At 39.6% G+C, this 72089-nt stretch overlaps 1 protein-coding gene and 1 pseudogene across 1 annotated transcript; both read right to left on the bottom strand.

Moving 5' to 3' along the window:
- Positions 1-32710: 32710 nt before the first annotated feature.
- On the bottom strand, positions 32711-36499 carry LOC143549259 (palmitoyl-monogalactosyldiacylglycerol delta-7 desaturase, chloroplastic-like; annotated as a pseudogene).
- Positions 36500-55633: 19134 nt separating this feature from the next.
- Positions 55634-60635, bottom strand: LOC143549665 (synaptotagmin-3-like). Its single transcript, XM_077040523.1, has 12 exons — positions 60189-60635; positions 58974-59072; positions 58833-58883; positions 58613-58742; positions 58415-58533; positions 58237-58338; positions 58077-58151; positions 57627-57703; positions 57076-57325; positions 56635-57003; positions 55998-56126; positions 55634-55899 (listed from the first exon to the last, which is right to left on the bottom strand). The coding sequence occupies exons 1-12, from the start codon at positions 60303-60305 to the stop codon at positions 55771-55773; spliced, it is 1647 nt and encodes a 548-aa protein (XP_076896638.1). The 5' UTR covers positions 60306-60635; the 3' UTR covers positions 55634-55770.
- Between the last annotated feature and the right edge of the window lie 11454 nt (positions 60636-72089).

Raw genomic sequence — 72089 nt, 5'->3', positions numbered from 1 at the left:
TTCTTTTCATGAGGGTTAGTAGGAAACAACCGAGTTGAAGTGGTCTTTGGAGAAGTAGCAAACATGTGTTGGAAATGAGGAGAAGGTTTCTGTGGCCGAGGAGAAGAATTTGGAGATTCTCGGCTTGGAGGTAGACTTGAAACCCTCTAAGGACCAAATTTCCCGTTTGACTACTGAACTAGCCGCCACTAATGAAAGGTTTATGGAGTTGGATGTTCTTCGTTTGTCACTTAAAACTTCTCAGGAAAAGCTAGCTGAGGTAAGCGTTTTGTTATGCCTATCCTCCCCTCCTCTCTTTTTTTTTTGTAACACTTTTTCTTTGTCATCGTAGTTGGAAGCTTCTCCTCCACTGGTTCAGATACATCAACTTGAGACTTCCCTTACTCAGGAACGGGCTAGGTATGAAGATCTTTCTAGACAGGTTGATGTTACTCGGGACCAGCAGAATAAGATTATTCAGGAGCTAGGGGCGGAGACAGACTACATTCATTAGGAGTTCGCTAAAGTGAAGATCGAGAAAGTGTGGATCCTGACTGAGGGTTTGAAACTGATTTACGAGAGGGCCTGCTCATGCTGGGAGGTTCTTCAGGCACTAGATTCTCTGAACCAGGCTGTCTTTGCTTCGGGCTTTCAACATGGTTTGAAAGCAGGTTATGACCATGATGTCGAGGGAACTCGTTTCCTCGAGATTCCCACTTTTTACGATACAACGGAGGCTGAGGCCGAAGAGATGTTTCGTGCTTACAATGCTCTTGTGCCTCCTATCCTGCAGCTCCCTACCACTCTAGATATTTCAATATAAGGCATAAAATCTTTGGCTCAAGTGATGGATCTGCCGTCTCCATTTCCCTGAATAGCTGCACCGTTTATTTGGTATTGCTTTATATTGTATTTTGTGAATGTTAATAACTATGTCTCTTACACCTTGTTTGAATTGTTTATTTGTGATACTTTGTTGGTTGTTTTATAGAGACTATGTTATCGTATTTCCCCTTCGTGGGCTTTTATCATTGTATGCCATGTGGTTTGTTATAATGTGGTAGTTGTTCTTGTTTGTGAACCCCAGAGGTTGTTTGTAGGTTTGAATGCATTTTTGGTTAACCATTTATCCTATTGGTGAGGCTTTCCTTGTGCCTTTTGTGACACAAAGGTGTGTATGTGGTTCCCTTTTTAGGGCTTGCTCTTCAACGAGGCTAGGGGTTAAGTATAGGTAACTTTGACTTTTAGTTAGCAATGTGGTAAGTTAAATAAACTTCGACCGGTTGCCTCATTTTTTTCTTCGGGGAAAATCTTTCTTATCCTCCCCGAGATGGTAGGCAGATAATTCTAAAATTGTTTTTTCAGTGAGTACTTAACCGCTTAATTAAATATGAACATACAATGGTTAATAAAAGGTAATTGAATCCTTGTTTTATTAAATTCCCCGTATTACATTTTTGAATAAACAAAAAGAAACTATTGAAAGCCTATTGTAATGGGTTTTTTCCTCTCGAAAAGGTTACTTAGATTTCTCAAGATGTTACCAAAAAACGGACCCTATCTGATCTACAGCACAACTCCCCCTTCTCCGAGGCGGGTTATGCATAGTATTTCCTCAGCTGCATGGAGTTCCAAGTTCTCGACACCTTTTCCTCCGTAGGGTGAGCTAGTTTGTACGAGCCTTTTTCTCCAGCCAAGTGATTTGGTATAGGCCTTCCCACTTGGGACCTGGTTTGCCTTGATCCTCCTGTCGGCTTGCTTCATTTTCCCTGAGGACAAAATCTCCCACTCTGAACTTGACCTCCCTGACCCGAGCGTTGTAATATTTTTTTTATATTTTTCTTGTACTCTACTTCCCTTCGAGCTGCCGTTTCCCTTGTTTCCTCAACCAGATTCAGGTTTAGGCGGAGGTCTTCTTCATTCTCAGCTTCTGTCCTGTGCATTCTGTTAGTCGGAAACCCAATTTCAGCCGGGATCATTTCTACGGTTCCGTACGTCAAACTGAAGGGTGTCTCCCCATGACTTGTCTTAGGAATGGTACGATGAGCCCATAGAACGTGTGGTAACTCTTTTTCCCAAGAGTTTCTATACCTTCCCAACCTGCTTTTGATTCCTTCGACCAAACTCTTGTTGACCCTTTCTAATTGACCGTTGTTTTAAGGATGTGCCATGGAGGTAAATACTTGCTTGATTTCTAGCTGCTGGCACCATTTCGAAAGAGGTTGTTTGCAAATTGCTCCCACCATAGCGGGCCAATAGTATCCGGCCCTTATAGCCCTTTCCACCACCATCTTAGCTCCCATGTGCATTCCAGACATCCCTTCATATATTTCTCGTATGACATAATTGGCTTCGTCGGTGTCTATACACTTGAGGGAGGGTCCCATATATGATTTTTTGTATAAAGCCCTGTCTATCACTTCGTACTGGAGGGCTTGAACACGGAGCCTCTGAGCCTCTTAGGGATCACTGGGCACCACTCCCCTTTTGAAATATTGGAAGAAGGGAGTCATCCAGTTGGCCTCCTTTGCCTCGATCTCTGATACGGAAGCTTTAGTGATGGATGGGGATTTAAGAGTTTCGACTTTAACATCTTTAGCCAAGTGATCAAAGGCTACTGCGGCAGTTTGCTCTGGGCATCTGCCTTCTTGTTACGACTTTAAGGAATGTGAATTACCTCCGGATCCTTGAAGTTCTGCAACAGTTCTTGTACTTTTTTTTTTTCAGATATTCCATCATTCGGGGGTTCTTCGCATCATACTCTCCTTAACTTGGTTTGCTATTAGGAGGGAATAGACATGGGCCCTGATTCTTTGGGCTTTAACTTTCTGCGCCATTCGTAGTCCGGCCAGGAGGGCCTCATACTCCGCTTCATTGTTGGTGTTGAGGAACTCTAAGCGAACATCGTAGGTCTGCTCGATCCCCTTAGGACTTACAATTATGAGTTCCGCTCCGCTCCTTTCTTCATTGGAGGCCCATCCGTATAAAGGTGGGAACTCAATCTCTCTTGTTTGGTTCTTTGATACTGACTCTTTCTCTATAACTTCTTTTTCTTCCACCCCTGACGGGGCCTCTGTTTGGAAAGCAGCTAACACTTGTCCTTTGAACGCAGCCCGAGGCTTATACTCGATTGTATGATCCTCCAATTAATAGCCCACTTAGCTACTCATCCTAAAACCTCTGGCTTCATGAGGACATGTTGGAGAGGGGGTGGTCAGATAATACTCAGATTACATGGCCTTGGAAATAACGCCTTAACTTCCGGGCAGTGTATACCAAAGATAGAACCAGTTTTTCTACTGGGGAGTACCTTTCTTCTGGACCTTTTAGTGTTCAACTAACGAAGTATATTGGCACATGGCTCCCCCGCCCTTTCCACCATGAGGACTGAACTGATGGTTCAGTCAGTATGGGAGAGGTACAAAAAGAGGGTTTTCCCCGGCAAAGGGGACACAATTGTAGGGAGGTTCCCTAAATGTGATTTTAGATCCCTGAAAGCCTCGTCTGCTTCCCGATCCCAGAAAACTTATTCTTTTTCGTACTCCTTCTCAACACAACCATGAAAGAGAGTGTTCGGTCAACTATCTTGGAGAGGAACCAATTTAAAGCTACTAATCTCCTGTTCAGGCTTTGGACTTCTTTGAGATTTTGCGGTTGTTGAATGTGTAGCAACGCTTCCACCTTTTCAGGACTGGCTTTGAACCCTTCTTTGGTGAATAGCACCCGAAAAAACTTTCCTTTTTCGACTCCGAATAAGCACTTCCTTGTATTAAGCTTCATGTCCCCCCCCCACCAATCAAGGTTTGAAAGGTCTCCATTATACCCATTAGTATTCTCTCCTCATCTCCACTTTTTATCACCAGGTCATCTATATAAAATTCTACATTTCTTCCTCTTTGATTATCAAACAAATGGTCCATTAATCGTTGATACGTTTCCCCGATGTTTTTCAAACCAAAAGGCATTTTGGTGTAACAGAAAGTACCTTCATTTGTGTAAAATGTCGTTTTTCCTCGTCCTTAGGATTAATCTAGATCTCATGGTATACCTTATAAGCATCCAAAAAACACCTTAGTGGGAACTGGGACATGGACTCAATATTCTTATCTACTTCCGGGAGGGGATATGTGTCCTTTGGGCAGACTTTATTTAGGTCTTTAAAACCGATGCACATACGCCAACTGTTATCTGACTTTGCTATCATTATGGGGTTGGATATACACTAGGGGAATCTCACCTCTCTTACTATTCCTGCTTATTGTAACTTCCGTGTTTCTTCTAGTAAAGCTCGACTTCTCTCTGGCCCTAGACTCCTTTTCTTTTGCTTGATCGGTTCCATCCACTGGAACTTCTTGAGACTATGTTGCACCTGGGCCCGAGGAACCCCTGTCATGTCTTCGTGCTTCCCTGCATAAACTTATGTGTTACGTAGTAGCATTTCCTTCAAACCTGCTTTACCCTTGTCACTTAGCTATGCTCCAATATTTATTGTCTGTTCTGGATACTCCCCATTGAGAATCCACTCCTCGACGTTCTTTTGGTTTTCCATTGATTTGCCTCTGGCCTCCACTCTAGCAATAATTTTGGTCGAGGATTGAATGGTGGCTACTCCCTTAGGTGTGGGGAACTGGAGGTAACCATGGACTGTTGACGCTATGGCTCTGAGTGCTTTCATCCCAGGTCTCCACAAAATAATATTGTACTTTGATGGGGCTCTTACCATGGAGAATCTTAGATGGACTAATATGATCCGGTCTCCACCTTTAAGGGTTAGAGGGAGAGTAAGAGAGCCGAGTGGCTCTACCACTTCCCCTAACAATACCATGAGGGGATACACATCTTCTCCAAATTACTTCGTATTTTCCTTTGAAGTACAGTGAAACAATGCTCATACATAACTTCCACACCACTTTCTCTGTCGACATGGACCCGAGCGATGCGGTGTCCAGATACACTGGCTGAGATGTTTAGAGGCATTTCCCAGGCTTCCTCATCATTCAAACCCGGTAATGAAATGGGTGCCTTCATCCATGGCTGGATCGTTAGACTTCGAGCTATTATCCCTATCTTTACCAATCTCTCATGGTTTTCGTCTTCGCTTTCCCTTCTACGTATCATGTCTACATTGTGTTTGTCTTCATCTTCATCTTTGACCTTAAATCCCGGATCCTTGGAAGGCAAGGGCAACTGGCCAGACTTCAAAGCGGCTTCCCACAATTTCTTCAACTGGACACAGCTTTCGGTGGTATGCCTAGAGCTCTTATGATAGTTACAGTATCCATGGGGATTATCTTTGTAAGCTTGTTTGAATGAACTGTATGGCTTGGGAGTATATTTCGTTTTGTCAGTGACCAGCATGTCACTGGCTCCAGCAGGCGGCCTCTCGGTGTATGGGGGCCTGTAGCGTGTCCCTTCAGGTAGGACCCAAAGATAACTTGGGTGGGAAGTATATTGGGGAAGAAGAATAATATGAGATGTAGGCCGGACGCCGATAGGGTACGAAGCGTCCTTTCTTGAACAGAGCTTTTCCCTTGCCTGAAATGCCCCCCCCCAACATTCTTACTTTCGGTCCCCTGTCGAGGAACTACTTTCTTACTCTTCCATTCTCTAACTTTGACCCGGTGTCTTTTCCTCGTACAAACGCTCTTACTCGATCCATGAGCTGATCAAATGTAGCGGGGAAATCTTCCCCTGGCTTCTCGGTGACCTGAGAAAACCTTACCCGTTTATGAACCCACTGATCTTCATAACCTCAGGCACCCCTTGATGTTCATGCTTTCCATTAGGTAACGTTCCATGCACTGCTCTACCTTTTCTTCGTCCCGCCGCTGGACGTGTAAGATTTCTTTGGGGTTTTTCATGGCCTTACGTTGTTGACTGAAATTTCGCAAAACCTTTCCCCGTATTTCTTCATCACTGTCAAGACTTCCGGGTTTCAAACTATCGAACCAGATTCGAGCACCTCCTGTCAAGGTTTGCAGGAACATGAGACACAAAGCGGGCATGATCCACCCACTAACCAGCACGCCCCCCGAAAGCGTGTAAGGGGTCTTCAGGGTCTTGAGTTCCATCATATTTCTCAAAAGTGGTTAGATACCGAAGTTTGGGAGGCAGCGGTGCCTCGACAATGCATTTTGTGAATTTGGAGACGTCGAAAATTTTTGAAGGATGGTACGGGGCATCTAAAATACTTGAGGTAATTTTTCCTTGCCCTTGGCGGTAGACAAAAGGTGGCTAGCGAATCTAGCAACAAATTCGATTATTTGTCGGGAGCACCTTCAGGTTTATTTTCTTTGGCTTGATCTGGGGTTTCAAAAGAAAGTCATGTTTTGACTTCCTTTAGTTTGTCTTTCTTTTCTTGTTCTTCTAAACATGCTTTTAGGGCATCCCTGTGAGCTCGGACAAATTTTGGGGTCACCTTCCATCGTTCTTCCACGTCATCTTGAACATCCGTGTCATTCTTGTCTTCCTTGTCATTTTCCATTTCGTCTTCATCTAACACTGGACCTTGGTTTCTTTGATCGTCCGGGGAAACCTAGTCTGCGCTTGCTTCTGTGTTTTTAGTTATCGAACCATCGCCACCCGAGCTAGAAGGGAATGGCAGCGGCGTCTCCTTTAGGCTATGATCATTCATTCTTTCAAGGTTTTGGTGAGACCTTCAATTAAAAAAGTCCCACGGATGGCGCCAATGTTGATACCCTAGATGAATTCTTAGGTTATTTAATGCTTGGAGAATGATTGATCAAGAGTAACGAGTGAACATATGAATGTAAGAGTATTATCATTAATCTGAATCTGCCTCATTACAAGTATCGATCCCTCTTTCCTATAGGAGAAGAGAATATGTGAATTACATAGAGTACAGTATTGAGTCCTTGGGGGAGGAACTATTATACTCCGGTCCCAGGCCTTTTCCGATGAACCCTCCCTTTCCTCCATATATCCATAGGGTCTTTCACTGAGCCTGGGCAGCCATGTTTCTTGGGTCGTTCACCTGGACCAGGCAATAGTTCCCTTCTGTAGCCATGATGTGACCCTTCACTGATTTATTCTTCATTCCACTCCATCTCCATTGGGCTTGGGCTTTCTTCCTATTTGGGATGCTCTCATGAACTCGTATCCCATGTAAGCTCTTCAGTATGCATATTATATAAAATAAATTTTAAAGTTTGGATATAATAAAATATACGGTCCGGATTTATACGGTTGGTTTTTGGTATAAACCGTAAACCAAACCGTTCGCTACGGTTTGATATGTTTAAAACCAACCAACCGGAAGTTAAGAAAAAAAACCGAAACATGAACACCCCTAATCATAACTACAAATTATATAATAATATTAGATTTTACCTTTATTTTCTCCTCCCACCACTCAGGCGATGCGTCGATTAAGCTTCTCGTCCCAACGATTCCGGTTTCAAGCCTCATTAAGCGGTCATACAGCTTCCAATTCTTTTTCATGCTGTCCCATTTGTTTCTAAGTTGTTTTTATCCCAAGGTTTTATCTGTTCTTTCCTTCATGGTTTTTCCTAAATTCTCCCACCCAACCTTCCCCCTTATAAATTTATTTAAGCAAGCGTTGACAAACTCCATGAATGTATCATTACTCCAGAGTACTTTCGGTTTATACTATTTTTTATGTTTCACAATCAACATCATTAGGTTGGTTTTCATCCATGATCTGATAACACTTAATCAATATTTCAAAATAACCAAATAAGAGTTTTAGTTTTCTACACTCTTTTTATACAAATACAAACCACAAAATTTTGATAACAAAGACAATAAACCAGAATAACAACAAAATTTTGATAACCTGACAATAAACTAGAATAATGAGCATAAATTTAATCACAAAAAAGATAAACTGATATATACTATTTTTAAATAAACAATATATTTATAGATAAGAATGTGGAAATCAAGATAAACAAACAAAAAACTAATACCTAGTCGGAGATAATTTTTCAACACAAGATTTAAAGAAAATAACATGAACAAGAAACTACAACAAATCAAATAATGGAAAAAATACTGTTACAATCTCAATAAAAAAAACAAACATACCTGAGATAACAAGTCGCCGGAGGTGTAGGTTGGAGAAAATAGGTCGTCGGCGTCAGAATAGTTCGAAACCGCTTTGAGTCTTCTCTAGTCCCTTCTCTGATTTCTCCCATTTTATAAATTCAGGTTGTTGTGATGTTGGTGAGTAGTGAATATTTGTTGTTGGTGATGAGTAATGAAGGGTTGTTGGTAGAGTTATGAGAGTTGCAAGGTTGTTGGTGGTGATGATTAATGGAAGCCTGGAACAATTATGGAGATGAGTAGAATGTGGGTATTTGTTTAATTGAACATTATAAAAGCAAAAACCCAATCAAAAATCTTGGAATTCTAGCTTTTTAAAACCTTCATTTTAACACATACAAATAGCAAAACTTAAAAGTGATTCTATGTTTACCCAAACATACTTATTTGCTTATTTTCTTTTTAAAAAGCAAATAAGCAATTTTAAAAACCCACTTAATGTTTGCTAAGATAAATTAGTTGAAAGAATACTTATAATTATTATACGTTTGAACACAGATTCTCTCAAGTCTCAAATAGAGAACTACAAATATTCATAATTTTGAGCATAAGCATGAGTGTTACCCGTACTTAAATTTTGAGCATTTTGAATTGATATGATCATATTCATAATTTTAGCTTTTGAATCAAATTTAAATTTGTGATTTTCAAACTGACCCGAACGGTATACATCATGAATTCGAGTTGTATATTTTATTTATTTTATATATAAGCAGTGTCGGCCCTATTGTGTAGTTGGCCCAAGCTAGAGCTTGAGGCCATATGTTTTATGAAGGCCCCTAAATGAAAAAAACCAATATATTGTAGTCTAATTATTATATCGGTGCATATTAGTTTAGATAATAATTACGTTTAGAATGCAATTGAGAAACTGAAGCAAGCGTGAATGTAGCAGATTCACGGATTCAATCTAAAACTTGGCGTGGAACATGATTATACAGAATTATCTCTTATGCCTCTAATATACCAATTGTCACTTTTATGAAGCGACAATGGCCAATTCTTGCATCTGTTTATACGAAGAATTCACCTCGAGTTAATTTCGTGTTTTCCCATTTGCAAACTGTTGCATTCTTCATCTCTTACGATTCGCGAACTCTCGGCTCTGAATATAGGCTTGAAAATTTTTGGTTTTGATTTTCAATTACAGTGTTTGGATTTGGAATTGTGAATTTATGTTTTGATGTTTTTGTGAACCACAATTTGGATTTGCAGGTCAATTACAGTGTTTTTTCATTTGGATTTACATTCCAATTTGAATATTCCCAGTTTGGATATTACTGGATTGACTATGAAGTTACTAATTACTTAACTTTTATGAAATTGGTAATTACTTATTAGTTTATCACTTTATAATTATTTCAGTATACATTTTGTATAAAATTAAGCTATAAAAGTGAATTTTATGCAATCTTTTTTGTAACAAGTACAAGATATAAATTAAAAATAAAATTAACTACGACAACTATAAATATTTAAGTATATCTTGCCGGTCTCAAGTCTGAGTAAAGGAGGAAGGTTTATATAAAAAAAAATTTAAATGGCCCCAAACTTGATAATTAGCTTGAGGCCTCCAAAAACCTTGGGACGCCATGATATAAGTATATTTTTGTTCTTTATGTATATTGATACGATTCTTTGTAGTATTCAACTTCGCTTTTAATCCATCTTCATATAAGGTCCCGTTCCCGGTGCCCTACATTGACGTTGGATTTACTCATAAATACAGTTCTAAATATCATAGTTAATTTAAACTTTCGCGAAAATAATAAAAGTAAACCATTCATTACAAAGATTCAATACTTGTCTTTGAAACATAACATAAAGTAGCTTATTAAAACATCATGACAAATATTCTTTGGACGCCAGTCCCCTTCAAATCATGCCGTGTGTCTCTCCCTCAAGCCAGTTGCTTCAATCTATTTACCTGTGTGCATACTAAAAGTCAGCTACGCTGAGTGAGTTCTAGTTAATCAGGTAACATAAAAAGCATTCACATACTTATACATACGCATCCGAAGATACATATTATATAACCTGCTTACCTTTCTTTCGTACATACATAAGTATATACTTTCTTTCTTTCTTTCTTTCATTCTTTCTATCTTTCATACTTTTATGTTTAACCTTACTTTACATACTTATACGTTTTAAAGAGCATTACGCCCTATTTCCTCGAGTATTATTAGGGCTGGATTCCCTTTTCTCCCTCGGATATTATTATGGTTCGTCCCTTCTTCTTCGAGTATTATTAGGGCTCGGTCCCTTTCTACCTCGGATATTATTAGGGTCTGGTCCATTCATCCTCGACTATTATTAGGGCTCCGTCCTTTTCTTCCGTACAACCTTACCATACCTTTCTTTTATATTTATTTTTTATAAACATTCATACATACTCTCAATATTTCATATAACAAACATATATCATTCATGCATCATATATAAAACAATCCCATCTTCTAACGATCACCTTTCCTTACGATACGTGCAATATCCGAAGATCGTTCACGTACCGGCATACATAATTTAATAAATATCACATAAATCATATAAGGCATACACTTACCACTTAAGGTAAGTGTATTAACTATTCACATCGAGTATGCACACAAAACCGAAAACATAACAATGAAGTGGGGCTAGAAACTCACCGGTAAGCGATTCCTTTCTGAATTTACGGTTATGCCCTTCTCGAGCTTTGCACGGCTAACTGTGTATCAATTAACAAACATCACTTAACTACTCCTAATTATATTATATTTCTAAGTCATTTCCCGTTTTAAACGTTACATTTCCTTATTAATTAGTTACTTATCATTAGCTCATATATCATAAGTCAGTATCTACCGTTTACGTACGTATACGCTGTTTATCTTTCTTTCATTTGGAAAATCACTTTGGTCCATATAAGTCCTTTTGGCGTGTAAGTCTCCCCAGCATAAGTTGTCTAGCGCATAAGTCATATAACGTGTAAGTTCTTTAGCGTATAAGTCATACATATACGTCCATGTTATACGTGACATGTATACATATACGCTGCATGCTTACATATACGTTTATATACATACACGGTACATACATACATGTTACATGCATACATATACGTTTATATACATATTAGCTACATACATACACGACTTACATATACGCTGCTGCTTATACTTATACGTTAAGCATACTTATATGGCACAAACTTATGCGCTACTTAGACTTATACGGCGTATATACTTATTCGTCCGTATAAGTTCAGTTCAATTCCTTATTACGTGTTTTTAAGGTTTTTCTTCGCGTTCGGCTCCGTCAGCTGCCGTTAACCACCATGGTTGGCCGGAGTTTGATCGTTTATGACCTGGGTAGCTTCGTGATGTCCAGATCTGAGCTAAGGTGGCCCTTAAGCTCATTTTTGGTTGATTAAGCACCCGGTTAAAGCTAGATCTAGATTCAAATGGCTCATTAGGTATCACGGGGCTACGGTGTCGGGTCCTAATATGTTGGGTCAGCTGAGATAAATGATTTCTTACCTTCTGTTGGTCTCGGATCGTTGTATAGAAAAGAGTAGAGAGTGTTTGACTTAAGTGTATGTTTTTGATGGTGTAGGCTAAGGTGTAAAATGGATGGAGATGGAAAGGATTAGGGTTTAAGGGGTATTTATACTCCCTAAGCCCATAGACCTTAGGCTCATATTTCCTTTTAAGTCCATAACTAATTCCATCTATCCTTATTATTAAACCATTATTATTCTACTAACTCAATTTAATCCATCCAACGTAAATACTATATTAAATATTATTCTTATAAATTTCAGGATGTTACAAGTCTACCCTCCTTAAAAGAGGTTTCGTCCGAAAACCTAACTCTTACTTAAACAAGTCTGGGTAAAACTTGCGTATCTCTTCTTCAGCTTCCCAAGTAGCATCCGATCCCTTACGATGCCTCCATATCACTTTCACTAAAGGAATAACTTTATAAAGAAGCTGCTTTTCCATTCGGTCAACTATCCCTACAGGATGCTCGATGTAGTTTAACTGTTCATCAACTTCGATGTTCGCTAATGGCACGTGAGAAGTGTCATCAGCCAAACATTTCCTCAGGTGAGAGACATGAAAAGTAGAGTGAACCACTTCTAACTCTTCAGGAAACTCCAACTTGTAAGCCACTTCACCAACACGATCTATGATCCTAAACGGTCCAATGTATCTTGGACTTAACTTCCCTCTCTTTCTGAAATGAATAATTCCCTTCCAAGACGAGACCTTGCTCAATACATTGTCACCAATGCTGAACTCAATCGGTCGTCGCCGCTTTTCAACATAGGACTTCTGGCGATCTTGAGCAACTTTCATTCTTGCCTTGATCTGATCTAACCTTGAAGAGGTTTCTTGCACCACTTCTAGACTCCCAATTTCTTTCTGACCAATCTCTCCCCAACATACAGGAATTCTACAACGCCTACCTACAACATCTCAAACGGTGGCATACCAATACTCGAATGGTAGCTGTGGTTATAACATAATTCTGCAAGATGGAAATGATCATCCCAACTTCTTCCAAAGTTTAAGCATATAGCATATCCTCAAGGGTTTGGATAGTCCTTTCAGATTGCCCATCGGTTTGAAGATAATACGTCATACTGATGTTCAATCTTGTTCCCATAGCTTAATGGAACTTATTCCAGAATCTTGAAGTAAAGCGAGTATCTCTATCAGACACGATTGATAACGGCACTCTGTGTTTAGCCACAAATTCTTTTATGAACACATTTGCTAACGTTTCTGACGAGATTGCCTCTCGTATAGGCAGAAAGTGAGCACTTTTCGTTAAACGGTCCATAATCACCCAAATGGTATCATGATGTTTAGCTGTATGCGATAGCTTAGTTATGAAATCCATGGTGACGGGTTCCCATTTCATTCTGGTATCTGATGTACATAAATTTATACATCTTTTTAGCATAAAATAATATCTAAAAACTGCGATTTCTGTCAAATAATATAGCTCAGAAGACTACTTATCACATTAAAATGTTTTTTTAGGTAAATCCAAGCCTTAAACGAAGAAACAGGAGAAAAAACGAAGAAAACCCTCAAACACGCCCCCGTGCTCCTAGAAACACGCCCCCAGGCTTCTGAACACAATAAAAGACAAAAATCTACAAGAAAAGACAAACACTGGACACAGAAACATGGGGTCGTGCTTTAGCAACCATGGGGCCGTGGTCACCTTTAAGAAAAGACAAAAAGAATTAGCACATGTCAGTAAAAAGCACGGGGCAATGCCTTAGAGAGCACGCCCCGTTGTGAGTCATCATGTACGATTTGACATAGCATTAAATGCAACTGGACACCTGGATACGGGGGCGTGCCTCTAGAGCACAGGGCCATGCCTGCTTCCTCAGACTGCTTATAAATAGAGGAGAATGTTGCATTAATCAAGTGTGCTTGAAGAAAATCTCTATACAGGTTTCTCTTATAAAAACACTAACATTACACTCATATTGAAGATCTTGTGAGGAGTTTGAAGGTTTGGAGGTTACCATTATTATCCATCATCATCAACATCATCATTATCCATCATAATCATCATCATTAAGAAGGGAGATTCATCCATATTTGGTTAAATTGCTCTAGTTTAATCATGTGTTTGTTATTATCATCTCTTTTAATGTTCATAACAATGCTCATTATGAACTAAACTCCATTTACCATCTAAAATCTATGAAGAAGCTTTGTTTTACTTGATGATTATGTGAAACATGTGGTTTAGTTTGGTAAAGTACATGGTTATTTTGCAATTATCCATTGATGAATAAATGTTTTATCACTTTAACTCAATACATCAAGGTTGATGACTAAAAATCATTCATGTTCACTCACGTTCTTGGAGACTAGAAATGGTAAAAAGAATACTTTGATAACTTATTTAAGATAAAACATGGATCCTTATGTTGTACTTAGAAATGATGAAATATAGGTTATTGTCTATTTCTCTAGTTTTGATAATTCTAAAATAACATTGTTAACATGATTGTTTAGGTTATCATGCTAGTTAAAGAAATCATATGTTAATGGAATGTGTAACTATAACCTAATCTAATCAACCAAGGGGAGGTTGTGTGAGTTAACTACAACCACTCGAAGTTGTTAGGATTGGCATTTGAGAAATCGAAGTCAATCCTAATCGTTCTACTTTACCAAACTGTTTGTCTAATTAAATTGACATTCTCGTGGTAGCATGATATTAAGCATAGGATGGACTTGAAAATACGCATGCTACTTTCTTTTATGTCATAAAATATGTTCACTTATAAATGCGGGACTATTCTATCATATATTATTAGGACAAGTTTATCACATGTTTATTTAATAATCATAAAGGAAAAATGGAGTGGATTCTTGATCTTAGATGGTAACCTTCATATAATTGAATTACTCATTTAGAATTTCTCTTCTTGTCACCTATATATTATATATAATTATTTGCATTTTATAAAAAGTTTGAAAATCAACCCAAAATGATTAAAACTCTCCGATTACATTAAAACGAAGATTCATTATTAGAAACATTTGTGTCCATGGATCGATACTTGGTTCTTACCAATACTATTCTACATATACGATAGGTACACTTGCCTATTTTGTGTTTGTTTACTTTTAGTAGAAATCACTTTTATAAATTTAAAACACGATCTTGTGCAAAGCTAAATCTCCAATCATCCATTATATTTTATAACCACGCGCACACCACATCAAGTTTTTGGCGTCGCTGCCGGGGATACGGTACGTTTCTTAGAACGGTCCAAGTTTTAATTTAATCATTGTTTATAATTGTTCATATATTTAACTTTTATTTTATTTTCTTTTACTTATTATTATATTAGAATTATTTTTTAAAGGCCAGCCTATCATTTACTTTAACTTAACTAACTTATACCTTAGATTAATTTTAATAGCTAGCCTAACCTGCAACTTAATTTTAACTAACCCTTAGCTTACAAAGTTTAAATTTGATTTAACTCCATGTATGTCCTCTACATTCAGGCATGAGCCTGTTTCTCCAATTTCTGAACCGAAACGAATTTTTCGTCGACGAACGCGTAAATGGACTGCAGAAACCGCTAAAACCGTTGTAACAATCAAAGACGATTCAGTAGATGCCAACGCATCAGGAGAAAATCAAGCCGAAGAAATGATGGAAGCACAAAACAATGAACCAACCATAAGCCAGTATGCCAAGCCAACTCTCGAAGGCTACAACACTAGAGTGTCTCCATTCGATATCACCGAACATTTTGAAATCAAATCAACCACCATTCATATGGTGGAAAATTCAGTTCAATTTCATGGTCTCCTCGACGAAGACCCTCTTTCTCAAATATCTCGATTCTTACGAATATGCGAAACCTTTAAAATTCAAAACTGTTCAGTATATAAGATCAAACTCAAATTCTTTCCTTTCTCTCTAAGGGGTCAAGCCTTAGAATGGATAGAATCTCTTACTTCTGATTCCATCACCAACTGGGACCAGATGACTGAACAGTTTCTCCTCAAGTACTTTCCGCCTGATAAAACTGCCAACTATTGAGCCGGAATTACCAGATTCTGGACCGACGATGATGAGTCGTTACACGCAGCATGGGAGAGATACAAAAGTCTTTTAAGAAGATGCCCACACCATGCTAAGCGTATGGTTGCAAGTACAAACTTTCTTTGATGCACAATCCAGACAAAAAAAAGGCCATCGACCAAGTCGCCCATGGAGACCTGGGGTCCAAATCACCTAACGAAGCATTTGAAATCGCGGAGAAGGTAACAAAGAATAGTTTCGCTTATAACCCACTAAGATCTACACCAAAACACAAAGGAATGCATCATGTTGATTCCAACACTCTTTTCACCGCACAACTTGAAGCCCTTTCTAAAAAATTCGAACAACTTCAAGCCGAACTATCAAAAACCAAAATCGCCTCTGACACCTGTGGAGGAACTCATAAGACAAGCGACTGCAAACAAGTCATTATGGACATGGAATAAGTTGACTTCATCGCCCGTCAAAACAACAGCTTTCAGCAACAACTACAATCCAGGATGGAGAAACCACCCGAATTTCAGTTGGAAGGACGGAGGTAACACTCAAACCTTACCCATATTTGAAAAGAGGCCGATGAATCAATCCTTCCAACCTAAACCTCAATTCCAAGAACAAAGTTCTAGTAGCCATCAGAATCCAAGCTACTAAAAAATTGAAGAATGTTGATTTAAATCATGACCAAAACAAATGAAGCAGAAAAGAAGGCCAACTCAAGATCCGTTGATATCAGCGGAGTATTGTTAAAGCATGAAGCTGACCTAAAAAGTCAACAAGCATCATTACAGAATCTAGAAACTCAGATCGGACAAATTTCCCTAACATTGTCTGAAAGACCACCTGGCGCTCTTCCAAGCAATAGAATCACAAATCCTAATGCAACAGCTAACGCTGTTACACTAAGAAGTGGCACGACCACTATTTCCTCACCAATTTCAGAACCATTTGTGGAGAAGGAAGCCCCTGACAAAACGCAGGAGATACCGATTCCAACAGGCACCGTACAACCTAAGGAACCAGTCCGAACTTATGTTCCACCTATTCCATACCCTGGACGACTGAAGCAGGAGAGATTGGAAGCTCAGTACGGGAAGTTTTTAGAACTCTACAAACAACTCCACATCAACATCCCTTTCGTCGAAGCCATTGCTCAAATGCCAAAATATGCAAAGTTTCTCAAAGAAGTGCTGACATACAAGAGGAAGCTGGAGGAGCTCTCACATGTCACCCTGAGTGAAGAATGTTCAGCTATCCTTCAAAACAAGCTGCCACCAAAAATGACCGATCCAGGGAGCTTTACTATTCCTTGTCTCATAGAAAATTTGTCTGTTAGCAATGCCCTGGCTGACCTTAGAGCTAGTATTTACTTAATGCCTTATACGGTTTTTGCAAGACTAGGGATAGGAGAACTAAAGCCCACCCACATGAGCATTCAGTTAGCTGACCGATCCGTTAAAATCCTCAGGGAATTGTTGAAAACATGCTTGCCAAAATTGACAAATTTGTTTTCCCAGTAGATTTTGTAATTCTAGACATAGAAGAAGACAAAAGTGCACCTCTGATTTTAGGAAGACCCATTTTAGCCACTGCAAAGGCTATTATTGATGTTTGCACCGGCAAACTCACTCTTAGGGTCGATGACGAAGCTATCACTTTTGACATAGTAAAATCTATGCAACATCCGCAACATCACGATGACACATTATATTGTGTTAACATCATCCTCTATCGTGAGTTTCTATTTGCGAAAATATTCTATTAACACCCTACTAGAAACACAAATCATAACTGATGTCATCACTAAACACATTTTAGAAAACGGATTTCTCAATACTATCAATAACAATCAAGAAACATCAGAAGTAGTATGTGAGATCACCAAATGTAATGAAAAATCAAAACCATCAATCTAAGAACCACCATCCTTAAAGTTAAAAGAACTCCCAAACCATCTCGAATACGTCTTTCTAGAAAAAGACTCTCCACTCCCAGTAATTATTTCATCTCACCTTTCTAAAGAACAGAAATACGAACTTCTTAAGGTTCTTAAAAATCATAAGAAGGCTATCGCATGGAAGATCATGGATATCAAGGGAATCCATCCTTTCTTTTGTACTCACAAAATCCTCATGGATGAGGAATACAAACCCGTGGTCCAACATCAAAGACGTCTCAAACCCAACACGCAAGATGTGGTGAAGAAGGAAGTAATCAAACTCCTTGATGCCGGATTAATCTACCCAGTCTCATATTCACCTTGGGTTAGTCCAGTACAAGTAGTACCCAAGAAGGGAAGAATGACAGTTATAATGAACGAAAAGGACAAGCTAATACTAATGAGGACCATCACAGGCTGGCGAGTTTGCATTGACTACCGGAAGCTTAATGACGCCACAAGAAAAGATCATTTTGCACTTCCTTTTATCGACCAAATGCTCGAACGTTTATCAGGAAAAATGTTCTACTGTTTTCTTGATGGATTCTCCGGATACTTTCAAATTCCCATTGCTTCTGAAGATCAGGAGAAAACCACCTTTACATGTCTGTATGGCACCTTTCCCTACAGAAGAATGTTGTTTGGACTATGTAATGCTCCAGCCACCTTCCAACGTTGCATGGTGGCCATCTTTCATGAAATGATCGAACACTCAATGGAAGTTTTCATGGACGACTTCTCAGTCTTCGGAAACTCCTTCGATCATTTTCTACAGAACCTAGACAAAATGTTGGCTAGGTTTGAAGAAGTAATTTAGTACTCAACTGGGAACAATGCCACTTTATGGTCATAGAGGGCATTGTTCTCGGTCATAAGATATCCCAAGCAGGACTAAAAGTTGATAGAGCAAAAATCGAAACCATATCCAAACTTCCACCACCAACTTCTGTTAAAGCCATTAGAAGTTTTCTAGGCCACGTAGGATTCTATCTTCATTTCATAAAAGATTTCTCCAATATTGCCAGACCTATGACCAAACTTCTGGAGAAAGACACACCATTCGTCTTCTCTGAAGAATGTGTTGAATCATTCAACATCTTAAAAGATAAACTTGTCAACGCACCAATCATGACTACACCCAATTGGACCCTTCCTCTCGAAATCATGTGCGATGCAAGTGACTTTGCAGTTGAAGCCATACTCGGACAATGTACAGAAAAACATTTTCACCCAATTTACTATGCTAGTAAAACTCTTAATGATGCACAAGAAAATTACACCACAACAGAAAAAGAGTTATTAGCAGTAGTTTTTGCCTTTGAAAAATTTAGATCCTACTTAGTTCTTTCCAAAACCATAGTTTACACCAACCATGCCACCATAAGATACCTCTTCAACAAGAAGGATGCCAAACCCAGATTTATCCGCTGGATTCTATTACTACAAGAATTCGACATAGAAGTCAAGGATAAGAAAGGAGGAGAAAATGTTGCCGCATACCATCTTTCACGCTTAGAATGCCCAGCTTCAAAAGAACATCACTAAGAAATTATCGATGATAATTTTCCACATAAAGTTCTCATGCATATCCAAGCAGTGATGCAGAAGGAAGATGAGAGTCCTTGGTTTGCCGATTTCGCAAACTATTTAGCCTGTAGAATCTTAAGAAAAAGGCTAACTCATCAACAATGGAAGAAATTCTTCTCCGACCTTAAGTTCTATTTCTAGGAAGATCCAAACTTGTTTGGAATATGAGCCGATCAGGTTGTTTGTAGGTGTGTATCAGGAAAGGAAGCCTTAGATATCCTCAAACACTGCCATGAAGGACCTATTGGCACAGTACTGCCACCACGGTAAGGAAAGTGTTTGGTGCAGGATTTTTTCTGGCCTACCATATATAGAGACACATATGCTTTGATCCAAGCATGCGATTCTTTTCAAAGAGCCGGAAACGTCTCAGCAAAAAATGAGATGGCTCAAAAAGGCATTCAAATTTGTGAAGTCTTTGATGTATGGGGGATAGATTTCATGGGCTCGTTTCCTAACTCATTCGAAAATAAGTACATCCTTGTAGCAGTCGATTACGTGTCTAAATGGGTAGAAGCACAAGCTCTTCCCACTAATGATGCTCGAGTAGTTGCACGTTTTCTGAAAAAGTTATTTTCACGTTTCGGTACTCCGAAAGCCATAATTAGTGACAGAGGTAATCACTTCTGTAACACTCTAATGGACAAAGTCTTAGCACGATATGGAGTTCACCACTGATTGACAACACTGTATCACCCTTAGACTAGTGGGCAAGTAGAAGTCTCGAATCAGGGAATAAAAAGGATCCTCAAAAGAACTATAGGAATGAATCGCAAAAATTGGGCAGTAAAGTTAGATGACGCTTTGTGGGCCCTTAGGACAACCTACAAAACCCCCATAGGAACAACACCTTTCAAACTCGTTTTTGGGAAAGCGTGCCATCTACCAGTAGAACTAAAACACAAAGCTTACTGGGCTCCCAGAGCAGTGAACTTTGATCTAACATCCGCCGGTAAAAACCGGGAGGATCAGATTCACGATCTAGAAGAACTAAGAGCACTGGCATATGAAAACTCCTGGTCTTACAAAGAAAAAACTAAACGTTTACACGACGCTCATTTGAAGGGAAACAAAGAGTTTCATGTTGGCGATCGACTACTGTTATATACCACACCCCTATGTCTTTTCTGAGGAAAACTGAAATCCCGCTGGACAGGACCATACATAGTCAAATAAGTTTTTTACTATGGGATAGTCGAGATCTCAAATTCTATCGGCCACAAGTTCAAGGTCAATGGACATCGACTAAAACTGTACATAGATGTGCCATTCGAAGATGTTTCAGAGGTAGTAATCCTCCGCTAAAACCAATGAACATACAATAAGAAGGGTCTAGCCAAGACCTTTGTTAAACTAGGCATTGTGAATATGTTCCTTTGTTTTCCTAAAAAAAATATTTAATGCCTCAAAACACAGGGGCGTGCTCCTAGAAGCACGGTCCCGTGCCACAAAGTGCAGGCCGGAATCTTTGTTTCAAAAATCTCAATCAGACTGGTTTGTAACAGAAATGCCAGACCAAATACACGGGGCCGTGCTTCTACAAGCACGGGGCCATGCCTGACAAATTCTTGGCTATAAATTGAACCTCTTGCCAATGCATTTCTTGCACCAAACCAAATCTAAACACTTTCCACTGAGATCACAAAATGCCTTCTGAGATGAATGAAGAAATTTATGTTCCTCATCAACCGAGGAACGAAACCCGACACGTATCCAAAACCGAGCTTCTAATGAAACTTCAATAAATCGTCAAGGAACTCACCGAGATGAATCTCCTTGCGGAGATGCGTCTCGTCCAACTCACCGAATCAGTGGAGAGCATGAAAATGGAGCTTAGAGACATCAACGAACAACTCCAATTTCAAGTTCTTCGCTTCACGTACTTTCCTCTGCCCGGACCATTCGACGGAGGAGAACCTTTTGGTGGAATGTAGAGACATTAGTTTTTCTGTTTTCTTGTGCAGTAGGCACAATGTTGTAGGACCCTCAAGCTTAACCCGAGTAAAATTTATGTTTTTAGGAAAACCAGGCTTATCCCGTATTTGTTTTTTAGGTCTTTTAATTTAATGAAAAGTATTTTTATGATTATAAAAGTGTTCAATTAACATGTTAAACATTATTCCAAAAATTTCGGCTCTCGCGTTTTGCTGAAAAATCAAAGAAAAATTTCGGTGACAAAAAGCACGGGGTCGTGTTTCTTGAAGCACGGGATCGTGGTCACCCTAGAATCTTCGGCATGATACGCGCTGACTCCGTACAATTATATGAATCAGAAACATTTATTCTCCTAGCAGCACGGGTCCAAACATTACAATCTTTATATAATGCATGCGAAACTCACTATTCCATTCATACCAAACAACATTTTACTAAAATGGAAAACAAAAATATGGAATGGAGGCAAGTGAGAAGGAGCAAGAATGGTGATTCTTCCTCAAACCTTGAGGAAGAAGTCATGAGGCTCCAAAGCATTATGAGAGACCAAGTCGAAAGTAACATCCAAGCCGAAGCTCGCTTAATCGACCAACAAAGTCGAACTGCTTAGGTTCGAGAACTTCCACATCGTCGAAAGTCATAACAAAGATGTGGACTTCAAGCTGAATTATCTTAACCGAGAAATCGCAAAGCTCGATAAAAAGCTTTCCGAGCTCTTGGAAGCTAAACGAGCCCTGCCACACATTCAGGACTTGTTCGGGAATGGTGGCCGATAGTAGTTCCGATTTTCTCTTGCTAGGAGTTACTCTTGCTAGTTTCATGTTTTAGTGTTCGGGAATGCTTATTTTATCTTTCTTTCCGTCATGTTTAACTATGTTTTAATGTTTAATGAAGTTTAGGACTTTTTAATTTCTATCTCAACCTTAATCCTCAAAGAAAATCAGTTAAAAAATGAACCAGCACGACAAATAAACAACAAAACAAAGAAAACCTGACTGCTACCAGCAGCACGGTGTCGTGCCTTGTCTACAGTACAATTACGTTTTTTTTTCTATAAAAATAACATTGTCACTCACTTAGCCCTAAAACCATTTCGTCTATAACCAAACACCGACGCCTCTTTGCCTATTACGCAATTCTTTGCTTCAATTCTTCAAGTTCCAACCAATGGTATGTTAATTTAGTGCATCTATTGTTCAAATCCATCATTTTAGGTCTAAAACAAACCTTAAATCTCACCAATTGATGAAATCAGGTCTAAACCAGGAAAATAGATGGGTTAATTGTTTAAATCTAGGATATTGATTTGTAAGACAGATTTGCACTTAGATTTTGTTTGGAAAAACCATTCGGGTTTGGATCTTGGATGATTCGTATAATAAATCAAACCCGAGTGATATATAAAACTGGTTGGAATCGCAAGTTCGAGTCTTGACTATTGTAGAATTAGGATTAAAAACACGGGCTGTGCTTTCCAAAACACGACCCATGGTCAACTTCAGGCCAACAAAAGTCAAAATCAGAAACTGGTCAAACTGCCAAACACCCGCAGCATGGGGCCGTGCTTCCAGAAGAACGGCACCATGGTTTTGCCTTATGTTCCAAATTTGCAGATATTTATTATATAATTTAACTGCTCTGAGTATAAATTGCAGATTGCCGAATATGGTGATGACGAGCAGACTTTCTTAATCTTCCATGAAGACACCGAACGAGATGAACGGGCCCGAAAACGAATGAGCTATCTTAACAACCGCCTCCCAAAACCAAATTTCTATGCTTGCAAAGACACGTTAAAGCAAGTAAACCAATGGGAGAGATACAAGAAGTTTGTGAAAGGACCGTGGTTACGTGTTTTGAATCAAAAGGGTAAATGTAACATCCCGTTTCTAGTTTTGGTTAATAAAAATAATAATATTTATCTTTATGCGTTGGGATTGTGTTGGATTAAATAGATATGGGTAATGGACTTGGGTTAATAAGGAAGGAAGAAAGACCATGGGCTTAAGCCCATGACCCATGATACATATACCTTAATTAACCAGTAATCCATTCATTTTTCATCCATTCCATACACCATCCAAAACACACACTTAAACTCTCTCTATTTCTCTCTTTCTCTAGCTGAAATAACAAGAAGAAACCGAGCATCAATCCGAGGTAATAATGATAGTATGATCTTATATGGATCCAAACCCGCTAGACCTAGTCGCGAAATGACAAACCAACACCCCTAACCGTTAAAGTCACGAGATCCGGGTGGAATAGGGTATAAGCCGATCGAAAAACGAGCTTAGGGTTCATCCTAGCTCGTATCCGGATCGATCAGGGTGAGAAACGGTGGAAAACGGTGTAAAAACACGATTTTCCGGCCACCACACGTTTTTTCGGCACGATGGCGCCGGAAAGGCGGCATACGAGGATAAGGGAATGTCAGAGAATGTTTTGTCATTCTCTGACCTAACCCTAGGCGTGTGTAACGAATTCGCTATGACAATTCCTTAAGAAGGAATAACGAATGAGCTTCATTCGTTAAGTAATTCGTTACGGAAAACTAACGAGTGAGCCCTCATTCGTTATGATAATTCGTTAAGGCCATTCTTGAAGTGAGAGACGAATGAACCTCTTTCGTTATAGAGTTTATTCGTTAGCCAGACCAAATGAATGAGTCCATTCGTTATAAAAGTCAATTCGTTATAAAGGTCAATTCGCTATGAGGTTCCATAAGTGGACATTCTTTATGAGCCCCATTCGTTAAAGAATTGGATAACGAATTAGACTTTGAAAGAATGACAGAAAGGACCCTGGACTTAGAATAAAATGGTTAATTACATAAAAGCCCTTGACTTTATTAATTAATGAAAGATACCTTAAAGGGTTAATGAGTTAACTATAAAATATTATTAAAAAATTCTAATGGAAATTTTGTTAAGAACAGTTAATGAAAATAAAATTTTTCCAAGCTGACCTTGCAGCTTAACCCCAACCTGGGGCTCTGCCCTTTGGACTCTGCTAAGGGCTGCCGCCTCTGGAACCCCGCTGCCAGGGGCGCTGCCCCCGGACCCCCGTTCGTAGAGGGTTATAATTAAACTAGAAATGAGATATGGGTAGTGATAGTTAATTGATACGTGTAATTGTAATACACTTAGTCACGCACAACTAAAGAAAGGAATAACCATTAACGGTGAACGTAACAGGATGCATGTGAGTTTATAGCCCCATTTCCTTGTTATGTTTTCGGGGATGTGTGCATACTCGATGTGATTAGTTAATACACTTACCCTAAGTGGTAAGTGTATGCCTTATATGATTTATGTGATAATGATTGAGGTCATGAATGAATGCTTGTCGGTATGTGAACGATCTTCGGATATTGCACGTATCGCCATGAAAGGTGAGTTTTACATAAGGTACATTAATGATATATGAATGATTAAAAATATGTATGTATGTATGTATGTATGTATGTATGTAATATAATTTATGTATAAAGAAGTGTATGTATGATTGTATGGAAAGAAGGGACTAAACCCTAATTATATCTGAGATAGAGAAGAAAGGGACCAGACCCTAATAATATATGAGATAGAAAAGCAAGAGACAGACCCAATTAATATATGAGATAGAGAAGAAAGGGACCAGACCCTAAAAATATCTGAGATGGTAAAGATAGTTATGTTTGTATTATGGAAGTATGAAAGTGTGGTGATATGAAAGAATGTATGAAAGTATAAAAGAAAGAAAGAAAGTATATATATACGAATGAAAGAATGGTAACAAGCTAAGTATGAAATATGTATCTTCAGATACGTATATATGTAAGTATGTGAATGTATTGTATGTTGTCTGATTAACTAGAACTCACTCAGCGTAGCTGACTTTTAGTATACACGCATGTGAGTAGGATAAGGCAGCTAGCTTGAATAGGGCGCATGGTAGGAGAATAAGAAGCTGGAATCTGAAGATTTATGATATTATTATGAATGATGTTTTATCTTGAAAGACTAGAATGTTTGTTTAAGACAAATTTTTGAAATGTTATGAAATGTTTATTGAAAGTTTTTATATTCCGTGACAGTTTTAATTAACTTTGATATTTAGAACTGTGTTTATGAGTAAATCCAATGGCAAAGTAGGGAACCGGGCCTTATAGTAAAGCAGTAATCGAACTAACCAAGGAGTTTTTAGCCTCGTTCTCTTTCAATATGAAGAATCTGTCTATGTGGGATGAGGATGCAGTTGAGTTTAGGTGTGGGGGAGAGTGGTACACGACATCGTTTACCCAGCTGGGAATCGATCTGGGTATTTACACGAGTGATGAAACCATCAGTCCCATCTGGTACGACTCCATGACTACATTCGCAGATGAGGATGCTAACGAGTCAGCAGAAGTGAGTGATACCAAGAAACAAGTATGGGAACAATTGAGCTTTGGGGATGAAGACTATTGCGCCAACAACACAAAGAGCACCGCCTTACATGACCAGCTTATGAGATACATTCACCGACTGCTGAGCCACACAGTCTCAGCACGTGGTCAGAGTGACGGGGTCTTGAATTTGAAGGATTTATGGGCCCTTTATTGCATCAAGAGTGATATATCTTGCAACATCACTTATCTGTTCTGTCAGCTGTTCAGAACAAATGCAAATGCAAAGAGCCCGAATACCCTGATCTTTGGTGGTCCGTGGATCTACAAGCTTTACAAAGCCTACCGTGCAGACACAGAGAGTACCCGAAGCCCAAACCCGATCGCACTCGACCTCAGTTATTGTATCAGCATGTAAATGGTCCAACAAATCAGCCGAAACCCGTAATTGTGGAGGTTTCAGGATTCCCTGAACCAGATTTGGGATCCTGAGGACCCGGCTGAGATGATGATACAGGACATACCCGAGAGGAGAGGAAGATCACCACCCCGACAGACCCACCACCGCACTTACCATCAGCAGGGAGGTCCATCATCATCACAGCCAGTACTCGTTTGAGGGCCTATATAGGCTCATTGACTAGTTCTAGACTCACACTACCACCTCTTTTGACAGGTTATCAGGACAGATTGCGGACTCAAACGCACAGAGAACCGCAGATTATGTAGAGACAAGGAGAGAGATCAACAGACTGAGTGATCGCATGGACAAGCAATGGGGACCCTTCAACTCAGACACGGGTAACTGACGAGCAGCGGCACTGGTAGGTCTAGTATGGGTATGGGTTTGGGTGGTAGTACTTTATTGACATTATTATCATGGTTGTTTAAACAATTTACATTTTGTCGTTTGTTTGTTTGTTTGGATACTTTTTATGGTCGTGGGTGCCAAGACATTTCAGTAGGAACTTATTTAGCCCTTGTGGGCAGGGTATGGATGATTCCATACCGATTTTCAGTAGTATTATGCTTGGTTGTTTACAGTTTTTATTATTCAGGTACAAAACAGGAAAACGGACGAAAAACAGTGGACGCTCTGTCGAAATTTCGTTAACCCGTATGGAAGTACCATTCCATTTCACCCAGCATACTTCATATAAATCTGATTATAATTCTTTTATGAATCTTTTCACATTGAGGACAATGTGAGATTCAAGTGTGGGGAGGGGAATTACTTAACCAATTACTTGCTCAACTAATTATAAAATGTTCTATTAAACAAAATTTTTGTAGCAAACAAATTCTATTTTTTTTAATAAAGCCAAAAGAAAGTCTAAGATTTTTTTTTTTTTGCAAATAACCAACTAAAAATCTATTATAACCAAAAAAAGTGAAAAAGTAAAAAAAGGTTTGTAATATTGAGAATAAATTTATGCAAAATATGACGTTGTGAGATAAACCTCATGCCATATAAATATATATTCGGAAGCTTTGAGTGAGACATATGTTTCGTGTGATTTAAAACTTGTCGCAATTATTCATTTCAAGAACGCACGAAGCGTTGTATAAGGAAAAAGGTAATATTTACACCATTATCCAAATCACAAAACCCAAAAACCTTATCCAAAACCTTACCACTTTATCCCTCTAACCGGTAAAATACAACACTGGTCTTTTACCGGCAGACCCTAAAGAACTGGATATGCATTCTTTCGATTTCAATTTCCTCTGCTGCATACATTTCGTAAAACCTGGGTTGCCTCCAGAACTTAGGAAGAAAATTTTTCTCTTTAGCAATGAGGTGAGGAAAAAGTGGCGCCAAGACGAACAAAGGCCACCATTTTGTGGAGTTTCCAAAAACGCAATGAAAAGAAGAGCAAAAAGATATGAACGATGCTTAGGATGCGGAAACTGGTCCCACGAAGGAAGATGTAGAAAAAATCAAACTCAGTCTCAAGGTGAATATACCGAAATAATGAGGGTGGGGGCTATTAGGCTCAAAGTCGAACGATCCATTAGAGTTGGGATTTATGTTCAAAGCAGGATTGAGAAAGAACTGATTCACATCCTCGACAAAATTGGTCTTGATGATCTGACCCTAAAAGAGTCACTAGGTTTGTGGAAAAAAACACAAATGGGAGAAAAGAAGCTGACTATTGAAGACATCTTAAGATTCCCGACAATCGGCAGAAGTTGTATTTACCATCCTCATTAACCTAAACCCTTGAACGGACAAATACCAATCCCTATTTAGACAAAATCAACCCATATTACCTTCTGATCTATGCAACCCTTCACAAAGGTGGAGATTTAAATTTGTTACAAGCTTATTTATCACAGGTCACATTTTGGCTAAGAGTTTTCACATACATACATCACATGTATGATCAGATATATAAACTGAGTATGAGTGAAAATTGTGAGAACGTGACGTTTTGCATAAATAGAAGCTCATAAAAACAAATCACTTTATATATATATATATATCACTCTATATATTCCTATGATTTAAGGTTGGTTATTTTGTTCCCATTTTATTGGAACTCTTTTGGGGATGTTTTAAGCTATGGTCATAACTTGCTATTTTTAGAGAATATTTATAAGTAGCTTGCTTGAGGACAAGAAAGGTTCAAGTGTGGGGATGTTTGATGTACATAAAATTATACATCTTTTTAGCATCAAATAATCTCTAAAAACTGCAACTTCTATCAAATAATATAGCTCAGAAGGCTACTTATCATATTAAAATGCAATTTCAGGTAAACCCAAGCCTTAAACGAAGAAACAGGTGAAAAAATGAAAGAAAGCCCAAGAAAACCCTCAAACACACCCCCGTGCTCCCAGAAACACCCCCATGCTTCTGAACACAAGAAAAGACAAAAATCTACAAGAAAAGACAAACACTGGACTTAGAAGCACGGGCCGTGCTTTAGCAACCACGGGGCCCGTGGTCACCTTTCAGAAAAGACATTAAGAATTAGCACATATCACTAAAAGCACGGGGCCGTGCCTCAGATAGCACGCCCCCGTGGTGAGTCATTATGTACGATCTGACATAACATTTTATGCAACTGGACACGGGGACGTGCCTCCAGAAGCACGGGGTCGTGCCTGCTTCCTCAGACCGCCTATAAATAGAGGAGAATGTTACATTAATCAAGTGTGCTTGAAGAAAATCTCTATACGAGTTTCTCTTATAAAAACACTCACATTACACTCATATTGAAGATCTTGTGAACAGTTTGAAGGCTTGGAGGTTACCATTATTATTCATCATCATCAACATCATCATTATCCATCATCATCATTAAGAAGGGAGATTCATCCACATTTGGTTAGAACGCTCTAGTTTAATCATGTGTTTGTTATTATCATCTCTTTTAATGTTTATAACAATGCTCATTATGAGCTAAACTCCATTTATCATCTAAAATCTATGAAGAAGTTTTGTTTTACTTGATGATTATGTGAAACATGTGGTTTAGTTTGGTAAAGTATATGGTTAGTTTGCAATTATCCATTGATGAAGAAATGTTTTATCACTTTAACTCAATACATCAAGGTTGATGACTAAAAATCATTCATGTTCACTCATGTTCTTGGAGACTAGAAATTGTAAAAAGAATACTTTGATAACTTATTTAAGATAAAATATGAATCCTTATGTTGTACTTAGAAATGATGAGATATAGGTTATTGTCTATTTCTCTAGTTTTGATAATTCTAAAATAACATTGTTAACATGATTGCTTAGGTTATCATGCTAGTTAAAGAAATCATATGTTAATGGAATGTGTAACTATAACCTAATCGAATCAACCAATGGGAGGTTGTGTGAGTTAACTACAACCACTCGAAGTTGTTAGGATTGGTATTTGAGAAATCGAAGTCAATCCTAATCGTTCTACTTTACCAAATTGCTTGTCTACTTAAATTGACATTCTCGTGGTAGCATGATATTAAGCATAGGATGGGCTTGAAAATACGCATGCTACTTTCTTTTATGTTATAGAATATGTTCACTTAGAAATAAGGGACTATTCTATCATATATTATTAGGAAAAGTTTATCACATGTTTATTTAATAATCATCAAGGAAAAATGGAGTGGATTCTTGATCTTAGATGGAAACCTTCATATAACTGAATTACTCATTTAGAATTTCTCTTCTTGTCACTTATATATTATATATAAGTATTTACATTTTATAAAAAGTTTGAAATCAACCCAAAATGATTAAAACTCTTCGATTACATTAAAACGAAGATTCATTATTAGAAACATTTGTGTCCACGGATCGATACTTGATTCTTAGAAATACTATTCTACATATACGATAGGTACACCTGCATATTTTGTGTGTGTTTAGTTTTAGTAGAAATCACTTTTATAAATTTAAAACACGATCTTGTGAAACGTTAAATCTCCAGTCATCCATTATATTTTATAACCACGCGTACACCACATCAGTATCTCTAATGGTTGCATCTTCCCATGAGATTTTTGGTGCTCTGCTTTGACTTGCAAGCAAGTTAAGAACTTACTGAGTTAATCTACTACATCATTCTTCATAATCGGCCACCAATAGTCTCTCTTCAGATCCTGATACATCTTGGTGGATCTCGGATGAATCGAGTATCTTGACTTGTGAGCTTCATCTAAGATTCGATCCCTAAGATTTCCATGGCGTGGAATCCACATACGGTCAAACCTAGTCTTAACACCATGAGTGTTACCCACCAGTTCATCTTGTTGTCCGAAATTTTTTTTCCTTTTCATTAGCCCTACATCTATAAGCACCTTCGACTGCACCTTGATAATGTATTCAAAAAGATCTGAGTTAATGATCAACTTATAAGATTTCATTGTTGCAATGACTTCTCCATTCTTATGGCTTAGCGCGTCGGCAACCACATTAGCCTGACCATGATAGTATTTGATGTCACAATCGTAGTCCTTTATCAATTCTAACAACTCCTATGTCTCATGTTCAGCTCTTTCTGCTCGAAGAAGTACTTCAAACTCTTATGATCGGTGTAGATAGTACACTTAGTACCATATAATTAGTGTCTCCAAATCTTGAGAGCATGCACAACTGCTGCTAGCTCCAAATCATACGTCAGGTAGGTACTCTCATGAACCTTCAATTGTCTGGACGCATAACCTATCAACTTTCCTCATTGCATTAACACGCAACCTAACCCACGATGCGAGACATTAATACAAACATCCAAATCCTTTTCACTATTGGGTAGAGCAAGGATCGGAGCTTGTGTGAGTCTTTTCTTTAATTCCTCAAAAGCCTCCTCTTGAAACTTACCCTAAGTGAACACAACAGACTTCTGGGTCATTCCGGTCAACGGTGCGGCTGTCTTAGAGAAGCCTTCGATGAATCTTCTATAATAGCCAGCCAACCCTAAGAAGTTGCGTCGGATATTATTATGGCCCGGTCCCTTCTTCCTCGAGTATTATTAGAGCCCGGTACCTTTCTTCCGTACAACCTTGCCATAGCTTTCTTTTATATTTATTTTTTTATAAACTTTCATACACACTCTCAATCTTTCATATAACATACATATATCATTCAAGAATCATATATAAAACAATTCCATATTCTAACGACCACCTTTCCTAGCGATACGTGCAATATCTGAAGATCGTTCACGTACCGACATACATTCATTCATAACTTCAGTAACTATCGCATAAATCATATAAGGCATACACTTACCACTTAAGGTAAGTGTTGTAACTATTCACATCGAGTATGCACACAACTCTAAAAACATAACAAGGAAGTGGGGCTAGAAACTCACCTGTAAGCGATTCCTTTCTGAATTTACGGTTATGCCCTTCTTGAGCTACGCACGGCTAACTGTGTATCAATTAACAAGCATCACTTAACTACTCCTAATTATATTATATTTCTAAGTCATTTCCCGTTTTAAACGTTACCTTTCCTTATTAATTAATTACTTATCATTAGCTCATAGATCATATAAGTCCATATCTATTTTTTACGTACGTATACGCTGTTTATCATTCGTTCATTTTGGTAAATCACTTTGGTCCTTATAAGTCTTGGCGTGTAAGTCTCCCCAGCGTATAAGTCGTCTAGCACATAAGTCATAGAACTTGTAAGTTCTTTAGCGTATAAGTCATACATATACGTCCATATACATACACGTTACATGTATACATATACGATACATGCATACACGGTACATACATACATATACGTTTACATACATACACGTTACATGCATACATATATGATACATACACGGCTTACATATACGTTGCTTCTTATAGTTATACGTTAAGCATACTTATACAGCGCAAACTTATGCGCTACTTATACTTATACGGCGTATATACTTATACACCCGTATAAGTTCAGTTCAGTTCCTTATTACGTGTTTTTAGGTTTTTCTTCGATTCCGGCGTCATCAGCTACCGTTAACCACCATGGTGGGCCGGAGTTTGATCGTTTCTGACCTGGGTAGCTTCGGGGTGCCAAGATATGAGCTAAGGTGGCCCTTAAGCTCGTTTTTGGTTAATTAGACACCCGGTTAAAGCTATATCTAGATTCAATTGGCTCATTAGGCATCATGGGGCTGCGGTGTCGGGTCCTAATATGTTGGATCAGCTGAGATAAATGATTTCTTACATTCGGTTGGTCTCGAATCGTTGTATGGAATAGATTAGAGAGTGTTTGGCTTAAGTGTGTGTTTTTTATGGTGTAGGCTAAGGTGTAAAATGGATGGAGATGGAAAGGATTAGGATTTAAGAGGTATTTATACTCCCTAAGCCCATGGTCCTTAGGCATATCTTTCCTTTTAAGCCCATAATTAATTCAATTTATCCTTATTATTAAACCATTATTATTCTACTAACTCAATTTAATTCTTCCAATGTAAATAATATATTAAATATTATTTTTAGAAATTCGGGATGTTACACTTCAAGAGAGTTTATCCCTTGAAATGAGTTGTCACTAAACAAATTAAGGTGAAGAGACATGTAAAGACAATGTACAAGCAAATCAAATGATAGAAATGGAGGAAACCATGGACAACATGATCTAAACAACTAACAAAGACGAACATAATGGAGTTATTATATAAACATTGTAAATCATGATTATTAAGCCCTGAACAAATACCTACTGGCGTACACATAATGGAGTTAATGATCCAACGTAATATTAATCATGATTGGTTAAAGCTTCATTTTTAGTTGTTTTTGGTTGGAACCAAATGATGCCATTCTTTTCTTATCGACCACTGTGGGTACCTTCACATCTTCTACGAGTCCAACAACCGTACGAAACTTAATCAACTCCAATGTGAGGTCGAATTGCCACCATTCGAGTCCATGCCGAGCTGACTTTGGAAAAGCATGGTGATTGTTATGCCAACCCTCTCCCAAGCTTAGCACCGACACCCACCTGCATATCAAACAAATTAATCACAATTTCATTAAATATGCAACAAAAACATATGTACAAGTTAGGATTTTACAAACATACCAACTATTGGTGGTAGTATCAGGGGTGTTCAAGCCCTTTCGCCCCATTTATGGTTGACATAGTTTTGAATGTAAGTTACTACGTGCAACACCGTTATTCGCATGCTCTAGTTCACCAACTCAAGGATTTATATGAAAAGTGAAAAATTCTTATGTAAATAGAAGGAAAGGAATGAAAGTGCGACACTTGTCCTGATGCATGATGACTTTGGATGGGTGTACATTTTTTTTTTTCAATAATTGTTTTTTGAACAATATTCAAACCCTTTCAAAAACCGTTCACATCAGTACAAGTGTCATTCTCTCCGCTATTTCTACCATTTTCTTAACGATAACCAACATATGCGTGTATCAAACACTTACCATTCCCCAAGCCAAGTAGGAAAAGCCTCCATAAAGGTATAATATTGTTGTAAGTGCAGTCGGATGCCAAAAATATGTGTCATGAAGAAACCGATTGAAACCTTGTGCTTCTAGCTCCATAACATTTGGTAATTCTCCACCCTAAGATTCATGTCAAGTTAGATGTTATTTTTCTCTAAAGATAATTTTATAAAATAGTAAATATTAATTTGTATACCATTAGAAAAGTAATAGTAACAACTAATTCCCTATCAACATAAAAAATGTCACATGACTAGTTTACACAATTTAGTTAGGGGTTTTCTTGTAGAATTTTAGTTCAAAACATCTAATAGTTTTTGCATTTGGTTTGTAAAAAGTTAAATAGTTTTCATCATGAGTATATATAAATTGAATTTACCTTGGTAGCAACGTAGTCGTTGTAAAGGAACCAGCCAATGTAACTTAACCATACGCCTTTGGTAGGAGCATTAGGGTCCATGAGTGTATCTGCATGCTTGTGATGGAGCTTGTGTGTGCTTACCCACACAATTGGATCTCCCTCTATAAACACAAACAGGACTTTTGTTATTGTATATGACGAATAATATTCAAACCATTTGTACCAGTGGCAGCGAAGCCGGGAGATGATATCAGTAATTCCTTTCTCGAATTGTAACGACCCACATACCAAGTCACATAATAAAAGAGGTCGCCTTAATTAAATTATATTTTCATTGTAAAACGATATAAACAAAGGTTATAGGTCTGGGTTTGGGTCGTTCGCCGGTCAACTTCAAGTATTCAGCAATTGGCTAAATAACAAGAGTTTTTTTAATTGGTAATATACTTGGCCTTTATTAAACTTTATGTTTTTTTTTATTATAACAAGTATTTTCTTCATTAAAAAAACATAGATATTACATCAACATAGCAGGTAGGTGGGCAACAAGCTGCGCCACCACCCATTTCTGAATTGCAAACCCTAACCTGCTAAAGACATACCCTTGCCCCTTTGGAGTCGACACATTGTTATGCACAACCCGTTGGACCCTGGTTAGGAAACAGATAGCTTCTGGTGCCAAGGAGCCAAAGGTATCAAAATCCAGAGGGACAAAAACATGTTGGTTCTCTTCGCAGGCTTTAGCATGTTTCTCCACCTTCTTCGTTTCAGCCCTTTTCATTGCTTGCCCAGCTACAAACCCATTATCCCTCAAACCAGCTAAAGGAGATACCCCTGTGAGGTCAACACAAGCGTGTTTTCCCCCGGCCAAACCAAAGACGAGCAAATCCGCCGGTCGTAGAGTGGATTTCCCTTCCGTGGGGACTGTAAGGAAGTTTACGGGGGCTTCATTTTTAGCTGATATCCCAACTTGCCTTAAGATGTCCCAAAGAACGTCCCACACCCAATCATGTCGGTATTTGAACCCATACATCTCCTTTCAATTAACCGCATGCTCTCCGAATTTATCCAGGCAAGCCTTACGGCAGATCGGACATGTTTCGTCTTCTGGGTACATTGGGACCATCAAACGGTACTTAAGAATGGCCCTATACTTGACCGCAGACATGATTTGGCCCAAGCCATCAATCGGGATAACGGTCAGAAAATCTTGGGCATGAGGACCTTGTAAGCATTCAATAACCGCCTTCTGTCAGGGGGACAATCCAAAAACATCTCCCAGGCTCTGAGCGATTTTGCCAAAAAGGGCATTCGCCAAAGTTTTTGAGGCTTTGGTGGGGCGGTGTCCTTATTAGAGAAACCGCCAATGTCAAAGTCTAGGAGAGCGCCATTTAGGCGTTCCAGGGCCTGCACGTAGTCTGAGTCCAGGTCGACAACTCCGCTATTCCTTAAGATGTGATTATGTAGCTTCCAAGACTGAGCCATCGACGCTACAAAAACGTAAACCCCAACATCATGAGCTGAAAGAAGGCCTAAACCCCCCAAGTGCATCAGTAAAGATGCAAGTCGCCACTGAAGATCACCAAAGAACGGGCCTCCACATACAACTATGTCTTCGATGGCTTCTCGAAGCCCCTTATCAAAACAGGACACCGCATCATCCATCATATGGGGGTGGCATGTTCGTAACCCAAAAAGCAACTTAGCAACCCCCATGCAAGACCTAAGCAGGAGGAGTTCGATCAGGAGATCCCTAAGGCAAGGTAAGAGTTTCATAAGATCAACCGCACGAGATGCTCTCCGCCTCGCCAACTCTTTAATAAAGTAGGGATCTCGACTAATAGCCCCTCCAAGGAGCTTTACCCCTCTCTCTGGTCTACCAATTCCACTAGGGAAAAGCCCATCTTTGACTTTCATCTCATTACACGCTGGCCAAAAAACCTCGGTTTTCTTAATATTAAGTTGCAGCCCCAATGATGGCCCTTCCGAGCTGATAATGTCCAGGGCTTTAGCGACTTCGTTGGCACCACCAATAATAGTCCCATCATCCAAGTACCAAGCATGAAATGGGAGGTTACAGTCATTTTGTACCCGGAGAACAAGAGGGTGTAATGCTAAGGCAAAGAGGAGGGGCCCAAGGGGGTCTCCCTGCTGAACCCCGGTAGTAGCCCCTATACAGTCATCACCAACGTACAACCTAGCCGGCTGGGCATAAAGGAACTGGACCCATAGATAGATAGACGGGCAATGATGATGAACCTCCCAGAGAAGGGTTGTGCGGTCGACCATATTGAAGGCGTTGGAGAAGTCCACGGTAAGCATAGCTAAAGAACCGTCTACGTGAAAGGAGTTAAGAAACCGGTTCGCGCTGTGAAGCACCGCCTCTGCCCCATTAGGGTCCCTACCCCAAACCGAAAGTCCCCTAAATACTGAGTCATTTCTTTTAAAAAAAGATTGGCTTTTTAAACCATAAATAAGAGGTTTGATTAGTTAAAATAACCCGGAGAGCATGAGCACCACAATAAGCATAGAAATACTCGAGTAATTTAGGGACCTTAAACCCACGGTGGGTTAGAAGTCTATGATAACCTAGGGTCACACCGAACCCGCTCAAGAAAGAGAGGACCACCGAAACCCGAACCGCGTCCGGATCATACACAAAAGGTGCGCAGACACCCAACAAGAGCATCCCCACAGACCAACACATGTTAGTCTCTTCTAACCAATACCATTTCAACTTCAGGATCATGTTAATTGGTCCGGTGTGACAAAATGTTTTAACGTAATGAGATAAGCTAGCTAGCTAGTATTGTTGAAGTGTGCATTGTATAAATAGAAAACATATAAGTGGTGTTTGTGTATAGTTGACCCATAGGCCATAGCAACTAGCAAATGATTCGGTGGTCAGGTATGGTGTGCTGCACGTATGGTTGTGTTTGCCGAATATACACGTTGACAATTGTGCCCATAGGCCAAAAGAAGTTAATAGGTCAGCAAAATGACTGAATTTGCCATGCAACAACAAATAGGATCATAGTTAATGTTGCTAAGTGATAATAATAATTTTTATAGTAAATATTGTGAATTCAATGTTATCTTTGAATCAAACAACATAGAGAAATGATAAAGAGACTGAAAATAAGAAATATCTTTTATATTGGGACTTGGGTTATGATTGGAAGACTTAATTGGTAACCAAGCGAACAAGTTATATTTGAAAACTATTAAATGCAAATATTATCCACGTATATTTAAAGATATTAATGATTAACAAAAGGTTAGGGTATTATCGTATGCAAGATATTAGTGTAAACGAGCCGAGTCCAAGCTCGACTAAGCTCAAACTTGGCTTGTTTCGAGCTCATTTTCAAAAGTTCAGGATTTGCTTCGTTTATTAATTAATTAATTAATTTTTATACGTTTTAAATTATTCTTATATATTTTGAGAAAAACTTCAAATAAGCCAAAGCTCGGCTCAAACTCGATTAAGTAATGTAAAACTAATGCATAGAAGTTTAAAAAAGGCAAAACGAAAAGAACACACAAGGCTCGTTAAAACTCAGCGAGACTAAACAAGTTTCCCATACAAGGCTTGAGCTCGGGCTCGATAACTAAAACGAGTTTTATTTAAATTGAAGATTGGGCTCGGCTCGGCTCGAGCTCAAAAGGCTTGGCTTATCTTGAACTCTATCAATTCAAACTCACGTACCTAATGAGTTATTTGGCTTATTTGCACCCCACAAGCTAGGATGGAAACTTGTTTACTTGAACAACTTATATAGCCATAATTTAGAAGCTAAGTTCAAAAACTGATAATTAAAATATCTCTTCTGGGCATTCATCTTTCTTTTTCCTTTAGTACTTTCTCTTTTTATCTTGTCTCAATTTCTCTTCTTTTCTAGTATTATTATGTGGTGGTCTCTGGCGGTTTATATTGTTGACAAATGACAACAACTAATTGTAGAATTCTCTTAATATTTTGGTAACATTGATTGCTAGCTCCTCATTTTTTACTATGATAATATTAACTCTTTCTTTTTTTTTATCTTTAATTTGATTGTGTTATATTGGTCTTCGAAGGCTAACATTGTGTTACAAAGGCTACATGAAGATGGTGATAGGTCATTATTCACCAATACATATCATAGGACCTTTAGTGACGAACGATATCATTGGTGGTCCTTCGATGAAAGTGGTAACCACAGGTGAAGGTCAGTGTAGAAAAGGATTGTGGTAACAAATTCACAAAGGTATCACCAACAGATTTTATATAATGACCAATAGTTTGTTGCCGATTATATAAAAATGATACGTTTGCTATGACAAGAACCGCTAGATCTATCACCGATAATGGAATAGTAGAAATAGTGAGTAGTCCTAAAGTCGAAGAGATAGCCTTTTTTCCAGCCTTTAACACTCTACTGCTACAATTAAAGTGATTTTCGTTTTGTACATGTGCAACATATTAAATAACTCAATAAGAACAAAGTTTTTGTAGGTTTGGATGATTTGCATCTAAGGAAACGAGTTGAAATAATAAAAGAAAGTAGCAGATAGGCCTAAAGGAGATAAAATGATTTATTGGGCTCTTGTTAGGATGAATTATATTCACTAGTTTGTTTTGGGCTAGTTTGTTTATGTATTTTAACTTAATAGATTAATCCGTGATTGCGGTGTCCTGATAGTATGTTGATAGATTGATCGTGATCACTTCGTGTAGTCTGACTTCATATGTTCATTTTACAAGATTATATATTTAAGATTCGTAGTGTCCCGCTAGTTACCCATCATATATAATGTTAAACAAAGCTATGTCTATGTAACTTCTGGTATAGTTAATCAAGTCAGGTTACATGTTGTGCTATCAAACCCAAAACCAGATGCGTTGCTTGTTTCTTGTCTCTTATTTTTGTGTGTCGTTTGTTAGACTTTCTTAATTTTTACCAATTGAAGAAACACGGATCTGATCCCCACGTATGGGTCCTGGATCCAATGAGTCCACAGGGTAGGATATGATAACAACTAACACGATATGAGTATAACTTCCCAAAGTCCAGTGACCGGAACCTGCAAAATAAACACCGTGAGTCTCGTTACGGGAAGGACAAGAGGGGGGGGGGGGTCTTCCCGTAACCACCCTCCGACGTGAGAATCAGTACAGTTCTTCAGAGAGAAAGTACTTAAGTAAAGAGAGCAAGTACAGAGAGAGTATATGTGAGTAAATGTGAATGAGTGAATGGATACCTCATGCAGGTTGACAAGGTATTTATAGCTGAAGAGTGTAGGAAGGTGATTGGGTCAGCTGTCATCTTCTAGAAGATCTCAGTAACCGTCGGGGTCTTCTCGTAACCACCCTCCGGAGTGAGAATAAGTACAGTTCTTCAGAGAGAAAGTACTTAAGTAAAGAGAGCAAGTATAGAGAGAGTATATGTGAGTAAATGTGAATGACTGAATGGATACCTCATGCAGGTTGACAAGGTATTTATAGCCGAAGAGTGTAGGAAGGTGATTGGGCCAGCTGTCCTCTTCTAGAAGATCTCAGTAACCGTCTGGACAGGTGTCCCTTTGCGATAGGTTGAGCTATACGTCCCATGTGCATGGGTATAACAACCTGGATACGTGTCCCCTTGTGATAGGACGGATCACGCCCTGGCCACGGTTATAATAACCGTGGCCAGGTGTCCTTCGCTCATTGGTTGGCGAGTCACGTATTCTTCAAGTAACAATCGTGGTTATTCTTCTAGAAGATAGTTAGTTATCTACAGCTGGCCTGTTGGCATTGCCTTCCGGTCATTTTGGCGAACCGATGTCCTGTCCTGCGGATGACTTCCGAGGATGCCTAGATGCTTCCGCGTGTGGTGCAAGGATGTTCTTCCTCTACCATGTTGTGCGGGTGATCCATATGTTATGCAGGTGATATATAGGGGCTCCTCTCTTACACGCGGATGTTATTTAAGGGTATTTGGGCCTTTTTGGTACCCTACCTCTATATGTCCCCTAGTCCAGTGTTTCTTCCGCGTGAAGCTTTTATGCGGGTGAAATTTTGGACTTAATGTCAAATTGGGGGTTTTTGAATTTTGAAGTTAGGTAGAAAATATCTTCTGTTGGTGTGGATAATCATAAAAAAAGGACAAGTTGACCACTCACAGGCGCGTCAACAGATGATGGAATGTTTATGACGGCTGTCGCTGTACCCGACTGTGCAACTTTTTCTCTTTTTCGAATTTCCCGCGTGACGTGGCGACCTTTAATTGGGTGATTAATTTCTCTCTCCACTATCCATATCCCATCGCATTAATTGCGATGGGTATAAATAGTGGGGATTATCTTCCGTTCGAAGTTTTATCACCTTTGATTTCTAATTATCATCTTGCTTTCTCTCTTTGGACCTTTGATTTTCCCAGCCGATTTTCGTATAACTGCTTGCCATTTCACCAGATTCTACTGTAATGACGACTATTCAGTCTGAGGTTGATGAAATAGAAGTTCAGTGAGACCAGTCCGACTGTCAGAAGTTGATTGAGACTTATGGTATCCCACCTGAGTGGGAACCTGAATTTCCTTCTCCTGGTTCTATAGCCAGCTTGCCACCGCTTGGCAAAATGGCTGTGTATTCCGATTATTTTGTCTATGGGAATTTCCGTTTTCCCTTGACAAAATTTTTCATGAAGATATTGAGTGCATATGGGATCCATTTATCCCAGTTGCATCCTCGTGCCGTCATGCGAATTCGCCATTACGAGTGTGTACAGCACACGGAATGCTTCCTCATCTTGACCGGTTTCCAGTCTTTTACCGATTTGCCAACCGTGACGGTTGGTTCACGTGCCAAGGGTTTTTTTAGATAGGAGTATCGGCTATGAGGCAGAGAAAGGATCCACAGATTGGCGTAGCATGTTCTTTTAGATATCTGAGGACGTGGTGCCTGTTACCATGGTCCGACGTCCAGTCACTGGAGCACTTCCAGAAGTTGTTACAGCCGCCCATGAGGGTCGTGATTGGTTTCGCGTCCTCATGTTGGAGCCGACACCGATGCGGGCGTTACCTGAGGAAGCACTTGTTTGGGCGGGCATGAGTCGCCTATGGCCATCGGAGTTTCCTATGGCCATCGGAGTTTTTGGAGCCTGTTTTTATTGGCTTGGACGAACGTAAGTTACCCTCCTTGACTTTTTCTTGCTTGAAATATTGTGATTAATTCTTTATGTTTTTCCTTTAAGATCAAGGTCCTATGCTCAACACTCTTTTCGAGGATAGGGGTTGTGTCCGAAAGAGCATTCGCGATGCGAGTGACAGACCCATCCTTGAAAAGACTAAGGACCGATTCCTTTTCCCAACGAAGGTGTGGGCCGAACCCTTAGTTTCGGACGCGACCTTTCAATCAGGTGCGTATGTTTTAAACCCTCCTCCACTTAATGCCCTCACTTATGATGGAGTGATCGCCATACTGATCATCGAGTGACGATTCCGCCACTCAAGAAGATGCCTATGTCTCACATCTATTGGCAGAGTTGGATAAGAAGATGCCTATGAATTTTCCTCTGTCTCACATCTATTGGCAGAGTTGGATAAGAAGAGGGATTTCTCTCTCTTTCAGGCGAGTGATGCGGATGCAAGTGCGGCGGACGCCGGGGAAGGATCCTCAAAGAAGAAGCAGAGGACACGTTGTCCTAAAAAGCCGCAGTATAGTCTTGCTGAGCGTGTGGATATGGTAGAATGTATGTATTTCATATACTTTACTTGTTTTTAGTATGTTAGCTAAGTGTAACTTTTGTTGTGCAGATCCATCAATTGTTAGGGATGGTATATTGGAGAAAATACCATCACCCACCCCGACATTCAAAAAACATGCATCTCCTCCTTCAGAGAAGACAACAGAGGATAAGCCGCCTACTCCTCCGGTTGAGACTACTGCGGAGGAGCCAAATGTCCAGTCTGGGAATGATAGTTCTTTTGACTATCTTTTTCAGACTGGGACTGCCACTAGCTCCTAGGAAAGCGGCTCGGCTGTAATGCGGAGGGTTTCAGAACCGAGGAATCTCCACCTCGTCCTCCTCCTCAACTTTTTGCTACTTCTTCCCCTTTAACTACTGGTGGGGAGGGAGATATTCAGTTTTGGCAAGCATTCCGGGGTACCGAGGAGGCGTCAACACAAAATGCTCCTCAACAATCAACCTCAATCCCTGTTTGCCTTGAAGCTTCAGGCTCTCATTATTACGGGGATGCAAATCTGGGGGATGATTTGATCTGTTTGTCCCTCCATGGGATATTATCAATGGGTCCCGGTTTTCTGATCCCAGGACCCGTATGAGTTTTGTTAAACATTGCGTGCCGCCTGCCGAAAAGGCGCACCAGCGTGAACATTCCCGCCATGATCTTCACACCGATTTATCTACTTCCTTGGCTAACACTTTGGCCTGTAGCCAGGAAATTTTACCCGAATGGCGTACCATGGGCGGGAAACTTGGTGAAGCTTTTCGAGCTGTTGAAGCTGCGAAGAAAGAAGCTGAGGACAATCGCTTGGCAGCCTATGTGCCAAGTGGAAACAGACGGATGCGGAGATCGCCCTTAGGGTTGAACAGGATCAGAATGCTTCCTCCGCCCGTCAATGGAAGGAAGCCTGTGAGAGGCAAAATGCCGTTCTCGAAGCTGCCCGGGCTGAAGCTCAGAAAAGAAAGGAAGATTTGGCGGGTCCCCTTGAAGCTAAATCACCTTAGAAAGCCAGGTATCCCGCCAAGGCGACCGAATTCAGGAGCTTGAGGCAGAGCTGAGGTTGCAGAAGGAGCAATCTGAGCTTAAAGATAAAAGTGCTGCTGACATGCAGTCTGCTTATGATTCCTTGCTGCAATCTCGTGAGGAGGTAGAAACTCGTGCCACTGAAGCTTCTGCTGATAACCAAAAGATGGCCAACGAGATGCAGGAGCTGCGGGGCAGGGAGGAGCGTACCGAGCAAGATCGTCAATGGTTCCTCTCACGAGGGCTTGACTCTGTAAGTTTTTTCTCATTTGTTGTTCACTACACACTTCATGTCTTGATACTAAATAAATTATCCTTTTTCTTTTCCAGGTCATCCGGCATATTAAAGGAAGCGCATAGCTAACTGATAGCTTTGCAACTTGATGACCGCCTCATCCCAACTTGGTCGCGTGAGAGGCATTAATGAAGGGATGGCCTATGCTCAAAGTAATCGTTCTTTTTGAGATCATCCGCTGTAACAACGTGAAAATTTCGAGTTCAAAGTATCAACTTTCCAAAGTCTAGGGACTAAAATTGCCAAATTCCAAAGTTGAGGGTTTAATTTGAAAATTCTGTTTCCTGACCCATCGCGCTACGCGGTGAGTCAGAGGAGGTACCTGACACAACGTGACACGTGGCACACGGTGGCACTGGTTATCGCCACGTGTTACCACGTGGCAACACTGCTGCCACATGTTGCCACGTGTAGCGGTGCCTGCCACGTGTCAACACGTGGCAGGTCTACGCTGTGAGTCAGCAGACCTATATCGCGATACGCGATAGGTCTGCTGAGGAACCTATCGCGTATCGCGATAGGAACCAATTTCAAGTTTATAAATAGCAAGGTCCGGGCTTCAAATTTTGCACACCAAAACTCAGTACACATCTCTCTCTCTAACATCTCTCTAAGTCCCGACAATCATATAAACGATTTGCCTCGATAAGCGTGCCCCGATCATTTGTTTGTGTACACCGTTTCCTCGAAGTTTGTGCCACCCTCCACCCTCAATCATCAAGAAGGCGTTGTTATGGCAATGAGTCCCGAAAGACGTGCCGACGTGTGTTGAAGTTGGCATATCAAAGTTGATCGAGAAAAGTAAAGCGGCGTCGGAGTGCTGCTCAATTCTCTAGGGTTTCTATACGCCACTTAAGGTTAGGCGTAATATCGAATTCAATTTAATTTAATATTATATTCAAGGCTTAAGCCTTAAGTCGAGGTTATACTCGATACCTCGATAAAAGAAAAATAAACATAACAAAGAAACGAATGAAACTATGATTATGAATATTATTGGATACATATATATGTGTGTAAGTATATGTGTAAATATTCTTTGTTATGAAATATTATTTAATGAATAAAGAGTATTCTTAAATAATAAAGAAAATAATTACGTTTGTTTGAGAAGAAGAAACGTCGGGTTTCTAAATATAAACTAAAGGTTTATAAACTTACTTTTAAACTAAAGGTTTTTAAGTAAACAAAGAATTGAACTAACGGTTCAATCGAGGATTGAGATATAAGACTAAAGGTCTTAAGCCGGATCGCGTATCCGACTAACAAATATTTATACTCGTACTATATGTGCGAGATAAAGAAAGGGAAAGACCCTTGGACGGTGAGTGATGCCGATCCTAAAGAGACAAGGTGAATACGCCCCCAAACTTTTATTTATTTAAAATGAGTCAAACATGTTATTTGAAATTGTTTACAAGGAAATATGTATTCCTAAAACCGTTATAAATAAAGGGTATAAACCTAGCCCTCAGGCTGTGGTATACATATGTATGGATCCTTACATAGGTGGTACTATGCGATGTATGGGCATGATCGCACCACCCTTGGTCGTAGGACGCTCTCCTGCAGGGAGTACGACCTTATGTGTATATTTACGGGTACTTAACTAAGTCGTACGCTGCGGTGTTTGCTGAGGTGACCTAGCGTAGAGGATCATATTTATAATGTGTTATTTGACTTTGTTATTCCTAAGCCACGTTGGGCCGAGGCAGGCGTAGTCTCGAGGGGTAATAAAGTAAAAGAGTTATTTTTGCGTCAACGTGTTCACCAGCATTCGTTGCTGACGTATTTTCTTACATTTTTTGCAGGTGCACAAAGCTAGAGCTTGGCATGAAGAAGTACTAATATCCGATGGCTCGGATTCTTTTAGTGAACTTAATGTTTTGATGTGGTGGTTTTTGTAAACATAAACAAATAACCTTTTGTTAACTTAAAACGAGTATTTACAATCCCGTCTTTTGAATATATTTAAATGTTACACTTTTGATCCTTATAGTTTTATAAGACTTCCGCAAACTAACGCAACTCTGATTTATTTACAAACACGATACCAAGTTATGGGTCACACTCCTAGGCATTGGAAGGGGGTGTGACATCCGCTTCATGGCCTTGATGTCAAGCAGGAGCGAGATATGCGGATTAAGGAACATGATGGCCTGGTCTTCCCGCTACAAAATATGCTCCCGGAGTTTGCCTCAGCCCATGATGGTGTGCAGCAATTGAGGAACTATTTGGGTGATGAGTCTGAGGACGACTCATCTGAGGATACTCCTCCTGAGGATGCATCTGCTCCTAATCCATAGGATAGATTTAATGTTTAAGACTTTGTAATTATTTCTTCCATATTTTTGTAACCATCTTTTGATTATTTAATGGAAAGAAACTTTTGTCTTTGTTAATATTTTTAATGTTTGTGTGATAATATCTTTGTAAGATATTTTCGAAATTTGAATTATAGTAAGCTGGATAATTTTGATGACGTGGAGGAGAGAGGAACTTAAAGGGTTAACTGATAATACGTGTATGACGCCTTTGACAGCCTGTTCGCACTCTCTTGAATCTTTCGCCCGACGTGTCAATCATCTAACGGTCCGCGGTTTCTCTCTCCTCTGACAACCAGCCGGATGCATTTATTGGGATGAGTATAAATACATCGTATCCATCTTTCATTCAATCTTTACCAGTTATAAAGTTCTCTATTTTTCCTATTGAAAGCATATCTGAGATTTCTTCATATCTATTACTACTAACTTTTGATTCAAGTTCTTTACCAAGATCGTAGTATACCAATCTTATTCATATGGCCGGAGATAAGAAGAGTGCTCCTGCTATTCATGAGGTCGTTGTGAACCTCAAGAAGAAGGACTATGACAACGTTGTTAACGTATATGGTCTGGCGTCAGAATGGGAACCGGAACGTCCAGTGAGTGGTTCTATTGCCACCAGTCCACCCCCAAAGAAAATGGCTGTTTATGTAGACCATTTTACGATGGGGAACTTCCGGATCCCGGCGACGAGGTTTGTCCAGTCGATTTTAACGACCTATGGAATTCACATATCGCAAACCATCCTTTTGGGATGTTAAGAATTCGACACTTCGAATTCTATTGTCAGGCTCGCGACTTTGAACCATCGGTTGGCATGTTTGCCGTTTTTTACAAGATGACCTTCCGCGATGGGTGGTATAGCTTTGCCACCACCGGGAAGAAAGTTATTGGTACGGAGTGGACCCGTAGCCTTCATGGCTAGAAGCCGAAATTCTTCTGGATCTGAGAGGATGTTGTTCATTTCGCGATGACTCATCGCAAGGCGGAGGACGCTATGCCAATGGTTCCGGCTGCTGCTCTTGAAGGTGTTCCGTGGTTCATGACACTGACCGCCACACCAACTCCCATGCGCCCTATGCACGAAGGGGCAATGGTGAGTGCTAAGATGAGCCGCCGGTGGCCATTCCCTGATTTGGAGCCTTACTACGAGAGGTCCAACAAAAGTAAGCTTAGTGTTACTTCAATTTTCTCATTAACAAGTGTCTGATTTCTGACTTTTATCATTGCTTGTACAGGTGAGGGTTCCGCCTTCGATACCCTGTTGGACCATGAGGGGAGAATGATGGTGCGTCGTCCAATTGATCCAAGGGACGCGCCCTTTTTGGAACGCACTCGTGTCAATTTCCTATTTCCTACCGCGTTTCGTTTGGAACATGTGGTTTCCGAAGTGATGTACGCCAAAGGTGAGGATTATGTTCGAGAATCCATTCAAAAAGGTGAGGGCATTTTACAACCCCGACCCGTGACTGATATTACTTCCGGCGGAGTGATTGTACTCTTTTCATCTAGCGAAGAGTCTTCACTCTTCGAAGGAAGTTTTTCAGCTGATGCTATTAATGCCGTGAATTCAACTGTAGGTTTGACCCGGCAGAAAGCAACTATCAGCCAGGCGGCTGACCATGACGATGTTAATGTTGCCGCCAGGGGCGATCATCCTATTGCTGGGGATGTTAACGTCGAGGCAGGACCACAAGATGCCGACGCGGGGGTTTCTAAGGCGGCTGGCAAGCGTATGGTTAAACACACAATGGTCGCCCCGTCCAAGAAACAAAAGACAATAAACTTGGAAGACCGCCTCGAAGAACTTTCTGCTAAAAATATTTCCTTATGTAATCTTAATAGTCCCTGATTTCTTGCATTATGTCCGACGTATTTCCTCAATGGACGTTTGTTATTTTACAGTGGCCCCGACGGATCTTTCTGAAGATTTTTCAGGTCTGAAGAGCTCGACAGCACCACCGCCTCCATCATCTCCACCATCTAACACCGCCAAAGATCCAATTTTTGTAGAGGGTGAATCTCCGTTGAAGAATAAGGAAGTTGACGATACTGATCACGTTAGTATGTCACCTTCCTTTAATGTTCATCGCTTCAGAGATCAAGGAGGTCTTAGCACATTCGCTTACGGGCGTCAGACCTCTCAATCTCCTCATGAGAAAGACCCTTCCCCGCATCATCCACATTGGTCTTTACGCCGAGATTCAACGTTTCGCGACGTGGATTTATGTTTTAAATATTTGCGGGAAAGCCTTCCTCCTGCTGAAAAGGAGCGACAACGTCGCCGTATTCGCCAAGAGTTATTAACTCAAATTCTTATCATATGGCGAATACTATTTCCACCAATCAGGAAATATGCCGGGATTGGCTAGCGATGAATGAGGAGTGGGATGAGCTGGCCGCCGCAGCTTCAGATGCTAAGGGAGAAGCCCTTAAGGCTATAGATGAGGCCAGAGAGAACCGCTAAGCGCTGGAAATAGAGAAAACTGCTCCTTCCGCCGCTGAGGAAGCCAAGGTTGTTCTCCAAAAGCAATTGGATGAACAAGCTAAGTTAATAAAGACTCTTTAGGCTGAATCGGCGGCCAAAGACAAGCTCTTGGCTGACCTTGCCACCAAAAGCCGAGATCAGGCCTTGGAGTGTGCCGGTCATAAGATGGAGCTTGTTCGGGCTAAGGCGGACAAAAAATGGCTGCTGGTGGAAGGAATTTCCAAGGTATGTGTCTTATATTGTTATGAATAATCACATTGCTCACAATTACTTATACTTAATTGTTCCAACAGGTCATCGCTGATGTTCGAGCGAGTGATGAACTTGGGAATTGTGTCGCCATTCTGTTGAACGCTTCCAAGCAACCTGGTCGTCAGCTAGGCTTTCAGGAAGGCTATAAATTTGCTTCAGAATCTAAGCTTCCGGAAGAATATGTTTTGATTGGCCAGGATACTGCTGCCGTCCTCATCCAGAAAACAAAAGATTTTTATACTTTGAAGTTTTCTTTGGCGGATCAGATATCTGATCTTGCGGACAAGGAGGACAGCATTGAACAGCTGAAAGATCTTCTTGACCTTGGTGAGGAAGATGAAGAAGATTCAAATGACGCGGAACATGAAGATGCAGCGTCATAGATATATCTTTCTTTGTGTTTGTTTGTAATCTGTTGCTCCTGTTGTAATCCCTTTTGAATAAATAAAGAAGTCTTTTTTCATCCGGTACACTTTGTCTTATTCATTATAATATAAGTGTTTGTAGGATCTTCTTGTTTGTCAATACAGGATTACATAACAATACATATTACATGAATGAAATAAAATTTCCATAGATGAGGCATAAGCCGAATTACAAAAGATGAAATTACACAACTTTGCTAGTCTATTTAGGCACGCAGGCCAAAAAAAAGTATTATATGTAACACTTCTTTAATTGGGTCCCATTCCAAGTTCTAGGGATCTCAGTCCCGTCCAACTTTTCTAACTTGTAGGCACCTTTAGATAATACTTGTTTAACTTTGTAAGGTCCTTTCTAAGTCGGGGCCAACTTGCCCGGAGGCCACATTGTTGCGGAAGACAAAGTCTCCCGCATCGAACTCGCACTTTTGGACCCGCGAGTTATAATACTTTTGGAATTGGCGTTTATTATTGTGCTCGCAGATCGATGCTAGTTCTCTCCTCTCTTCAAGGAGGTCAAGATTCATCCGGAGTTCCTGATCATTGTCATCGATCAACAAAACTCTTGCGAATGGAATCCCAATCTCGGCTGGAATCATGGCCTCTGTGCCGTAGGTTAAAATAAAGGGGGTTTCAGAATTACTAGAATCAAGGCCCAAAGTACATGGGGAAACTCGTCAACCCATCCCGTCCGTTTAGTTCCTAACCTTGCTTTGGTTCCTTCCTTGATTGCCCGGTTGGTTCTCTCAACCTGACCGTTTGCTTGCGGGTGGGCTACAGATGTGAAAACTTGAGATATCTGCAATTCTTTCAACCATTCCTGTAGCCCACTGTCCGCGAACTGAGTACCATTATCAACTGCGGAAGACCAAACCGACGGATTATGAATTCCCAAAGGAATTTTTTAACGCTCGCTGCTGTTATGGAAGCAACTGGTTTGGCTTCTACCCACTCCGTGAAGTAGTCGATTGCTACTATTAAAAATTTGGCGCGTCCCGGGGCTTCAGGGAAAGGTCCCATTATGTCGATAGCCCATTTCTGCAACGGCCAAGCTGAAGTGACTGGAACAAGCTCGTTCTTTGGTCGTAGCGTGTTAGGAGCATGACGTTGGCATGAATCACAGTTTCTGATTTCATGCACCACGTCCAGATGCATTCCTGGTCAATAATATCCGGCATTCATTAATTTTGCTACGACCATGTGCGGGCCTGCGTGAAGACCACAGATGCCTTCATGAACTTCTTTGATTAAATAGTTCGCTTCCTCGGCATCCACACATCGGAGTAGTGGTCCGAGGAAGGAACGTCAATATAAAACACCGTTATGCAATTGATAGTTCAAGGCTTTGTGTTTTATCTTCCAAGCCGCGGCTTTTCCTTCTGGGAGGGCTCCTGATGACAAGTATGCTATGATGGGTGTCATCCAAAATTCCACTCCGGTTTGGAATACCAAAATTGATTTTGCGGGACAGATGGGCGATCCAATATTTCAATGCGGATGTCTTTAGCGAAGTGTTCAAACTTCGTTGAAGCCAGCTTGCTAAGGGCATTCGCTGACTTGTTCTCGCTTCGTTTTATGTGAATGACTTTGCACGAAGAAAACTGAAGCATCAAATCTCTCGCCTGTGACACGTATGAAGCCATTACGTCATTCTTTGCTTCGTAAGTGCCATTGATTTGTCCCGCAATCAACATGGAGTCCATGCGAGCTTCCAAGTGTCTCACCCCAAGCTTTTTGGCTATCCGTAAGCCCGCCAAGAAAGCTTCATACTCTGCCTCGTTGTTAGTACTCTTAAAATCTAACTTTATGGCATATTTAAACTCGTGGCCTTCGGGATTAACTAGCCTGAGGCTTGCGCCAGATCCCTCACTGCTTGAAGCCCCGTCCGTGAACAATGACAATATTTGTCCTTGATCGGGAGGTGCTTGGGGTTGCTGTTCAATCAAACATTCTTTTTCTTTGTGCCGCGAAACTTCAGTGACGAAGTCCGCAAACACCTGCCCCTTGATTGCTGGCCTAGATTTATATTCTATCGCATGTTCACCTAGATCGATGGCCCACTTTGCCAATCGCTCAGACAATTCTGGCTTACTGAGAACGTTCTTGAGTTTGTATCCGGTTAACACGTTGATGGGGTGTCCCTGGAAGTACCTACGGAGGCGTCGGGCGGCATAGACCAGTGCTAAGACAAGTTTTTCCAGCATTGAATATCTAGTCTCTGGGTCTGACAATGTTCTGCTGACGTAATAGATCGGCGTCTGAACGTTTTTTCTATCCGTCAGGAGTACAGCCCCAATAGCAATGTCTGATGCCGTCAAGTATAGTGTTAAAGGTTCCCCCGCATAGGGTGCTGTCAACATGGGTAGTTCCATCAAACATTTTTTCACCTCCAAGAAAGCTTGTTCCGCTTCCGCGGTCTATTTGAATTGAGCTTTCTTGAGGCAGTTTCTTAATGTTGAGACGAACGGAAAAGATTTGGCTGCGTGATTCGCCTAAAAGCGATTCAGGGCAACCAATCGACCATTAACTGTCTGAACCTCTTTGAGGGAGGAGGGAGAAGGCATGCGGGCTACGGCTTGGACCTTGTCCGGATTAGCCTTGAAGCCCGCATCGGTAACAATTACTCCAAGAAATTTCCCTTCTTCCATTCCGAATGAACACTTGGCTGGATTCAGCTTCATGTTGATACCTCTTAAGGTTTCGAATGTCTCTTCGATATCCCTCAACATTTGGTCTTCCTCAACAATCTTAATCACAAGACTTCCAAATTTCGACCAATCCAATCCTTGAATACTATGTCCATCAGTCGTTGATACGTGGCCCCCACATTTTTTAGACCGAATGGCATATTTTATAGCAACCTGATCTGTTCGAAATGCAGTTTTTTCCTCATCACCTGCAGCCATACGGATTTAATGATAACCTTTGTAGGCATCCAAAAAGCATTTGAATTTGAATGGGACTACAACATCAACCTTGAGACGTATTTCCGGCAACGGATAACAGTCCTTGGGACACGCCTTGTTTAGATCCTTGAAATCTATACACATCCGCCATGTCCCGTTGCTTTTAGGAACAATGACCGGATTGGCGACCCAGGTCTGATATTGAATTGGACGAATGATACCAGCATGGAGCAAATCTTGTATCTGATCACTCATGGCTTTCGTCTGTTCCGGGCCCATCTTTCGCTTTTTCTGGACAATTGGTGTAAACATTGGGTTTACTCTTAACTTGTGTTCCGCAATACTCCGCGGGACACCAGTCATGTCCGCAGGTTGCCAAGCGAAGATGTCCATATTTTTGGTCAACAGTTGTTTTAAGAAAGTTCTCACTATTTCTGAAATAGCGGGTCCGAGTATGACTGTCTGATCAGGGAATTTCTTGTTCAAAACCCATTTTTCCGGTTCAGTCCTTTGAGATTGTTTTGGAATCTTACTGGGCTTTGAGCTTTCTGTTGCGAAGCAATGTCGATTAACATGAATTATTGCTACACCGGTGCGGGTTGGAACCCCTACCGCGCCGTGAGCCGTGGACGGGTGAGCATTAAAGTCACCGATTGCTTCTCTCCCTAAGATGATATCATGTTTGGAAGTTGCTGGAAGAACCAAAAACTCAACTTCCTCAGTTATTGAGTGGATCCCATCACTTAAAATGACTGGGAATGAAATCACCCCTCGTGGGTGCATTACCTCCCCTCCAAATCCAGATACAGGAGCATGAATAGGCTTCAACCTCTCCTTATCTTCCTCATCAAGTTGTTCAAAGCATTGTTCGTACATGATGTCAGATGTACTACCAGTGTCAAAGAAAACATATTGGGAGCGATAGTGGCCGAAGAGAGCAGTGATGATCAAGGGGTTTTTATTACTGGGACCTCCTTTGATCCGTGTAAAGATAACTGGCTCATTCTTCCACTCTCTTCGTCGGACTCTCGCCTCTTTCCCCTAACCCTTCGTCCGCCTTGGATCATGTGCACGTTTAAGTCCTTGACTTGTTTTTTGGATGGGCCCTGGTTATCCCGCACAGGAGCTTTACCAGTCCCAGGTTTTCCATTTTTCACCAAGTGTCTAAGTTTTCCAGACTTTACAGCCGCCTCTCGCTTTTTAAAGCATTACATTCATTCGTATTATGACCAATGTCATTGTGAAACGAACAATGTTTTTTGGCATCGAGGAATGATCTCCTTGTGAGTGGCTGCGTTTTTCTGAAGCTCACATTCTCTGTGGTGAGAATTTCAGCGGGAGTCTTTGAAAGTGGAGTCCAACTGTTGGGACCTCGATTCGAGGGTCCCCCATTGTTCTTATTACCGTTGAGAGACCTTGCATCGAATGGCTTTGACACCTCCGTGTTTGGCTGAAGTCTTGACCAGATTGGCCCTTTTACTTGTTTATTGGGTCGTGGAGTTTGAAACTCAACTTTTAATTTCTTCTTTGAATTATTATACCCCCAATGTTTTTTCCGTTCTGGCAAACAACTTTTTCGCGGTCATGATATCCCATTCTTTTGGCATTCCATCTCTACCAGTGAGTGTGCAGATCAACGCGTCACACTTGACATTCTTGCGGAAGGAACCGCGAAGCATGTCCTTGCTGATTCCCCCAATGTTCAGACTTTCGTCGATGAACCAGGTAATAAAATATTCAACGGATTCGTTATCTCGGCGGACAACATCCAAATTTTCTGACTGGTCACGCGTATGCTTCTTCTGCTGGCCGAACTGTTGAGAAAATTTTTTCACCAGATCATCCCAGCTGGAGATTTGACCGTCAGGTAGCTTTTCAAAGCATTCTCGCGCTGCCCCTGTTAGTGTCAACGCGAACATGTGACACCAATAGGGGAGCGTCCATCCGCTCACACCACCAACCGCCACAAAGTTTTGAAGATGATCGCTTGGATCAGTCATACCATTGTATTTACCCATCGATGTAGGTATCTTAGTGTTAACAGGAAAAGGTGTTGTAGCAGTGCTTAATATAAACTTTGACTTCTCGGCAAAGGCTGCCGGACGGTATGGTCTGGTGAAATCCTCCTCTGCATCGCTATAATACTCAGTGTGGTGGACTACATCCCGCGGACGACTGTTTCTTGTCCGCGAACTCATCCTGCTGTCACCCGTATTAAAACTGAAGTCTCCCGGGTGATAAGTTGAATCATAACTGTCATACTCATCCAGGTAGGATGGCATCCGCATGTCTATGCGAGGACGAGGACGCAACCTTCGTAGTTCACCAAGCTCTTTTTCCGTTTGCTGACTATAACGGATCTGACTTCCTCTCACTGTTGGTGGAGGAGAAAGAGATCTCCGGGGAGATTCTTCATAAGTTAGAGTACGGGCATAAAAACGCTCGTTACGCACCCGACGCTCATATTCGGCCACCAAACTTTCTTGTTGCGCGCGGAGCCATTCTTCCGGAGACAATGGTCCACTAGATCTGGAATTATGACGATGTGCTCTCGCCAACTCAGAATCGGCTGAGTCATCCTCCAGATCTAACACTGAATGAGTTCGGGGAGTGTCTCTCATAATTCGTCGAGGTCACCTAGATTGGAACCTTCCGGTGCAGTAACACGTCCCAAATTAGTGGGAGTAGGCCCAGTTGGTGCTGTGACACGCTCGAGGGTATGACCACCTGGCGTTACATCAGTATTTCATGAACCTGGAGCGGTAACAAGTGCAAAAACACTCGAAGCAAAACCTTCAGGTGCTTCAGTATTAATGACACGTGAAGTAGGTGCAGGAGTTCTCGTCAGCCATCAGGAAGTTTACTCATATTAAACGAACCAGAAAACCAACGAAAATTTTATGATGTTCTAACACCAAAATGGATGGCGCCAATGAAGAAACACGGATCCAATCCCCACGTATGGGTCCTGGATCCAATGAGTCCACAGGATAGGATATGATAACAACTAACACGATATGAGTGTAACTTCCCAAAGTCCAGTGACCGGAACCTGCAAAATAAACACCGTAAGTCTCGTTACGGGAAGGACAAGAGGGGGGGGGGTATTTCTGTAACCACCCTCCGGCGTGAAAATCAGTACAGTTCTTCAGAGAGAAAGTACTTATGTAAAGAGATCAAGTACAGAGAGAGTATATGTGAGTAAATGTGAATGAGTGAATGGATAGCTCATGCAGGTTGACAAGGTATTTATAGCCGAAGAGTGTAGGAAGGTGATTGGGCCAGTTGTCCTCTTCTAGAAGATATCAGTAACCGTCTGGACACGTGTCCCTTTATGATAGGTTGAGCTATACGTCCCATGTGCATGGGTATAACAACCTGGACACGTGTCCCCTTGTGATAGGACGGATCACGCCCTGGCCACGGTTATAACAACCTGGCCAGGTGTCCTTCGCTAATTGGTTGGCGAGTCACGTATTCTTTAAGTAATAATCGTGGTTATTCTTCTAGAAGATAGTTAGTTATCTACAGCTGGCCTGTTGGCATTGCCTTCCGGTCATTTTGGCGGACCGATGTCCTGTCCTGCGGATGACTTCCGAGGGTGCCTAGATGCTTCCGCGTGTGGTGCAAGGATGTTCTTCCTCTGCCATGTTGTGCGGGTGATTCATATATTCCGCGGGTGATATATGAGGGGCTCCTCTCTTACTCGCGGATGTTATTTAAGGGTATTTTGGCCTTTTTGGTACCCTACCTCTATACCAATCTTTGTATTTTACTTGTAAGTTGTCACAATCAAACTAAATGCGTAATACTCACCACATGCTAATTGTGATACAACTACAATCAAACTAAACACGTAACAGTAACCAATGCTAATCGTGAATACAATAACTTACTTACCCTAGTTATATGGGTTAATTTGGTTTTAAATAACTTGATGGCATACTACACATTTAGCAAATAACTGGGTCCGATCTGGTGTTTAGGCCGAATACGTAATGGCTAGAAATTGTATGCGCTTCAACAAATAACTTCTGGGTGGTTTAATCTATCTTTGGTTACAATCTTCCCTAAAAATAAACATAACTAATGAACAGAGCCGGCTCAACGTCCTCGGAGGCCTAAAACTAACTAAAATGTTGAAGCCTTTTTATTTTCTTTTCTTTATGTGATAGCGCTAGAGATTGTATAAGAATTATAGAATATGGATGATATGCCGTGATAATGGATATGAAGCAATCATTCTTAGCTTGTGGCTCATCATTGAGTTACTAATTCTAAAAGAACTCTACTTTCAAAATCTCATAATACATCTCTTAAATAAGATGGAGGCCCTATAAATCTGGAGGCCTAAAGCCATTGCCTCATTTTGCTTACCCACGAGACGGCCCTGCTAATAAATATTTTTCTATGATTGCAATATGCCAATATATCCATAATAAAATCATAACATTTGTGGACATGTTTAATCTAAGCATTTGAAAAAGCAACTCAATTTGTTTACAAAAAACCGCTTCCATGATCAACACTATTTAAAAACCTTCAAAAATAGATTATGTTCAGACTATATATACCACTCCGCCATCATGGAGAAACATCAAGTTTCTCTCCATCGAAGCTCGACATGAACCAAACCGTTCTTCGAATCAATGAGATGAAACTTATGGTTAATCCGTCCATTGTACACTACATCCGCAAGGTTAATATCCACATGCCCTAGTGATTCCTGCACGTAAAGAAAACCATACATGCATGACCCAATGTACTTTAAAACCATTTAATGCATTTACATTTAAAATACCAAAGAAAATAAGAAATAAAAACCTTTTGGTAGAAACTCATGCGTGATCTCTTGCTCATTATTTTGATGTGTATCTTGTCTTGTATAGGTGGTTCCTCAAGCATAAACTCAAACTCTTCGTTCCACTTGGGATCACGTGTTCTTCTAATTCTCTGTCAAAAAAATTGACAATCGTAATTCATGATAAGCTAAAACTAGAAGTGTCAATTGTGTCAGGTTGGCAGGTTGAATAGTTAAACCCGAACACAACCCATAAATCATTTTGTGCGAAAAACGTCAACCCTCACCTGCCCACACTTAAAATTGTGTAACCCAAACATGACCTGTTTAATCAATTTATCTAAACGTGTCAAACGAAGTTGCCGGTAATAATCAAGTTGTAAACATGTTAACGGGTTGGTGGATTGTAAAAAATATGTTTAACGGGCCATAAATAGGCCGGTTAGTGGGTTGACATGTTTAACTAAACATGTTAAACAAGTTAACCCATACACGACCTGCTTTCTTATAGGGATTAGATATGTCAAACCAAAACCCGATTCTTTTTGTGTCGTGTTCTGTCATGTCAAAATTTCAACTTCAAATTTGATACAAATTCTTCATATTTTCAACTATATATAAGTCAATAAGTTGGACCTAAAAAGGTAAAAAAAATCTCACCTTTGTTCTCTTAGTTTCTCCTCTAAATATCACCATAGCATAAGGATTACTATGATGCTCTCCCTCTACATCCTCAGCTCCTTGTATAGTCACCAAAAGCACACCCGCCCCGGCCCCAATTGGGGATTCACAACCGGAACCCACACTATTATCTCTCTTCATAGGCGTGAGGGGCCCACTAAACATCTCACAATCGTCCTTAAACGGAGCATAAGTCAACTCTAACACAATCTGTCCTCTTTCACGCTTCTTATGAGGATCGGCTACATTGGTGTTCTTTAACAAATCAAGTGTTAGTTCCATTGTTTCGTTGGCAGTTAACAGTTTTAATGGCACCACTTGCATCCCCAACCGATCATGGCTCCCAACCTAAAGATTTTCCAACAATTTAAACAAAGAACACGTGTCATGTTTCTAGATAAGGGTGTTTTGGTAATTTACCTTGTCCCAGTCGTAGACTTTAATTTGAAGAGTTTGAGCTTGAGGGTCCTTAACGACAAGCTTAAAGGCCTCGTTCCACACGGGATTTAAGGTCTTTTTCTTTATTGTTGTTTTCTTTGAAGGTAACATCTCTCCACTTAATTTGAGTTTAACGTATGGATCGGATAACCCTATTATGTCCATTTTCATAAGTCTTGTGGCTCGTACAACTTTCACGTGTAGTACTCCAATGGGCTTCTTCACAATGCCACTATGAGAATGCATGATTAGAAAAAAAGAAAAGAAAAACTTAACACAATAATAGTGTTCAAAAAGATGTTTGTGTGATTATGTCCAATGTAACATCTTTATAATATTCATTACTCTCTACATTTCATGAAAAATGTAACATTTCTACAAGTGTGGAGGTTAAATTTTACTTATTTGTCCATTGTCATCATGATTTAGATCTACAAGATTCATTTTTTTCTTTGTTTAAGCATTTTAGAATTATATAACAAATGGAACGAGTAGACATTACGGTTTAATAGCTACATCAAGAAATCACTTACAATGAAGAATCAAGAATGGGAATTTCAAGAGTTTGTGGCCAAAGGTAAAGCTTTGCAACTTCTTTTTTGATAATATCCTGCATAACAAATCAACATTTCATTTTTTTTACATAGAATAAAAAATAAATAAATAAGGAATTATCTTTTTATAACCCTTATATATTTATTCGTGTCAAAGACCTCAACCCTAACCTAGACACACATAAAATTAGGTAACTCAAAAACACAATCCGTTTAACCCACTTGTGGTAATCAGTCAAACAGGTTGTATATTATTGTAATCATGCTAAACAGGTTGGTGGATTACCTAGTTAACTAATTGGTTAATTAAACATGTCAACCTCAAATATATATTAAATGGTTAGATATGAGTTATGACAACCCAAAACTTAATTGTTTCATTATATATTCGTGTCGTGTCATAAGTTGCCATCTCTAAAACATACAAACCTGCACTAGTCGATAAAGGCCAGGGATGGACATAACATCGCCGCCTAGTACCTTCAACCCAAAGTCCACATGAGGCTGAAAAACATTTTTAACAAAACAAATTATAAGCACTAAAACACAATAATAAAACCAACTTTCATAACTACCTAAATAATTGTACCTTCTCCATCAAAGACACAATAACATTGGAAAAACATGGAAAACTTGGTACAAGAGGCTTCAACACTACCCTTGGAACAACAAACACTTGTAAATCCACCAACTGAGAATCAAACACAAAAAAAAGAACAACATTAACGTTTAGAAGGGCATAGTTGTCATTTACCATAGTGTCTTACCTGAATCTTGATACGAAAAGCCGATACTTGTACCACCATTACTATATTTGGATTTCCAGCCCATTTAATCGCTGGTTCCATCACTAGTTGATTCTCATCGGTCTCACAGACTTTAACGCCTGCAAATTGTTCAATACAATATACATTACTTACGATTAGATTAAGAACATAAAACGACCAAAATACCCGTACACTAACCTTGAAATATCGGAGGGAGGGTCCCAAGGCTTAACGTCTCAAACGTGATTGCTTTAATATGTCGGTGCCCGTGTCCTATATAGTCAGATATTATAGGTTCGGTTGCCTGCTTTATAGCATCACAGATTGCCTGAAATTGAATAGCCTAACGATTTTCGCCCCAAAATACTAAAAAATTATAAAACTTGATATTTTCTTTTTTCGGTTTCTTACAATGTACCTTGTCGAGATACAGCCACATATTTAAAAGAAATTTGTTTAGCCAGTCAACCTGTAAATACGAGTAAGGTAAGTTACAGAATTAACAAAGATAACGAAATGTCGAAATGTGGCTTATTTAATGTTGTGAAGAAATACGTACAGGATCATAATCAGGATTCTTCAACCAGAGAGGAATTTCAGGCATCAACTCTTGGAGACTTGTTAAATCAAGCTCGGAAATTGGCTTCACTACCGGATCCTGATACATGACACATTAATAAGGTTTTGGGCTGTAAAAAAACGGATCATGTTCAGATTAACCTGTTTAACGTGTTCCATTCCTGACACTACCCGAAACATGACACAAAAATAATCAGGTATGGGTTTTCAAATCTAACATGTTAAATAAGCGGGTCATGTTCGAATTGACCAGTTTAATTAAGCTGGCAGCTTGTTGACCCATATTACTTATTTATTACAACATATCAAGCCGTTTAACATGTTTTTAATCATCAAACCATTTGACTCGTTAGATAAACATGTTAAAAGGGTCATGTTTATACAATTTTAAACATGCTTAGTTTAGGGGTGATATCTTTGACACAACAAATATAAGGGTCGTGTAAATTGGTAGTCGATTAAATCAAGAAATAATATATTAAAAGGATTAGAAAAAGACTAGAAGATAAAATTAAATAAAATATTAAATAAACCCCATGTGTAAAAAACAAAACAAAAATCATTACTAAGCTCGAAAACCATGAAATTCAACAAAAACCCAAGAAAGAAAATAAAGACATAGGAATAAAGGTAAAAACTTTAGATAAAATAAAGCTTAAACACATTCCAATTCCAAAAAGCCCAGGAGATATCAAAGAATCATTAATATTTGCTCCTCACATGTAACAAAATAAAAAAAGAAAGCAATAAAGTAATAAATAAAGAAAAACTATGCATTAAGTAGAAAAAATGTGACAATCAATATTTCATAGTATTCTGTATTCCAGCTAAGGCTCTTCCAAATTTAGAAAATTTCATCAAAATAAAACAACCCAAACAAGCATGGAATCAATGATCATAAATTCATCAAGAAACCATTAATTTAAAGATTACCAAAAAGTAAAAAAATTACAAACTACTACCTGTTTGTCACCATTATTTAAAATAATTTATATTCTAAACTTCATCAAAATAATAAGATGAAAATCTACATTAAACAAAGAATTTATTAAACATTAATTTGCATATTAGTAATAAATGCATGGCATCTTCAATCAAGAAGCATCACAAAAACCCAGAAAACCAGCACAAAATAAATGATTTAAGATTGATAAAAACTTGAAAATATGCATATTGAAGGTTAAAGATTGTTTACCTGAAATGTTTCAGTATCCGGGTCGGAGTAGATGAAGATGTAGAACCCGATACAGATACCGAAAACAAACCCAATTCCGAGACCAATAGTACACAATAACATGCTAAGAAATCCCATTGAAATTCAAGAAACTGAGTGGTTTAATATTAGAGTTTTAAGGAACAAGAAAGTTTGAATGTTTTTTGTTGGTGTTGAAGATGGACGTCCAACTGTTTTAAGGAAATGAACTGGAATGGAGTTTGCTTGACACGTGTTAAGTATAGGCTAAAGGTCAATAGGTCAAAGTGGTGAATTGAATGACTTGAATTTGGTTGGGGACTTGAGGTACTTGAGTACTTACTTTCCACCTTCTAGAGATTTATCATTTATAGGTTTGATGATTTTATAGAAAGATATTGTAGTGGTGATTGTGTCACTAACACCATCCATAATGCCACACAATGGGTCGATAGTACCACATGTACCAACCACATATAAATTATAAAAGTTTATTTTATATCTGAAACAAAACTCGCCAGATATCGGGTATACATGTTAGGTGATGTTTGGTAGCCTCTTAGTAGTTTATAACTTTTTAAAGGTTAGGAGATAGTTTTTAACTATTCAGACTTAATTTACCTCTTGATCATTAAGAAACTATGAACCTTAAGAGATAGTCTCTTAATGATCATTAAAATGATACCAAACAACCCCTTAGTTTATTAGAAATTCCCGTTGGGTATACACAAACGAAAATCAGTTGGGTATGTAGTGGGTAACTATTATCAGTTTGGGATTTGGAATTTGGAAATGATGGAGAAATCGGGATGAACTAGAAATATAATTGGGTAAAGAAAAAATCATGTACGGTATATAATAAGACAAACGGGTATATATTTTTGAGTAAATAGGTATATCATCAAATCTCATACCTATAAAAACTATCAAAGTAATTTTATACCGGGTAGAATACATACAGTATTGCCCAATAGCCTAAAAGCCCCCTCTCTTCATTCATAAAAACGTGTAGGTCATATACATAATGAGAACAATATAAAACTTATGTTGTTTTTTTTTAAAGAAATAGAAGTGAGAAACAATAACCATTAAATCTATATATTTTCGTTTAATTTAATAACTAAAAATATAAATGATTCATTTTTGACAATTTTTTTTCTAGCAAGTGTTTTGTCTAGATATGTATTATCTACATAAAGGAATATGAAATGAAGATGATCCCATTTGATTTGTGACCATATTTTAATTCCCCACGCTTGACTATTTTATATTTGTTTACCTAAAGTATATACAGAAAACATCAAAATAATGTCATCATTCAAACTAAATAATTGTGACACTTGAGTTTTGCACAAATGACAACAACGTATAAAATATGAGGTGCATGTTTTAACAAAGAGGAAAACAAGATTCTTGAATATGATTATATTGCAAATACTTCTGGTAAGAAATTAAGTTTACCACAAATATGTTTTCAACAATGGTTATTTTAGCCGGTGATCCAACCGGTTACCTTATAAACTAGTAGGACAATTTTAAAACACACAAAGCAATAAACATTTATATGCGTTTTGTGCTTCGGTACTTGTAAGGACCCAGTTTCGGTACCCTACTTTGGCGTTGGATTTACTCATAAAACAGTCCTAAACATCAGAGTGAATTAAAATTTTCGCGGAATAATAAACTTCAAATATATAATACAAAATCATTCAAGTCTTTCCAAAATTAAACATCTTTTGTCTTTCAAAATAAAACATAAATTATAATAATATCATAACATTTTTCTCAAGTTGCCAGTGTCTTTAGTCCAATGCCATGTTCTTCACGCAAGCCAACTGCCTTAACATATTAACCTACGTGCATATTAAAAGTCAGCTACGCTGAGAGAGTTCTAATTAATCAGACATCATACAATACATTCACATACTTACATATATATACGTATCCGAAGATACATATTCATACTTAGCCTATTACCTTTCTGTCATGCATACATACATATACGTTTTGAGCATTTCTCCCTATAACCTTCGCATATATTGTTAGGGTCTGTTCCCTACATTCACAGATATTGTTAGGGTCTATTCCCTACATTCGCAGATATTATTAGGGTATGTTCCTTACATTCGCAAATTATAAGGGTCTGTTCCCTTTTTAACCATACATTCCATTCATCCGATAACCATACATACATTTCCTTATATAGACATACTTTCGTGCATGCTCATTTCATTACGTACTTTCATACATACTTATCTCATATTAGATATACTACACATTACTTTCCCTAACGATGCGTGCAATATCCGAAGATCGTTCACACACCGACAAGCATTCAATCATCACATTCATACCATATTATCACATCAATCATCATAGCATACACTTACCATTTAAGGTAAGTGTATTGACATTCACATTGAGTATGCACGAAGCCCTGAAAACATAACATGGAATGGGGCTAGAAACTCACGATTCCTCTCAGAGTTAATGGTAACTCCTTTCTTAACTGGGCATGGCTAACTGTATAACAATTACACGTATCAATTAACTATCAATACCCATATTATATTTCTAGTTTAATATAACCCTCAACGAACGGGGGTCAAGGGGCAGCACCCCTGGCAGTGAGGTTCTAGGGGCGGCAGCCCCTAGCGGGGTCCAAAGGGCAGAGCCCCTGGCTGGGTTAATTAGGATCGTATTCCTAGCGCCTATTAACCCCAATCATTCACACATCCAAAAATTAAGGTTTAAATAGTGTGTTTGATCGATTCATAGCTGCGGCCTAACCTTTGATTAATTAATCCACTAGATGTTAACGAATTTCAACAAGAATCGTTGTGTTTGATTTGTTTTTATCATTTTTATATAGATCTATGAATACTAAACGAGCCGAACAAGTTTTCGTTATAGACGTACCTTTAAACGAATCGGTATACGAACACGATCAAGTCTTGATGTCGGATTTGGCTCGTTACGACGTTCCAGCACCAACAAGCTCGAGTTTTCACCTTCGGATCTTGGCTCGGGATAAAGGAGGTTGTTTGTGTGTGTTTCTGAAAGTGTAGGCTATGGTGTAGAGATAGATAAAAATGGAAAAGATTAGGGTTTAAGGGGTATTTATACTCCCTTAAGCCCATGAACCTGTCACACCCCCATCTTAGGGCTAGGCGTGCGACCAACAGTTGGTACCACTTTTGTAAATAAATCAGAGTTAGCGGATTAAAGAGGAAATAAAATAGTGTGGGTTACAATATTTACATATATTCAAAAGACGGGATTTTAAAAGTTCCCGTTTAGTGTTTACAAAATATTACTTGTTTCATTACAAACCATCATTTCATTTTAAAGTTTAACAAAAATAATCCAAGCAATCGGATATCTTATACACTTCGTCATCCCAAGCTTCAAATCTTGATTACCTGCAAAATGTTTAGAAAATGCGTCAGCAACACATGCTGGTGAATATGCTGACGCTAAAATATTTTCTTTTACTTGATTACCCCTCGAGACATAGTTATGTCCGGCCCATCGTGCTTTAGGAATAGTCAAGCTTTAAAACAAATCACAATTATAAATAAAGTTTTCACAAAACACCCCAGCAAACACCGCAATGTTCGACACTAGTTAGGTACTATTCGCATACGCATGGTCACGCTCCCCTCATGGAAAGCGTCATTTGACTAGGTGTGGCGCGGTGTGCCCACCGTATTTATTACAACATATGTAAGGATCCAGATAAACGTACACGACAGCCTGAGGGCTAGCGTTTACTTTTGTTTATAACGTTTTAGAGACACGTAGTCCCATGTAATTCTTTTCATTTAATTTTTTTGAATCGATTCAAACAGGTTTTTAAAGTTTGGGGCGTATTCACCTTTTTCTTAGGATCAGCTTCAATACACTATCCGAGGGTCTTCACCTTTGCTATCTCGCACCTATAGTACGAGTATAGCCTTTTGTTAGTCGGATATACAATCCGGCTTAAGACCTTTAGTCTCTTTTTATAATCTTTACCTCGATTATAATTACTTTACTTTAAAACCTTTAGTTAAAAAGTATCCTTTCTTTCTTTTCTTTTATAATTTAAAACTCTTTCTTTTAACTTATTTACTTTTCTTTTCTTTTATAAGATAAACCTTTAGTTTGACTTATTTTACTTTTCTTAAAAATTCTTCGTTTCTTCTTCTCTAAGAAACGTATAACTTTATTTACTTTATTATTTAAGAATAATCATAATAACTTAAATAATATTCTATAACAAAGATTTATACATAATAATCACATTGATATTATATTCATATTTCTTTCTTTTCTTTTCTTTGTTATGTTTTCTTTTATTTATCGAGGTATCAAGTATTTCCTCGACTTTGGGTTTTAAGCCTTTTAATAATGTATTATCATTTTATTCTATTTGAGCATTATGCCTACCTTCTTTGGCTTATAAAACCCTTAGAAAATCGAGCAGCACTTCGACGCCGTCTCGTTTCTCAACATTTTGATCAACAGTTTTGCACGCTTAGCGAGGCACGCCAAATCTTCGTTTCTTGATCGGTACGTTCTTCAAGGTGGCTTGATAGGCCGTCTCCTTGATAGCACGATCTTCAAGATAACTTCGTCGGTATCATCGATTTAGTGCACATAAATCGAGGAAAACGTTGGTATTTTGGCACGGTTATCGAGAAAGCTTGGCACAAAATTCGAGGTAGTGAGAGAGGGATTACTTTAGAGAGAGAAAGTTGCTGTGAAATGGGTGTGAGGAGTGAGAGAGCCCAAGCCCTCTATTTATAGGCAAACAAGTGGCCCATCGCGATACGTGATGGCCCTTTGGCTAGCCCGTCGCGCATCGCGATGTAGGTTATCCTCGTCACCGGTAGCTCTGCCACGTGGCGTCACGTGGTGGACGCGGTGCCACGTGGCGATACATCATGCCACCGGTTGACACGTGTCAACACGTGTCACACATGTTAGACCACGTCATCGCGATAAGCGATGATATTGGCTCCTCGGCAATCGCGCATCGCCATAAGGCCATATCTTGGGTTTGTAACCAAGCCCTTCACGATACGAGATGGGCTTGTCCCTTGTCTAGTCGCGTATCACTATGGGACAGAAAGACAGATTTTCATTTTCAACCTTGAAGTTTAGAATTTGACATTTTTGGTCCTTTATCTTTGAAACTTGGTGTTTTAAACCCGAAACTTTCACGATGTTACATCCTCCCCACCTTGGAATGAATCTCGTCCGCGAGATTCGCTCTTAGAACAAGTGGGGGTACTTTTTCTTCATTTCGGATTCGAGTTCCAAGTGTATTCGGGGCCTCTTCGTGAGTCCCACTTTACTTTCACTATTTTCAACGTTCGTCTCTTTAATTTCTTTGTTTTCGAATCTTCTATCTGAATTGGTCGTTCAACGAATTTCAAATTTTCATTTATTTCTACATCTTTTAAGGGCATCGATAAGGATTCATCGGCTAGACACTTTCGTAGATTAGAGACGTGGAATACATCGTGTATCCCTTGCATTTCCTCGGGTAGTCACAATCGGTATGCAACAGTACCAATTCGTTCGAGTACCTCGAATGGTCCAACGAATCGAGGACTTAGCTTTCCTTTCTTACCGAAGCGAACAACGCCTTTCCATGGCGAGACTTTTAATAACACTTTGTCACCGACATTGAATTCCAACGGCTTTCGACGTACGTCGACGTAACTCTTTTGGCGATCACGTGTCGTCTTAAGTCATTCTCGGATTCGTAAGACTTTGTCGGTGGTTTCTTAGATTATCTCGGGTCCAGAAAATTGATTATCTCCGGTTTCAGACCAACACACGGGCGTTCTAAATTTTCGGCCATACAACGCTTTGAACGGTGCGGCTTGAATACTCGTGTGATAACTATTATTGTACGAAAATTCAATTAGGGGAAGATGGTCGTCTTAACTTCCACCTAAGTCTATCACACAAGCGCGGAGCATATCCTCCAACGTTTGAATTGTCCTTTCGCTTTGCCTATCAGTTTGTGGATGATAGTCGGTGCGAAGGTTTAACTTTGTGCCTAACGCTTGTTGGAAGCTTTTCCAGAAATGAGACATAAAATGACTGTCTCGATCAGAAATTATAGACAACGGTACTCCATGCAAAGCAACGATGTTGTTCATGTAGATACGCGCTAATATATCCATTGAGTATGACTCATTAATGGGTATGAAGTGTGCGGATTTTATTAGTCTATCCACAATAACCCAAATAGCATTATGTTGTCGAGTCGTTTTCGGGAGTTTCGTGATGAAGTCCATGGTTATTAACTCCCACTTCCAAACGGGAAGTTCGGGTTACTGAAGCAATCCCGATGGCTTTTGGTGTTCAGCCGTGGCTTTCAAACAAGTTAGACTTTCGCAACAAGCGAAGAGATGTCCTTTTTTATTTCATTCCACCAGTAGTTCGGTTTCGGGTTTTGGTATATTTTGTCACTACCGGGGTGCATCATGTACTTGAACTTGTGAGCTTCGCTCATGAACTTTTCACGCAAGTCTCCAACAATTGGTACCCAAATTCAGTTTCCCATTCTAAGTATACCATCGTCACCTTTGACTAGGAATTCAATGGTGCCGTTACGTTTTTCGTCAGAGATATTTTTTGCATTGATTGCTTGAATTTGTGCTAAACAGATTTGTTCGATCAGATCTTCTTGGAGCTCTAATCGTAGCGCTCGAACTCCTTTTGGCTTTTCATGTTCTTTATGACTCAAGGCGTTGGACACAACTTTGGCCTTACCTTCGTGATAGACGATTTCACAATCGTAGTCATTCAAAGTTTCCATCCAGTGCCTTTGACGCATTTTGAGTTCATTTTGTTCAAAAATATGTTTAAGACTCTTGTGATTGGTAAACACGACAAACTTGACTCCATAGAGATAGTGCCTCCATATCTTTAAGGCAAAGATTATGGCGCCTAACTCTAGATCACGAGTTGTGTAGTTCTTTTCGTGTACCTTGAGTTGACGAGAGGCGTAAGCGATTACTTTCTTGCGTTGCATTAGTACGCATCCCAAACCGGAGTGAGATGCGTCACTAATGACTACAAAATCCTCGGTACCTTCTGGCAAGGCCAGTATAGGTGCTTAGGTGAGTTTCTGTTTAAGTATATCGAACGCCTCGTGTTGTTTAGTTCCCCTTTCATATTTGATGTTCTTGCGGGTTACGAGGTTAGGGGATCGACTATACGAGAGAAATTTTTGATGAACCTACGATAATAGCCGGCCAAACCTAAGAAACTTTGGATCTCGGTTGGCGACTTTAGAATTTCCCACTTAAAGATAGCTTCAATCTTAGCGGGATCGACTTGAATACCATTCATGTTTATGATATGTCCAAGAAATTCTACTTCGCGAAGCCAAAATTCGCATTTCGAGAACATGGCGTACAATCTCTCGGTTCTAAGTAATTCAAGTAAGGTCGGAGGTAAGTTTCATGATCATTCTTAGACTTAGAATAAATAAGTATTTCGTCGATGAATACGATAACAAATTTATCCAAGTAAGGCTTACAAATTCGATTCATCATATCCATAAATGCGGCTGGGGTATTAGTAAGTCCAAACGGCAAGAACAGGAACTCATAATGTCCATACCTTGTTCGGAAAACGGTTTTCGGGATATCCTCGGATTGAACCTTAAGTTGGTGATAGCCAGAACGAAGATCGATTTTTGAGAAATGGCTTGCTCCTTGAATTTGGTCGAAAAGATCATCGATTCGAGGGAGTGGATAACGGTTTTTGATAGTGACTTTGTTCATTGCTCGATAGTCGATACACACCCTCATGGATCCATCTTTCTTTTTGACGAATAGAATTGGCGCTCCACACGGAGATGAACTTTGTCGGATAAAACCTTTCTCGAGTAACTCGTCAAGTTGTTTCTTCATTTCCTTCATTTCAGCCGGAGCTAGAAGGTACGGAGTCTTGGCGATTGGCGCGGTTCCAGGCATAAGATCGATCCTAAACTCCACTTCACGATTGGGAGGGATTCCAGGAAGTTCATCAGGAAAGACATCGGAAAATTCAGAAACAATGGGAACGTCTTTTATTTCTGTTGGTTTGGATTCCTCAATGACGTAGGCCACGAATGCTAAGCATCCTTGATTTAAACATTTGTTATCCCTAATCATTGAGATTATGCTAACTTGTCCAGCATCTTTGTCCCCTTCAATTCGAATGGTTCGTTTATTAGGGGCTTGAAGTTCAACAGTTTTGCTATTGCAAATGATACGAGCGTGGTTGTTGGATAACCAATCCATACCAAATACAATGCTAAAACCAGCAAGTTATTGGCAACAATTGAATAGGCAGAATATAACCGGCTAAAAGGATTTTTCCGTTTTCAAGGGCTTCGGAGATTTTAATGATTTCACCACTAGAGGTCTCGACGCTTAGAGTTTTATTTAGTTTTGTTCATGGTTCGTTTAATAGATTACAAAAGCTATAATCTATAAAACTTAAGTTGGCACCAGAATCAAACAAAACTCTAGCATACATGTCGTTGACTAGGAACGTACCGGTGATTGTTTCCGGAATGTCGGCCGCCTTTTTGGTGTCAAGCATGAAGACTCTTGCATGATGTTTCTTGGCTTGACCACTTCCACCCGCACCACTAGTCGTGGGTTTGTTCTTGGGGCACTCGAAGCCTAAGTATCTCATCTCTTTGCAGTTAAAGCAAGTCATTGTCTTTTTCCAACAATCGGCTGTTGCGTGGCCGGGTTTGTGACATGAGTCACAAACAATTGTGGTTGAAGACGGAGCAAAACGGCATTGCCCTTTGTGGTACTTTTTGCATGTCTCGCATGGCGTTGAATTTGAGTTGAATCCAGTTCTGTTTTGATTTACGCCTTTGCCCTTGAATCGGGCACTTCCTCCAGTCCTCTTGTTGTCCTGATTCGACACTACTTTCTTGTATTTTGCTTTGTTGCGGATCATGCCGCGCATCAGATATCCAGCCAACTCCATCGCAGATTCGGCGGTTTAAGGGAGGTGAGATCTTACCATATCTTGGATTTCCCGCGGGAGTCCCAAAATATATCGCGTGACTTTGTTGGACTCAGGGGTTACCAACTGGGGCACTAATCGGCAGTATTCATGGAATTTCGTGTTGTATTCGCGCAGATTAGTTCCTACGACTCTATGGCTTAAGAATTTTGATTGGATTTGATATGTCTCATGCATTGGGCATAACTTCACCATCATCATCTCCTTGAATTCCTCCCATGCCGGATTGTACAGAACTTGTCGGCCTTTGCTCAAAATCAACGTGTTCCACCATTCTAAAGCTTCGCTCTTGAACATTTGGGCAGAGTATTGGATTTTCTCTTGTTCGGAACATTTACTTATTATCACTATCGATTCCATTTTCTCAAGCCATCTTATGGTTGCAATGGCACCCTTATCGCCATAAAATTCCTTTGGTCCAAAATTCTTAAAATCTCTATACGAACAACTATCGATTTTCATCTTCTTAAACTTTTTCTTAATGCCATCATCGGCATTTTATTCATAAACACTTTCTTCGACGTGGGATGGTTTCGGGTGAGATTTGACAGACTTATGAGAGGGTTTAACAGATTGAGATTGTTTAGAGTGAGTTCTAACTGAGATTCAACCCTAACAACTTCTTTTATCATTTGTTGTATTTAATTCATGTATTTATCGGGTATTTGTTCTTCTTGTTCTTGTTCTTTTTCTTTATTTACCTGATTATTTACTTCCTTTCGGGAAGCTTCAGCGTCATTTTGGTTTGACATTTCTGAAACTTTAAATAACATTTTTCTTAGACACACATTTTCATTTATTACAGATGTATATATATACCGTAAATGATATATATATATATATATATAATATTACAACACACTTTTATATACATCTTCACTTGATGTATATATCCTTATCCTTATTCCACATACAACGTCACAAAGATTATTAAACATAAACAACTTCAAACATAAACAACTCTCACAACACAACACTCACATTCCCTCATCTCTTCAGTCCTTTATAAACTTCTTCACCATTTTAGTCATTTTGTTACACTTTCGCAGAAGTTTTTCTCCCATCTTCTTCTTCTTTCCATCACTGCTATTTTCTTCTGCAAGTCATCGGTCTCATGTAAGGATCTGTCCAGATGTTCCTCTTGGGACCGTGGAATCTCATTTGGGTATCCATATCTTGGTGGCGGATCGCGGTACCCCATCATGACTATATCGTAGTGGTGTCTTGGGTTTGGGTATGACGATGATATCACGTCAGATGGATAGTTGAAAAATGCCACATCAGCTTCATTTTGTTGGCGGATCTCATTCGCTTGCTCTTAGACTGACGGAATGTTACCATGATATGGCGGGAAATTTGGTGGATATGCATTCCTTAATCTTTGAAGATATTGAACATACAGGTCTACAGATCCATACTTTGAATTCTTGTGAAAGAAAAGTTGCACGCATCCTTGGCTGGGCGAGCAATCACAGTCAGATGGTTCTTCTATTGGAGTTGTTTTTTCCTCGGGCTCTTCTTCGGGTTCTTCTTTGGATTCTTCTTCCGGATCCTCTTCTTCCTCAGGGTCTTCTTCCTCCATCAATTTCGCAGTCTTGTGCACCATCTGGGGTATGCGGAAACTTTCATATGACATCATTACACGCATCCTTGGCTTTCGTAGTGGTCCTTTAGAAAAGTTGGGGTGAGAATTCACATCATCGAGAGTAGATGTTTCGGTATGCCACCTTCTTTGATCGGAATGGCATTGCATCCAATCGGACGAGTCGGATTTCGGTTCCTCCTTTATTTGTTTGTTGGAGAGGAATGCGTACGACAGATGAGGATTCAGCGGTTGATATGTTGGGATCTCGGACATATGGTATGTTGGAACTTCGAAAGGATGGTACGTTGGTACATCGGATGGATGGTACATCAGTATGCTCGATGGGTGGTAACTTGAGTGTCTTGGGGGATCATTCCTTGACATCGGTGGATCATCAGGTAGGATGATCCGACAGTGTTCAGTGCTGGGGAAATATATTGGTTTGGTTCGGTCAATCAATACGTCTTGGTTAAAGAAGGCCTCATAATAATCTTCACTCATGTTATCTTTTAGTAATGGTTCGGGAATTCCGGCTCGTCTTGCGTCACGCGTGAAGCTTTCCATTAGCTTGTGGAATGACATCTATTGGGTGGTTTAAATTAAGGAGAGAAAGAAAAGGTTACCAGCCTATCTTATCCCTGTTCAAAAAAAAACAAGTAATAAAAAATATTTTTCCTATTTACTTGGATGGAAGCTTAGGTATTATTATTTAACACCTAATTCGCTAAAATCGATGGCTCCGATACCAACCTTGTCACACCCCCATCTTAGGGCTGGGCGTGCGACCAACAGTTGATACCACTTTTGTAAATGAATCACAGTTAGCGGATTAAAGAGGAAATACAATTAGCGTGGGTTACAATATTTACATGTATTCAAAAGACGGGCTTTTAAAGTTCCCGTTTAGTGTTTACAAAATATTACTTGTTTCACTACAAACCATCATTTCATTTTAAAGTTTAACGAAAAATAATCCGAACCATCAGATATCTTATACACTTCGTCATCCGAAGCTTCTAATCTTGATTACCTGCAAAATGTTTAGAAAATACATCAGCAACACATGCTGGTGAATATGCTGAGGCTAAAATATTTTCTTTTACTTGATTACCCCTCAAGACATAGTTATGTCCGGCCCATCGTGGCTTAGGAATAGTAAAGCTATAAAACAAATCACAGTTATAAATAATGTTTTCACAAAACACCCCAGCAAACATTGCAGCGTTCGACACTAGTTAGGTACTATTCGTATAAACATGGTCATGCTCCCCTCATGGAAA

This window comes from Bidens hawaiensis, unplaced genomic scaffold, assembly GCF_021521415.1.
Source record: "Bidens hawaiensis isolate Kalapana, Puna unplaced genomic scaffold, B.hawaiensis_p1.1 tig00000978_1, whole genome shotgun sequence".
In the NCBI taxonomy this organism is placed as follows: Eukaryota; Viridiplantae; Streptophyta; class Magnoliopsida; order Asterales; family Asteraceae; genus Bidens; species Bidens hawaiensis.
Note: the sequence above shows the minus strand (reverse complement) of the source record. Positions and strands in the feature narration are given on the sequence as shown.

Bases quoted from the DNA above. Each gene is read 5' to 3' on its own strand.
- LOC143549665 (XM_077040523.1), bottom strand. From the start codon at position 60,305: ATGGGATTTCTTAGCATGTTATTGTGTACTATTGGTCTCGGAATTGGG. The intron at 58,339-58,414 runs GTAAGACACTAT...TTTGATTCTCAG, and splicing joins CTTTTCGTATCAAGATTCAG to TTGGTGGATTTACAAGTGTT. The intron at 55,900-55,997 runs GTTTTTATTTCT...CTTTACGTGCAG, and splicing joins GCATGAGTTTCTACCAAAAG to GAATCACTAGGGCATGTGGA.